This window comes from Lytechinus pictus, chromosome 1, assembly GCF_037042905.1.
Source record: "Lytechinus pictus isolate F3 Inbred chromosome 1, Lp3.0, whole genome shotgun sequence".
Taxonomy (NCBI): domain Eukaryota; kingdom Metazoa; phylum Echinodermata; class Echinoidea; order Temnopleuroida; family Toxopneustidae; genus Lytechinus; species Lytechinus pictus.
Genome location: NC_087245.1, coordinates 39,145,263 through 39,217,351, shown reverse-complemented (window position 1 = coordinate 39,217,351; position 72,089 = coordinate 39,145,263). Strand labels below are relative to the sequence as shown.

Below are 72,089 nucleotides of genomic sequence, written 5' to 3'. Positions count from 1 at the left end.
GCCAACGCAGTTCAGCGGAACAACCAAAATACAGAGACTGAAGCTTTTGGTCTAGGTGGACATATATCTACTTACATGAATTTCAATACGTGGGCCAAAAGCCCGGAGCAGAGATTAAGGCCAAAAGACTCTTAAGTTTTTTACAATATCATAGAAAAAATATAAATTTCTAATTATCGTCATACCTGAGTTCCTTTCCCTGCTCCTGGTGGCCCTAATAAAATGGCCTTGATTCCGTCCGGAACCTCGTCAAATTTGGGAATTGGTTGGGCTACAGGCGGCATCTTGGTTGGGCTTAGGCTTAGCGTCGAGGACTAGTTACACGTGTACCGGTATATCGTCTCATCACGTACCGTACAGTACACCGGCGCGGCACACTGAACTAGAGATCTCTAGTTCAGTGGCGCGGCACCGCTGGCTATTTAAAGCTCAGCTCAGTTCCTCAGTGTGAAGAGAAGTTTGTATTAAAAAAACAGAAAAACAATACAAAATACCGGAACAAAATATTGGTGAAGTTTTGAAGAAAATCTACTATAGATTATGAAAGTTATTTGAATTTTGAAGTTTTCGATTAGTGATGTCATATTCTTATTTGTAATAAATGCATAAATTTCAAATTTAGGGGTTTAATGACCGGTTTAATGATAATGATTTGTTTTTTCTTTCAAGATGGATGTGGAATATATTGTCTGTTGATATACGTATACTGCATGTGACATTAAACCATTTTCATTTTTTAAATAAAATTACATTTCACTTTTTTTACTACATGATTTATGGGGAAGCTGCTCGCATATATTCAATTCAATTTAGATTTAGATTTAGATCTATTCATTTTCCGTTCACAAAGCACAACAAAATCAAACAATACATAGTCAAATTTAAAGTACAACATCAATCGGAATAAGGTATAAACAATGAGAACTAATGCGAACTAAAGTAACTTTGACTATAATGACTATAAATTCAATTCAATTTATTTCCACAGGTAAATGCAATAGAGCAAGAGCTAGTAGCAAAATTAATACTGTGTCACAAATATAAAAAAAATAATAAAAAAAAGAATAACGTTTTTAATCTTTTTAATGGCCTTTCCTCAAACCTTAAACGGTATTGAACTTTGAAGGAATAATCCCTTAAGCAGCTCTTCCAAGCTAAACCGGGGGAGTGTTTCATCAACATTTTCATCCGACAAGTTGTCAGATCTGACATCTTTCTCTGATGTTGATTGGCTGAGAGGTACTGTTACTATGGTAACGGTCGGATAAAATGGGACTTGTCGGATAAAACGTCCGACAAGTCCTTTCATGAAACGCTCCCCAGGATGGGATGTGCTGTGACAGAAGGTGATGGTGCAGACAATTTTGTTGGAATTCTATTTACAATTAAATCATTTATTAATATTATTTTTTGTTATTATTTTTATTATTAGTAGTATTTTTTGGGGCTATTTTTACAGTGACTTATTTTTGTCATCATGCAGGGTGAACTTCGGATCCCTTTGCGGAAAATTTGGTTGCTTACCGCAAGATGAAGACTAATAATTGTTGAAAACTGGCACATATAGTACCAGGGCCCCGGGAACGATTTTTTTTCACTGGGTGTGCTGGTGCAAATTCGAAAAAAAAAAGATAAAAGTTTTCCTAAAAAATGGAGGTCAAATTGGTCCCCAGAAGTTTGAAAAGAAAAAAGAAAGTTTTCCCAATTTTAACGCATCTTCCCGAATATGGGGCAGCTGCCTTTGAAGATCACGCAGCGCCCCTAATGAAATATAGTGCATGGGTGCTTCAGCACGCTTCCCAGGGCCATGCATAGTACACGAAGACAATTTATAAGCTAGAAACTTGTAAAGTCGACTTGCCTTAATTGGTAATTGAAAAAAAAGGGGGGTAACAAGTTTTTTCAAGTTCGCAGGAAATTCAACAAATCTTCAGAAAGAGGCGAGTTGTTGAACTAATTGCATGCGCGGATCTGAGCAAACAAACAAAAAAAACCCTAAAATTTGTACGAAATAATTTGGAAATTATTTTTTGGTAGTTATAGGTCAATCTTAAATAATTTGGTTTAATATTAATTTAAATTGCAAATTATAAATCTTATTTCTATTTTGGAGAATGGTTCAAAAAATGCAGACTAATCTTCGAAGGCCCTCCATGCACATTCTGTTCACAAACTATATATAAAGAATTAATACTCGATCGTGATACTGTTCTCGACATTTCGAACAGAATTGATGCTTTGCTCTGTGTCAGGAGTCGACTTGCTATATAACAAAAACTAGAAAGAATTGAAAAGCAAGCCTCTACAATAGGAAAGAGGGTGCTTTCTGAACGAGAATAATGGTAGAGTCCTAGAAAAAGCCTGCACAACGGGATCCTATAATAATGAGAACCATATGCTCTCCATATATATAGATGAGATCAGGCAAATCTCAACCTGCACGGTTCTTAAATTGTTTCAATCCGAACTAATAGCCAAACTTGAAATTATATTACCCTCGATCCCCCCCTTAATTCCTACCTTTATCTGTTAGATTTGAATGTGTACATATGTATCATGTAAACTTTGTGTGTATCGTAAAATATTATGACATTCTAAATTATTTTGTGCGAACAAAATGAATTTCCATTTGTACCTGATTGCATGATGGACAATAAAAATATCTGAATCTGAATCTGCTTGGGACAAAATGACAAGTTTTTGGAACATTATGCTGTTATAGGTACACGGATAATAATTTCCTAGGAGTCGACTGCCGTGTACACGCCTAGATGAAAATCAGCAAAAGATAGGACCTAGCTTAGGAATCAAGATGTAGGCCTACCGGTGCAGGCGCGTGGCCATGGGGGCGGTGGGGGCGGTCGCCCCCCCCCCCCCCCAAAAAAAAAAAAAACGCTCCCAAAAAAGAAAAAAAAAAGAAGGAGAAAAGGAGAAAAAGAAAAGCGAAAGGAGCAAAAGGAAGAAAGGTATAGCTTTGTTGTCTTTTTACCTTCTTTTTTTTTGCTTAAAAGAATTAAAACCTAAACGAGACGTTCTTCTCTCTTCATACAAAATTTTGCTTCCACGCTCTGCGCGGGAAAAATATCAAAATTGCCATTCCCTTTTGTTTCCCACACCTTTTTTCTACTCCGTTTTTCCCCTTCCCGGCTGTGGGAATCGTATATTCTTGCCTGAAATTATAAAGTATACATGGGTGTAAGAGTATGACTAGTATTTTTTTTTATATTACATAGCTTATGTAGGTTCGAATCAGTGATAGGTCAATACTCCATCACGTGATCATATTTTCCCTCAGCGCTGCGCGCTTCGGGCAAAAAATAATCCCTTGGGAAAAATATAACTCCGTCGGGGAGAGGAAATGTTATATTCAAACTCTAAGTAGGCAATATCTGTATAATATTGCATTGACACAAAAGTTTGGCATTCATCTGTTCGGAGCGGGTAAATATTACCGTCACTCCCCGAGTCCCCAAATGCTTTTCTTCCGCTTTTCAGCAAGTAATTTTTGGCAAAGTATCTTGTTAAAATGGGAGGCATTAAATTCTTGCCGTGCTATATGCAAAAGTATGTACGATATTTTACTTTATTCTATATCGCTGCACACCCATCATCCATGTCCTGTTTTGCGCCATTGATTTGAAATATCTCTGAAGTTTCTTAATTAAAGGAAGCGCTTAATATGAGCGAAATTACACAATTCTTTCCCAAAATAAATCACAGAGGTTTCCGCGCTTCGCGAGCATGGGAAAGGAAAAGTCCCTCTTCTAGCTTGCATCATCCCTTTCACATTTTGAGCTTGTTTTCTTCTTAATCGAGTTATATATGATCTAAGAAATATCAAATTTAGAACAGGTTAAAGTTTCAGAGATTTTTTTTAATATTCGCAGGAAGGAATATAGCGCCTATTTCCTTCTTGTATATACCCGTCTTCTACTCTTTTGCGACTTTAGTTAAAGAAATTTAATGTGGATACACTTTTTACAATCAAATCTGATGTGACCAAGGTAGGCATAATCATTTCTGTTTTCTATTTTTATAAAACTTTTTAAGCTTCCATGCTTCGCGCGGTAAGAGGAATTATTTCAAATTCTTCAATCTTTTCCCATTTTGGGGGCGCTCATAATTTCTTTCGAAAACAATTTTGTTTTAATTATAGCAGGTCAATTTTCGAGTTGATAAGGGTACTAGAGACGCAAGAGACGCCTTCTTTTGATTTAAATTTGATGAGATATCGAAAACTTCGCGCTCCGCGCGGGAGGGGGGAACTCCCTCCTCCCTAGGGAGCGCGCTTCGCGCGCTCTGTAAGTGTTGGCACGCTTCGCGTGCACTTACCGCCCCCTCCAAAATTAAATCCTGGCTACGCGGCTGTACCGGTGTAAAATAATATTTAAGCCCTGAACTTGAATTTGTCTTTTTGGTAAACTACTCAATCTTTGACATTAATTATCTGTTGAGAATTTGAAATTCACACAGCTATGTCGCTATATGTAGGACCTCGAGTAAAGTTATCAAAACGTGCTTTGAGCAGAGTGATAGCAATTATCGCTGGGCGTTGGGGGGGTAGGCTAATTCCCAAGATACTGTATAATTATATAGGCCATTTTCCTTGCACTGGAATATATTTTAGCCCCAGAACTAGCCCCCTTACTACTTTTAGTCTAGTTCAGTTCTGCGCCTGCGGCAAGTTTTTAAAAAATTGTCAAATATTATTGTCCGGAGTATTAGCTTAGACTTAAACTTCATTGACAGTTCCAACAACGCGATCATTCTTGTCTTCTTGTCCCAAACAAGTCGACTTGCCGACTTCCAACAACGAGTCTTCTTTACTGTCTTATTTTTGTGTATACAAACAGCCAGAATATGATTTATATGCAAAATGTTGATTCATTTTTACCTTATTTATATTTGCCAATCGACAGCGCGAGATATCCTGTCATGCATGGGTCAATTAAAGATAATTTAAGTATGTACTGTATCTTGCCAAGCTTGCATAAGCCTGCTTATAAAAAGTAGTATGTCGACATCTATGATGACGAGATCGTCCACATCGCATATAGCATGTCGTCATTCAACTTTATAAGTCATTTTGGCAAGATCTATTATCTCGCCATGTCGACAATCATATTTTTATAGGTCGACTTATCACGATTTCTCGCCATATGTCATGATAATATATGTTAACCTTGGTAAGGTATGTCGACATTTTTTTTCTAAGTCGACTTGGATCCATATGTCTCCCGTGTCATCATAAGGCAATAAGATACCGTATCTCGTTATGTTGATACAGCATTTAACGTTGTTGTATCTTGCCATCTTGTCAGAATAGCTATAGCTGTATAAAGGTAAATTGCCAATTCGTCTACTGCCAACTATTATAGTCCACTCACCACATGGTATTAGTCCAATGCCATTCCGTCCATCAACATTTCGTCTAACAACCATTTAGTCCAATAACAATGTGGTCCAATCATCACTTCGCCTAATCACCATTTCATCTAATGTGCACTTCGTTTCATAATTGGTCTAAATAATTATGTCCATTTCATTTTCATTCATTTTTCAAAATTAACACTTGGTCCAATTAGACAATTGGACTAAATGGCTATTGGACCAACTGGTTATTAGACAACTTGGCGAGTGGACGAATTGGCAGTTATAGACCATGTGGATAGTGGATGAACTGATGGTAGACCAAAATGTAGCTAACTTTGGCACTGGATGAATATGGCATATCGACGCATTGGAAATAACCGATATAAAGTATAAAAGGGTTGCCTCCACATGCAAACAATAGAGAAACTTATTTAGACCCCATGCCCCCCATGCATGGATGTGTTCTGTGCCCTTTTCACCTAGGAAGGACCCGTTTTATGTGTGGTTAGCATGTGCCATATCTCGTATGCGCATGAGTCAGCGCCAAATTTTACCCCCCCCCCCCAAAAAAAAAAAAAAAAAAAAAAAAAAAATCCCCATCACAATTGTGTTCTGTGCCCCTGTCACATGAGAAGGCCCGTTTTATGGCTGAGCAAGTGCCCTTTTGCCATCTTATAGGTGCGCTTTATCGTATCAGTGTGGGCCCTTTTTATCCAAGAAAAATGCCCCCCACATACATGTCCTGTGCCCCTTTCACCTGAGGATTAGGATCTGTTTTATACCGTTAGCAAGTCCCGCCCCTTTGCCTTGATGTGCCCTTTCTCGTATAGTGCCCCTTTTTACCCAAGAAAAGTGCCCCGACTAATGTTAATTCTGTGTCCCTAGGTTTCACCTGAGAAGAACCTGTTATGTGTTAACGAGTGCCCCTTTGCCTTCTCATAGGCGCGGCCTGTTTTCATATCAGTTATAAGATGTCCCGAAAAACCACTCTTTTCGTGCCCGATGAGCGCCCGGTTTCTTTATTTAGCGCCGTTCTGCTTATAATTCCTCCTGCAATTGCACAATGAATGAAAAAACTTGTAAAATATATACGTGCCTTAAATTTCATCATGTGGGTGGGGTAAAGAAGCCATTTTTTCTTTGTTGTAAGATGGCGCCGTATGCAGCGGGGGGGGGGGGGGGGGGGGCAGAGGGACAGTTGCCCCCCCCCTCCAGAATTTTGAAAACTCACCATTTTTTACTGCAGATTTTTACAAAATCCAACAATTTAACTTAACAAAATGCAAAAGTGATACAATGATAAGCTTGGTCTCTTTGCTCCCTTGCTTTCAATTTTTTTCCAAAAAGTTTACGTGTGCTGCCCCCAGCAAAAAAATCTGCTTACGTTAAGATAGTGCCCTTTTCCCTGTGCCCCCCCCCCCATTTTCAACTTCGCTCAGCCGCCCCTCTATATTATATTATGTTATATTATATTATATCATATTATATAATATTACATAAGATTTTTTCATAACTTTTTGAAACATAATTTGCTTAGGGCCTATGTCTTAATTCATCATTTCTGGTGCTCGTATAGTCTGTTTAATGATATAAATAATCCTGTTCAAGTACATTAAAGAAAACATCCCGTTAATTGAGACAGTCAATATACACCAAAAATATCGCACTCGATCCCAGCTTTTATTATTTTTGTTAACAGTAAAAGAAAACAAACTTAGATCATTTAATTTCAAAATACTATATAATTTATTGCCTGTGAAAATAAATTTATGTAAATGGCGTATAAGTGAAGATGCTTATTGTAATAGTTGCCATGTAGAAGAGGACATAACACATGCCTTGATCACTTGTAAATTGAATCAAAAATTTTGGTCATATATAATTTGGCTGATTAAAAAAGCCTTCAATAAACACGTTATTATCGATGTCGATCTTTTGATTAAAAAATAACGAGCACAAAGAACTAGATGATCTTTTTGGACTGTGTATAAATCAATTTTGTTACGTAATTACAGGAAAGTAGACAATAGACCATCAAATCTAACGTTTTTATTTAAATCAGAATTGCGTAGGACTAGAAATGAACAAAAACTGTACTGGTAAATGTATCGTCTTCCGTATGTATTATTTGATTATGTTTACGTATTTTGATATAAATGTGAAATGTATATACAGATGATTAAATAAATGCTATTGAAAGAAAGAAAAAAAAATGTCAAAAGAGTTTTTAATTGGTTAAAAAGTTGGTGTGAGATAAATATTGTGAACCGATACAAATGCGAATCTCTTTCGTTTGCAATTAAAGTGAACAGAATTTATTTTTGTTTTGTCACGTGGTGGCCCATATAGATTGCTATATATACGTTATTATAAAGCATCGCAAGTGTTTTGCAAGGAATACATATTTTTTAAATTTGCATACATTCCCAGAAATAGAGGTTATTTAATGGCGTATATGTTCGTTTCAATTTAAATTTGACTCTAATTGACTCAACAATGTTGCTGGTGCCCCCCCCCCCCCCCCCCCCCCCCTCCGTGCCCACGTACGCCACTATAACTATCTCTCGGGGACCCGCCCATGTATTGCACTGTACCACAATACCATTCCATGCATGACACGGAAATACCTTGACCGCAATTTACTCGGCAATTACTTCCGCTTCGAGCGCGTGTTGCCGGGTAGTGAGGCTTGTACGATGCAGAGAGTACATTCGTTTGGGTTTTTATTGGGCCGCGCCGCGCGCCGGGTACGTATACCGGGCGCGGTTTGTTATACATGTAATGCGGAAGTCCGTGTGAATCTATATTGCCCACCATTTCTGTGTTTCATTACATCGAAATTGCTGCTAACTTTTAGGAGATTAAGTCCTCATTTTCATACCATTTTCTACTTTGGACTAACGCAACCCTCCGCAAACATGTCTTGGGATTCTTACATCGATAACCTCGTTGCTCAGACCAAAGATAATTCAGGTACCGCCCATTGCGACAAGGCATGTATAATCGGTCTTGATAACGGAGCAAAGTGGACTACAGACGGACATGCAAATGCATATAAGATTTCCTCTACAGAGGGAGAAAATATTGCTAGATGTTTCAAGAGTAAGGATTTCACCCCATTCATGGCTTCGGGAGTCTTTGGAGATGGTGTAAAATACCAATTCTTAAGAGAAGAAGATAAGAAGGTTGTGTTTGCCAAAAAGAAAGATCATGGAGCAATCACTATGCAGGCGAGTAAGACAGCTATAGTACTCGGCCATTGCCCTGAAGGGGCTCAGCAAGGGAACTTAAATAAAGGAGTTGGAGTCATAGCAGAATACTTGGAAGGCCTCGGTATGTAACGTGTACCCAACGATGAGATCTGTAGATGGAAGGTTTGACCTGGATGAGGATCATTTGACTGAGGAGCAGGAGTACTGTTAGAATGAATTGCAACGCAAATTGAATGAGGGAGCATGAAAGAGATGAAGGTTCAACTTCAAGGACTGTTAAGTTAGACTTAGAGCACCAACATGATTTCTCCATTCACAGATTATATAAAGTTGTATGCTAATATTGCACGCCTCGCGAATATCATTGTATCAATTTAACAGAAAAGATACCAGCTGCATAGCAGTGAAGTAGTTTGGTCTAAATTCTAATTGTGTTTAGCGAGTCATTTTGAAGGATGACTTTGAAATTTTGGGTAGACATTGATAGATATGTTATTTTTACTAAGTTCAGTGTTGCAAATATGGTAACATGATAACATTAAGTGATGCTACAAGCCTACAACAAGATCCCACTATACAGGCCTACAACAACTTGAATCTGGTACAAGATGTAACAAAACTCATATCTGCACAATGCGCAGTTTTGAATGTCATGACTCGTCTGATCTTTTCAAGAACAATGGTTAACTATTTTCAGAACATGGACATACTGGCACATCCGGAAGCAGAGATTTTTTATTAATTCAAATGAATGCCATTCTGAATATATGATCGCACTCATCCTTCACTTCAGGCTTGTGAGTTTGCAAAATGCTTTTGGAACTTTCAAGATCAACCCGGATCAACCTTTGTCAAAGCCAAAGGAAACATTCAATATTCTTAGAGAAAAGTGATTTACCGTAGTCCGTGTCAACTGTGTATTTTTCCCCCAAGGGTGAATTGGCACAGATGGAGTTGTATTTACACACAAAATCCTAATTATATGCTCCTGACTGCTCGCAAATCAAGTTACATTTCATTTATTCAGAGTTCTCGTACATGTAGGTGTACATGACCTTAATTGGAGAAAAACTGCATTTATCCCGATGTGTTCTTTTATAGGGTTGTCAATATCATATCTGATGAACATGTAAATGGACTGCACAGTGTATTTATGTGTACATGTATATTGTCATGTACATCCTGTTTGATAGCAGTATTCAATCATTGTGCAGTCAGCATACATACGGTACATCTACATGTGTACCGCCATTTAAAAAACAATTTGAGCATAAAAATATATGTACTCTTAATTTTTGTTAAGAGAAAGACAGAACCATTAGAGTAGTTCATCATTCAATTTTAAAAAGGAAAACTGTTAAAGGGGCACATTAATTGTATTTTGTAGGCCTACCTATTATATTCTGTACATGTAGATAGGCCTACAATGAATTTGAAAATTCAGTATATTAAGACTTTGCACATTATACGTTGCCATATATTTGACAATCTGTAGATGCTATTTGTCTAGAAGCACCTCTTTTCAAAATGAATGCATGAAATTTGAATATTAAGCCTGTGTTAGTATAAAACAAAGTCAATTTGACATTTGAGTTTTGACCATTAATCAAGCAGAGACCAAAAGTACCCCATTCTCAAGTAGCAGCATTCATGTCTTCCATTATGCCAATTATTGCATTAGGTTGCTTGTACTTGCCTTCCTTTTAGAGATCCCCAAAACATTGATCTCGAGTTCTTTTCCATCAGGTAAACCTTTATTTACAGGTCTTTTAGGACATATTTTACAAACCGAGACCCTGTTGCTTATTCTTTATTTTGTATCAGGTTTTCAATCCGCACATCGTTTACATTTTATATCATTTCACCATTGAAGTGTGATGGGAATAGTGGGGTAAGATTTTTTAAGCTGTTTTTCGCATTTTACAATTCATTCTAGAGTAAATGATTTGCAAATTAATTATAGATTTCTATATGTGTAATGGTATTTGCATGCCAAATGTTGGTAGCTGGCAAATTTAGAATTGAGTTCTTTAATTTATCTTTTGAAAATATATATACTGAGATTTATGATTACAAGACTATCATTAAAATGACTATTTGGTGATAATTAGAGTAGAAAAAAAAATATTTACATGTAAGTTTAATAATCTAACTACATGTATATTGAATATGTACTACATAGTATACATGGTGAAAAAAATTGTTTAAAAACTATTAATCAATGGTGGTTTATAGGTCTTATTTTATACTTTTTTTTTTAAGTATAATTTTTAGGGTTAGAGATGTTCGAATAATTGCAAGAAGCTATAAATGTGCATGGTGTAAACACTTTATTGTGTATTTGAAATGCTAAGAGTTGCAGTTTGAATTGGTTATGAACCTGTTTTTATAAAACAGAGGATGCTCTGCTGTCATGTGACACTGTCATGTGACAACAAATAATGTTATTGATCAGTTACCCGTGACTCTCTTTTTCATCCTTGTCATTAATAAATTTGTGCATACAGCATCTTTTTGAAAAATGACATTGTTTTAAATGAATCACTTTTTGTTTGTAATATGTTCAGTAGAATGTAACTTGTTTAAACTGTACAGGTGGAGTGGAACCCGGGGGGGGGGGGGGCTAGAGGATTCGGCCCGCCACTGCCATAAAAACCTAAAAATTACCATCTGATTGTGTGTGTTTTCCTGGGGGGTGGTTAGCCCCCCACAATGCACTCACACATTTAAAACCATTCCACAGCCCCAGCTTTATGTCGATCCTAAGTCTAACATGTTTGTTTATCAAATAAGAATCGTTCATATTGAAGACTTAATTGTACATTGTATGCATTCATTTAGGTTTTATTGCACAATTTCTATTTATTAATGGGGTATCCAACCCAAATAAAAAGTTGTGTTGCTAGAGAGGATAAAGGAAGAAAAATCAGACAAGAAGATCGAAAGTTTGAACAATATTGGATTAACAGTGAGAAATGTATGATGTTTGTGTACGTGTGTGTGAAAATTGGTAATCACTGTATCCTTGGAGACTTCAAATTGGCCTCATTGATGGTGTCATAGTGATGTGCGGCAAGTTCTACTTATCCATTGACTCCACCATATAAAATGGCTATATTACCATTTTTTTTCAAAAGTTTTACTTCAAATCATATATTTCTTTCATGAGGTCTTGAGGATGTAAAACGATATGCTACCTTGGTTACATGTGTACTTTAATTACTGCCTCAGGGGAATTGATACCAGGAGAAAACCACAAATCCCTGATAATTAAAGGGGAAGTTCACCCTGAAGAAAAGGTTGTTGTAAAAATAGAATAAATAATAAAAAAATATTGGTAAAGGTTTGAGGAAAATCCGTTGAAGATGAAAGTTATTAGAATTTTTTTATTATTTTATTTGTGACGTCATAAACGAGCAGCTGCCCGATATATTATGTAATATAAAATGCATGAATTTCATTTTTTTATGGATCTTGATGACTTTTATTTCTTTTCATGATCGGATGCGAAATGATTTGTCTATTGATATATACAAAAGGTACAATAAAAAAACCTTTTTCAATTTTCAGAGAAAATGACATTTCATAGATTTTTTTACCATTCGCTATTTAGGAATGCTGCTCGCATATGACGTCACGAATCAAATAATTAAAAAATTCTAATAACTTTTTAATTCTTTGATGGATTTATCTCAAACCTTCGGCAATATTTTTAAATTATTTTTTCTGCTATTTTTACAATAAACTTTTTGTCAGGGTGAACTCCCCCTTTAAGTACATGGCCGATGGGGGAAAGCTGTTCCTCCCACTACATGTATACTTATATTTTGCCAATTTGAAATCTACGTAGTCTAGACTTTACTCTTAGGAATTTCTATTATCAAACAGTCATAACTTTCCTATTGCTTGTCTGATTTCATTCAAAGTTTCATTTTGACGAAATAAGTAACGTCTTTTCTTCATTTTTTACAGTATATACATGTACATCATGATAATTGTGTAAGGAATTAATAATGAAAACTACATATGAACGGAGTCAGTGGACATTGAGGGCGCGAATAGGCCCTCTCCTGTTATCCATTAAGATTTTTTTTTCAAAGCAAACGTAACTTATAGAATAAAAGCATGTGTGCAATAAATTACCTTGGATAATTTTGCTAGTAGAAGGTTCAAGCCTACAAGGTGACTGTTAAAAAATTACTTAACAAAGGAACAAAATACGCAAATGTCCAGAGTAAAAATAAAAAAGATCATGCTCCCCCCCCCCCAAAAAAAAAAAAAAAAAAAATCACCAAAAGTATGTACAAATCCTTCAATTTCACTTCACAAAATGCAAAAACGCCCAAATGACAAGCTCAGGTGTTTCGCTCACTCGCTTTAGATTTCTTTTTTTTTTAAGTTTATGCGTGCTGCCCCCTCCCCCCCCCCCCCCCCGCTAAAAACTTATACAGCCATGAAAAAGATGGCCAACACATATAGAAAACCTCCAGGAAATCTAAGATGACTGTAGTTATTTTGAAATCTTAGGGTAAGCAGTCGTAAAATCAGCTTTAATTTGAACCTTTTTTTTTATAGAAAGTATTGCTAAACCCGGTAGAGTTATCAATGGAATTGGGTTGATATATGTAATAGGGAAACTATAGGTTATGGCTCTCTCTCTCTCTTGGGGGTCCACCCGCTATATAATTATGGACCTCTAGTCAAAGCGGACCTACCCCCTCTTCAGTGCAGATTAAAAGAGGGATTCTTCTTTCCGTGAATAACCACGTATACCACACGCGTTGTTTACAATTGTGTATTTTTATATATCTAATTGTTATTTGGGGAGATTTTATGAAAATCTATGCCTGTTTCATAATTATAAACTTACCATATGTGGTTATAGCTTGCATGCCCTTTTCCACGAACAATATTGCACGCGCGTTTGTCTGTTACCAGTATGAATTTACTATTCGGCGAAAATATGTAATTTTGTAGGACCTACTAATATAGGTGCATGGGTGACTAATCAATATCAATATATCATTAAATTATCATTAAAGGTCAAGTCCACCCCAGAAAAATGTTGATTTGAATAAATAGAGAAAAATCAAACTAGCACAACACTGAAAATTGGCGCCCTGAACATGTGGAATTACCATTGTTTAACATTTTATGTTTCAGTCAAGTTGGGTCTTTATCGTCAAATCTGCAAAAAATGAAACATTTTATAATTCAAACAATAAAAAAAACAAAAGAAATAGTGAGAGAGGGACATCATCGATTCTCTCATTTGCATGTGACTAAATTGTGCATATAGCTTTTTTGTGAAAAATAAGCGAAACTTTAAAATGTCATAACTTTCTTATTTTACATCCGATTTTGATGAAATTCTTCAGCATTATGCTTGACTGATTTTTCTCTATTGATTCAAATCATCATTTTCTGAGGTGGACTGTTACAAAAATGCTTCGAATGTCCAGTTTTCTGTTAGAACATTTTTTTATGCAAGTTTAGCTCACGGTAAGTATCACGCGCGTGCATCATTTATTGTTAATCAACATACTCATTCTGTTTCTGCATGGTTACAAAAAATTTTTTTTAGAATGTCCAGTTTTCAGCTGGAATATCGTAAATTTCAGATCGCATTATTTTCGATTGATGAGATATCCTTTCCACAAGTCACTATATATACGTCTTTATATACAGGTTCCTTTTCGTGTTCAGGGTCCCGTAACACAAATGTTAGCGATTGATCGTACACTTGATTTTCATGATTGATTGTACATTGTAGTCAATGGAATCAATCGTAGAAAAATGTTGTATATTGCTAAACTTTGTGTTATAGGCCCCTGGTCAGTGTGAAATTTCTGCTCGCGCTTCGATCGCGCTCGCGTTATCTTTATCATGCTCGGAATGGTTGTTGTCTTTACATGAAAAGTCCAAAAGTTTGAGCTCTTGCCTTCGCGCTCGCAATATCTCCGCAAGGATGCCCTTTTAGCAGTAAGTATAGGCCTATAGCACCAATTGCCCCCAAAACGAGTTTTACACAAGGGCTTTACAAAACGTACTTCAGATTTGAAATTTTTCTCAAACCGTTCGCTCGTTGCTCTCTCGTGGAAGTAATAACGCCTACATAAATATCTTAAAGGACAAGTCCACCCCCAACAAAAAGTTGATTTGAATAAAAAGAGAAAAATCCAACAAGCATAACACTGAAAATTTCATTAAAATCGGATGTAAAATGAGAAAGTTATGACTTTTTAAAGTTTCGCTTAATTTCACAAAACAGTTATATGCACATCATGGTCAGTATGCAAATGAGGAGACTGATGACGTCATCCACTCGCTATTTCTTTTGTATTTTATTATATGAAATATGAAACATTCTAATTTTCTCCTCATTGTCAAGTGAAACAACGATGAATTCCTCCGGCCCTGAACACGTGGAATTAGCATTGTGTAATATGGTTCAGTCAAGTTGGTCCTGATTGAAATTTGTAAAAAATGAAATATTGCATAATTCAAACAATAAAAAAAACAAAAACAAATAGTGAGTGATGGACATCACCGACTGACTCATTTGCATGTCACTGAGTTGTGCATATCACTGTTTTGTGAAAATTAAGCGAAACTTTAAAATGCCATAACTTTCTTATTTTACATCCGATTTTGATGAAATTTTCAGCATTATGCTAGTTTGATTTTTCTCTATTTATTCAAATCAACGTATTCTGGGGTGGACTTGTACTTTAATTATCAATCAGAAATCTCATGGTAAAAATATCCGTTTGCACCAAAATACCCATTTTGACAGGAGTCTCCTTTTTTTGGGATTTTGTCCCCCACCCCCCGGAACTTAAGTTCCGCCGCCCCTGTCTAGTCTACAAATGTAGACCCACATCTGCAGTGTGTGTATCACAGCTGATTCAACGAGTCTGCATAGCAGACTAGGTCTACTGAGGCTACAGATCTGAAATGGCTCGCTTCGCTCGCCCTTTCAGGCTGGTTTGCTTGGCAAACCAGCAGATCCCACCTCACGAGCCATTCAGAGTCTGCATAGCAGACTAGCCCCTGTCAGACATAGTGGATCGAGATTAGTGTAGGTGGGGAAGCCGATCGAGGGAGAGAGAAAGACAGAGACAGAGTGAAAGAGCTCTTGTAGACATCATCGAGGGACTGGGTGATATCACCCATATCTAAAAAGATTCAATATTTGTTCTTTTTCTCATTGATCTGTTCTGTCCACAAGCGATCTGTTTATGCATTGTGTGCTGAATGCTATCATGAAGTTTCGACATGCACGCACACAACAGTCCACTTCGTGAGATCACAGCGGGTCGTGTTTGACTGTATGCGGGAATATAGTATACCCCATTATACCCCGGTGTTATATAATTATACCATTCAGTTCGATCCAAAATATACTGTTGAGCGCTGTCAAAACGCTCCTAAACATGGCGGGTGCAACTCCAGGTCAGCAGGCCCGTGTTATGATGTGGTGTACGCCCAGGTCAATATCATCCGTATTTTGCAAGTGCTTGAGCTTCGTTCCCGACATCGACGTCTTCTTCGACACCTACTATTTTGCTTACGAGGCCGAGATCGACCTGGGAACCATAGGGAAGGTAGTCGATCATGACGCTGGGAACATTGACGAGGCGGACTGGGTGAAGGCGGCCGAGATGATCTGCGAGGAGAAATGCGATAACCGAGTCAAGCTAGACATGCTCAAGTGAGTTTATTAAAAAATATATCAAATTTCATTGTTGCATAGCGTGATCAGGATTTTACGAGGTCAACTTCCTATATTGCGGACATAATTATGGAAGGTTAATCCCCGGGGGTTAACCTCCGATGGTACATAATCAAGGATGTACATGTAGTAAATTCCAGGGTCCAATTAGTCTGCAGGCACAGACCCTGATTGGAACTTTGATCAATAAGTGTGCCTCCACGCAAAGACTAGCCTTCAGTACACAAGGCATGAGTAGGCTGCACATTCAGACCCTTAACTCGAGAGAAGGGTTTGCCCAGCAGACTAGGGTCCAATGCAGGCACTGACCTAGCCTATAATCTAGGCGGATGCTGCAGTTATTGTCTTTGCTGTTATGCTGAACGCAAGAGATACGTCTGATCTAGCGAGACTACGCATTTGTGGCAGCGAAATCTAGGCGGAGGCTGCAGTTATTGTAAGAGATACGTCTGACCTGGCAGCAGCCACAAATGCGTAGTCTCGCCAGATCAGACGTATTATCTCTTGCGTTCAGCCTAACTGCATGGACAATAACTGTAGCCTCCGCCTATAGATTATAGGCTAGCACTGACCCTGATTAGACTGTTTCAATCTGAATGAGAGGCTGGACGAGAGGGACTTTCTGGAGTTTGGACATATAGTCATGGATATATATATTTTTTTTTTTTTTGCACAGCAAACTGGACCTAATATGCATGCAGGACCGTCCTTCGTCACAGATTTTTTGTTATTTTAGATGAAACTCTATACTGGTTGCCTTGGACTCCTTACCCATAACATTATTATTTTTCTTTTATGTTTTATATTGATTATGTTTTTTTTTTGGGGGGGTGGGGTATAAAATATCAAAGTCATTCTCAGGCACAATGGTCTAAGAAATTTCAAGATGTGTTTGTAGCTAGTTCTGATATATGATGTTATTAAAAAGGGGGAGTGAACCATGTGTGGTCTCGTCTCTCATTTACTGTGTGTGAATACATAGTCTTGTTTTCAGACATCTAATAATACTACAGATAATAAATTGACCTATGATTGTATTTGTATATAGAGATACTAAAATGTTTTAAGAGGAAAAGTAATTGTTTTTGCAACTTGGTAACATAATTATTGTGGTATGTATTGAGTAGTTTAATTAGCATGTTATCATTCAAGTGGGTCTATATTACTAGACTACACTAGCATTATGGGTCAGGAAACTGGCCAGGTATGAGTAGTTCAGGACTCGAGATGGCGCTTTTGGTTCGTTTTTACCTAAAGGGGAATTTCACCCAAACAAAAAGTTTATTGAAAAATAGCAGAAAGGAATGATAGAAGAATAGTGGTGAAGGTTGGAAGAAAACCCATCAAAGAATTAAAAAGCTATTCAAATTTTGATTTTGTTTATTTGTGACGTCATAATAATGCGAGCAGCTTCCCCATTTATCGTATATTAAAAAAGTCACAGAAATATCATTTTCTCAAACAAGTTCAAAATAGTTTTACTTTGCCTATAGTATACATGTATATCTAGTTCTACAGACGAATCACTTCACACCTACTTCTGCATAAAAGAGAGAAAAATAAAGTCTTTCTTAATCTTTGATTGATTTCCTCAAAACTTCATCAATATTTTAAATATTTTTCTGGTATTTTTACTCTCCCTTTAATAGGAGACGTTGACGGCGAGCTGTCGGACTTTGTACTATAAATGCTCCGTTTTGTTGATCACTGCATGAAGTATTTTGTTACTGTGATAGCTTAGTTTTGCGGTCCGTGAAAAGTATTGATGAATCAAGCATTAGTTTAAAGGGGTACTCCAGGTTAAAAGTAATATGATTTGAACAGATGAAAAAAGGAAAAAAAACACTGAAAATTCGATCAAAATCGGACAAGGAATAACAAAGTTATGACATTTCACCAGAATAATTCAAATCTTTGAATTAAAGTTTTGAATTATTCTGGTAGGCATGTCTTCATGAATATTCAATGAGCAAATTGATGATGTCATATCCCAACTTATTCTTTTGTATTTTATTATATGAAATTAGGTTTATTCAAATTTTTTCCTCCAAGAACAAAAAAAAGGATTGACATTTAATGCATTAGATATTGATTCCTGCAACTTATTTCATTATAAGGGAGATATATCTTTCACACAATCAATAAGGAAAAGGAAAGTGGGGATGTGACATCATCAGCCCACCTGATGAATATTCACAATGACGTGCGTATAACTGTTTTCACAAAATATTGCTAAATTAAAAAACTTCGTTATTTGCCATCAGATTTTAATGAAATTTTCTGCATTTCGCTCTGTGGGATTCGTTCTATTTCTTTAGATATAAATACGCTCAGCCCGGAGTACCCCTTTAAGGAACCGGAACTTTATTCCTACACCATTTTCTTTGAGAGATATATTATAAAATCAATACATATGGAACATTATTTTGAGACGCGTGTTTTTGTTTGTTTGTTTAGATACTGCCAAGTGACTTTGTGGTATCCTTTCTTCAGATTAATGTTTTTTACTATACTTTTGTCTATTGATTTAATCGTCGCTATAATTCTCAGATTCCTATATATTCACATGATCTTATCATGAACTTAGTTTTTAATTGGACGTTCAGAAAGTTAACAAAGGTCTTCAAATCCTAAAAAAAAGAAGATACGATCATATTTGCCATTTTACATGAGTTGCGATTTATTGTGCTCATTTTGTAGGTACCCAGTGATCAAATCAATGCTCGATAACCCGGATCCAAACAAAAAGGTCATCTTTTATAAGGGCGTGTCGCAGTCCATGGATAGTAAGCACTTCCGGTTCCTTCCAGATAAATCCAGCAACTACAAGCACTCCTTCTTTCTGCGTCACCCAGCCAAGGTCTTCAGCTCCTGGAAGAAGGTCATCCACTCCATTCTGAGAGATGTAGGCGACGGAACCGGGAAGAAGCTCACCAAAAGTCTGGAAGATTTTGACATAAGATACGATGTGCCCGAGAAATACAAGATCTCTGGTTTGCTCTACAAAGAGCTCCATGATCTGTGGGTCTACGTCCTGGACAACCTTGATCCGGACCCTGTCGTTGTGGAGAGTGACGATTTACTTGCTGATCCAGCTGCGGTGCTATCCAAGTACTGCAAGGCGGTTGGAATACGGTACAACGATAGTCTTCTGTCATGGGATGCTAACCCGGATATCACGGATAGCTGGAAGTGTGCCTTCATGCCGGTCAAGGAATTCGAGTTCATCCGGATCTTCTGCCACAACGCATTCCATACTTCTCACTTCCTGGCTCCACCTCCAGTTCCATCTTTTGATGATCTGCCCAATGACGTCAGGGAGATAGCAGAATTGTCTATGCCGTATTACAACAAGATGTACAAAACCAGACTGATACCTTAACTCAATAAAAAAAAACAAATAGGCATTTATTTTATTCTCTATAAGATACTAATCAAATGACTGCCTGAGATCGATCACGTGACCATACTAATAAAAATAATGACTGACTGTGTCACTGTAGACAAAGTAATGATATAGAGTCACTGAGTCATTATAAATTTTTGAGAACTATTTGGTCAATATTGTGATGGTATTTTGCTTAAATCATGATAATTATATTGATGATTTTTCTCATTTTAAGCAGTGAAGTTCTGTCAAGCCACATTCTCTAGGTGAAAACAAAACAGCAACAAGTAGGCCTCGTTCTTAACCAGCAAGTGGTGGAAATAAAGTTTCTGGAAGCCAACTTGATATTCCAGAGACAACCAAACATATCGATCATGAAGAATTAATTATATTCAGGGGAAAACTTGAGGTAAGAATAAGAAAAGTCGAACAGCCTGTCTAAAGTTTTAGTAAATGGTCAAATGTGAATTACAACTAAAGTATATCTTCCAATAATCTTCAAAAAATAGTGTGGCCACTTTAAAATGAATAAATAAATAAATCCTTATTCCATTTCTTTAAATATGTTAAAAATTTAGAACACATCACCGCTTTTAAGAATGATAGGCTCAAGCTTCGATCAAGGTACACCAAAAAATTGAAAATACCTCAGATCAAAATAAAAAATACTAAGGAACAGGGGCTCAATAAAAATAACATCAACAATAGAAATGGGTGTCAAGCATGGACCATACAATATGAAGAAGGAAATATTTCAACCACATTTAGAAATTAGCTGCTTATAATATAATATACATATATACTGCATGTTAAACGGAACCAATCTTGCTTATTATATTTTTGCCAAATAGATGTTTATATTAGTTGTCCACTTTATGCCAGCAATATTATTTTTCATATATATTTTGCCAGAATAGCTAGAAAATAAAGAATCTTTTCACTCTGCAGTATTCGCTATCACACCCAGAAATTGTTACACACCCATGTACAGTTTTGCACTTTTTAATTCGACTAAAAATTTGATAAAGGACGAAAATCGTGTAAATTGACTCTTAATTAAGTTACTTATTCAAATTTTAGTGGACGGCTACTAATGAAAACCACAATCATTATAAGGTCAGTTACAACGAATACAACTTTGCTTCATGTTGTAACGGTTTATTTCCTATTCGTCTAATGCCAATTCGCTCAATTGCCAACTCGTCTATCATTTGGTCTACCATCGGTTCGTCCACTATCCACATGGTCTAATTGCCAATTCATCCACTCACCATTTCATCTAATAACCAGTTGGTCCAAATAGCCATGTAGTCCATATACCATTTGGTCTAATTGGACCTAGAGTTAATTGTGCAAAATGAATGAAAATGAAATTGATATTAGACTAACTGGTTATGAGACGAAATGGTGATTAGACGAAGTGATGATAGGACCAAATGGTTATTGGATCAAATGGCTGTTAGACGAAATGTTGATGGACATAATGGCGTTAGACTAAATGAAAGTAGACCATGTGGTGAGTGGACGAATTGGCAATTACCATTGTAGCGAGGTGAGCATAAGAAATAATGTCATATAATGAAATACAAATGAAATAGTGTGTGACCACTGACCACAGTCCGTTTCCTCAATTGCATACTGACCAGGATGTACATTATATTTACATTAAATTTCATAACTACATTCGATTTAAAAAAAGTATTTTTTTCTCTTTTTTCAAATCTGTTATAGACAATATAATTGTGAATACAGGGCCTATTAATCTTTACCATTTCAGTTGTTAAACATGAAAAAATATATATATACATTTCTAGATTTGTAAATGCAAGAATAAAATTAGTAAAAGTTATATAAAACACGAAATTTGGAATCACTCAACATGCCCCATGCAAGAGAGGTGTCAGTGTGTGGAATGGGTGTGCCTATAGATCTGTGAGAAGCGGTGTGGTTAATTAGAGTGTGTGTGACGGTGTGGAATACAGTGTGCCAAGATCTGTGAAAAGCGGTGTGGTTAATCAGAGTGTGTGAGGGTCAGGTTGCCTAGATCTGTGAAAAGCGGTGTGGTTAATCAGAGTGTGTGCGATGGGTGTGCCAAGATCTGTGAAAAGCGGTGTGGTTAATCAGAGTGTGTGAGTGTCAGGTTTGCCTAGCTAGATCTGTGAAAAGCGGTGTGGTTAATCAGAGTGTGTGCGATGGGTGTGCCAAGATCTGTGAAAAGCGGTGTGGTTAATCAGAGTGTGTGAGTGTCAGGTTTGCCTAGCTAGATCTGTGAAAAGCGGTGTGGTTAATCAGAGTGTGTGTGATGGTAAGAGAGTGTGGAATGGGTGTGCCTAGATCTGTGTAAAGTGGTGTGGTTAATCAGAGTGTGGAATGGGTGTGCCTAGATCTGTGTAAAGTGGTGTGGTTAATCAGAGTGTGGAATGGTTGTGCCTAGATATGTGTAAAGTGGTGTGGTTAATCAGAGTGTGGAATGGGTGTGCCTAGATCTGTGTAAAGTGGTGTGGTTAGTCAAGAGTGTGGAATGGGTGTGCCTAGATCTGTGTAAAGTGGTGTGGTTAGTCAAGAGTGTGGAATGGGTGTGCCTAGATCTGTGTAAAGTGGTGTGGTTAGTCAAGAGTGTGGAATGGGTGTGCCTAGATATGTGTAAAGTGGTGTGGTTAATCAGAGTGTGGAATGGGTGTGCCTAGATCTGTGTAAAGTGGTGTGGTTAGTCAAGAGTGTGAGGGTTAGGTTTGCATAGATATGTGTAAAGTGGTGTGGTTAATCAGAGTGTGGAATGGGTGTGCCTAGATCTGTGTAAAGTGGTGTGGTTAATCAGAGTGTGGAATGGGTGTGCCTAGATCTGTGTAAAGTTGTATGGTTATTCAGAGTGTGAAGGTCAGGTTTGCCTAGATCTGTGTAAAGTGGTGTGGTTAATCAGAGTGTGAAGGTCAGGTTTGCCTAGATCTGTGTAAAGTGGTGTGGTTAATCAGAGTGTGGAATGGGTGTGCCTAGATCTGTGTAAAGTGGTGTGGTTAATTAGAGTGTGGAATGGGTGTGCCTAGATCTGTGTAAAGTTGTGTGGTTAGTCAAGAGTGTGAGGGTCAGGTTTGCATAGATCTGTGTAAAGTGGTGTGGTTAATCAGATTGTGGAATGGGTTTGCCTAGATCTGTGTAAAGCGGTGTGATTAGTCAGAGTGTGTGTGATGGTGTGAGAGTGTGTAATGGGTGTGCCTAGATCTGTGGAAAGCGGTGTGATTAATCAAAGTGTGGAATGGGTGTGCCTAGATCTGTGTGAAGCGGTATGGTTAATCAGTGTGTGAGGGTTAGGTTTGCCTAGATCTGTGTAAAGCGGTGTGATTAGTCAGAGTGTGTATAATGGTGTGGAATGGGTGTGCCTAGATCTGTGAAAAGCGGTGTGGTTAATTAATGTGTGAGGGTCAGGTTTGCCTAGATCTGTGTAAAGCGGTGTGGTTTATCAGAGTGTGTGTGATGGCGTGAGAGTGTGGAATGGGTGTACCTAGATCTGTGTGAAGCGGTGTGGTTAATCAGTGTGTGAGGGTCAGGTTTGCCTATAGATCTGTGTAAAGCGGTGTGGTTTATCAGAGTGTGTGTAATGGTGTGAGAGTGTGGAATGGGTGTGCCTATAGATCTGTGTTAAGTGGTGTGGTTTATCAGAGTGTGTGTAATGGTGTGAGAGTGTAGAATGGGTGTGCCTAGATCTGTGTGAAGCGATGGACGTGGTTAATCAGAGTGTGAGGGTCAGGTTTGCATAGATCTGTGTAAAGCGGTGTGATTAATCAGAGTGTGTGTGATGGTGAGAGGGTATGGGCGTGCCTATAGATCTGTATAAAGTGGTGTGGTTAATTAGATTGTGTATATGGTCTGAGAGTGTGGAATGGGTGTGTCTAGATCTGTGAAAAGCGGTGTGGTTAATCAGTGTGTGAGGGTCAGGTTTGCCTAGATCTGTGTAAAGCGGTGTGATTAATCAGAGTGTGTGTGATGGCGTGAGAGTGTGGAATGGGTGTGCCTATAGATGTGTGTAAAGTGGTGTGGTTAATCAGAGTGTGTGTGATGGCATGAGGGTGTGGAATGGGTGTGCCTAGATCTGTGTAAAGCCATAGGTTGATCCCAAGGGGGTGCCCGAGGGGCCCTTCCCCCCCCCCCCCTATTGGCGGAGCAAAAAAATTAAAGGAAATTTTAAAAAAAGGAGGGAAATGAAAGGAGAAAAAAAGAAGAGGAGGAAGACAAGTGAATAAAATAAGACGAGGGGAATACTATATTTGGAAAATAAAAGAATCTTTCATGTCACTATATAAAATTTTTGCATGCTCTTCGCGCTCGCATTGCCTGTTAGGTGACTTACATATATTGTTCAATATGGAGCTTAAATATATAAAGTTTGGAAGTCAATAAACAAGACATATTTCAACTCGGAAATCGAGCTTTCATTATTTTGTTTGATTAAAAAATTGATTTTCAAATAGCGCTCTGTAAAAATGTCACCTTTATGGTCTGAATATTAAACTTTTCTGCTTGCGCTGCGCGCTCGCAAATTTATCAGGTTCCTTTTATTTTCGTGTATTCCATGAAGTTTTCGAGATATTCCTTGTTAATTCTGATTGTCAAAACGTATCAGCTAGCGCTGCACACTCGCATTTTGATTGGCGAGTTATGTGTCTCAATATTGATTATACAACAAAAATAAAATCCCTATTTCCGGCATGACACTTTATCAAAAAATTCGGCACCCGTTTTGCGCTCGCATTAATTGTTAAAAAATATATTGACTTATTCATAATTACAAAAGTGCTTGAAATGTCCAGTTTTCAGGCCATATATCATCAAATTTTGCGCCCTTATTAGGCATATTAGATTGATAAATAAGATATTAATCTAATAATTAAATTGTCCCTCTTTTATCATCTATCACTTATAGCAAGAGTAATATGAAGACATCATTTTCATTATGATTACATGTCTTATACCTTGGTCACATTTGCTCTACGGCGAGTCGAAAACAGCCGTTTTATTAATTTTAATTCAAACCACCTATATGTAGTTGGACAAAAAAATGTTAAAACGGCTGTTTTCGACTCGCCGAAGAGCAAATGTAACCAAGGTATTAATGATGTGCCTGTCCTATGTCAAAACTCAAAGTAATAGTAATAAAAATTTCAGCTCTTTATATCAAAAGGGTGGTCTGGACTGAAAATATTTATATCTAAATAAATAAAGTAAAATTCACAGAGCAAAATGCTGAAAATTTCATCGAAATCGGATAACAAATAACGAAGTTATGAAATTTTATCAATATTTTGTGAAAACAGTTATATACACATCTCATGAATATTCATTAGGTGGGCTGATGATGTCACATCCCCACTTTCCTTTTTCTTATGTTATTACATGAAATCATAAATGTTTCGTTTTTTCATACATTAATTGTGTAAGTGATGTGTCTCCATCATGATGAAATCAATTGCGGCATTTATATTGAGATATAAATATTTCCAGCCTGGACCATCCCTTTAAGTGCGATCCATATCCACCTTACAATTTTCCTACAAAGTGCTTGAAATATAGAGCTGAAATTGACCCATTTTCAGATCGGAATATTTTTAATATTTTATTTTCGCGCTCGCTTCATTGATTTTCAGGATAAAAAATGTATTTAGAATGCCTAAAGATTCTAGATCTAAATCTGAAACACGCGCGCATGTTTATTCAAAAACGCAACTTAATGTTCTCTATTTATATCATTACCTAGTTTCAGATCAAAATATCAAAAATGTCTGCTCGTGCTTTGTCCTCGCATTATTAATGTAGGAAATCCCCTATTACTCATCCTTTTTATGATTTACAAAACATGAATAGAGTGTCCCGTTTTAAGGTCTAAATCTCGATTTTTTTTTCCGCTCGCATCAATTGTTTAGTTATCCTGTTCACGATTACAAAAATTTAAAATTTTCCATTCTTTATGAAGAAATGTAAAAAAAAAATCAGCTCGCGCTTCGCGCTCGCATTATTTGATTGTTGAAATATGTAATGTTGTCATGGCTAAGTGCAAGAAGTCTATATCAAGTACATTTTCGATCAGTTCAAAACGTATATAAAACTTTTATGCTCGCGCTTTGCGCTCGAATTATTAATGTAATGAAAATCCCCAAGTATATACTCATCCTTTTTATGACTTACAAAACATGAATAGAGTGTCAGTTAGGTCTAATTAAATCTCTAAACTTCCCGCTCGCGCTTGCATCAAATTGTTTAGTTATTCTTTAAAGGTCAAGTCCACCTCAGAAAAGTGTTGATTTGAATCAATAGAGAAAAATCAGACAAGCACAATGCTGAAAATTTCATCAAAATCGGATGTAAAATAAGAAAGTTATGACATTTCAAAGTTTCGCTTATTTTTAACAAACAGTTATATGAACGAGCCAGTTACATCCAAATGAGAAAGTCGATGATGTCACTCACTCACTATTTCTTTTGTTTTTTATTGTTTGAATTATATAATATTTCAATTTTTACGAATTTGATGATTAGGACCTCCTTGCCTGAAGCACAAAATGTTCAAATAATGGAATTCCACGTGTTCAGGGAGGAATGAAACGTCATTTCACATGACAATGACGAGAAAATCTAAATATTTCATATTTCATACAATAAAATACAAAAGAAATAGTGAGTGAGTGATGTCATCAGTTCCCTCATTTGCATACTGACTGAGATGTGCATATAACTGTTTTGTGAAATGAAGCAAAACTTTAAAATGTCATAACTTTCTTATTTTACATCCGATTTTGATGAAATTTTCAGTGTTATGCTTGTTGAATTTTTCTCTTTTTATTCAAATCAAGTTTTTGTTGGAGTGGACTTGTCCTTTAAGTAGAAATGTCAAAAAATTTCAGCTGGCACTTCGCGCTCGCTTTATATGATTGTTGGAATATTTAACGTCTTCAGGGCTAACTGCAAGCAGTCCTTAACAGGTACCTTTTCGATCAGTTCAAAACGTGTATTAAAATTTCTACTCGCGCTTCGCGTTCGTAGTAATTATTTAGTTGCATACACATCTTTTTTTCAGGATAACAAACATTGCCCAGAATGTTCAAATTTTAAGACAAAATACATAAAATAAAATAAAAATGAGCTCGCGCTTCGCATTTTATAAATAAGGATTATGATATTATATTTTTATGTTGATTTATAAGAATAAAGCTAATAAAGTGTACACAAACAAAAATCATCTTCGCGCGGCCGATCGGGAAAAATATGGCTAAAACCATTTGGTCTACTATATTTTTTTTTTACTTTTAGTTGACATTTCATCTATACATGTATAGGCACGTTTATAGGTTACGTTGGACACCATGAAATCTCCTATATTCTGGAAATTTGCTCGCTTGCAGAGTATACACCTGATAACAATCTCGAATAATTAAAGATGCCTTTTGTGTGAATGGCGGTCGGGATGGTGGTCTTTCATTTCTCAAATGTGGTTTGTGCAACATTCATTCAAACCAGGCCATTCACCAAATCGATTTCCCGATCATATTACGGGCAAATGAGTTCAACAAATGGACTTCGCAAATCAGTGAAAATCGATGTCATCAAGGCAAATGATGATCATCCTTCTCTCGGAGGTTTGAGGTTTTAATTGAACTGAGCATGCGCATACATGCGTTGCCATAAAACGATCTTCCTACGCAACGGTTTGGCTTCAATTTTTTTACTCGATTTTAAAGAGCGATAAATATCACATTATGGACCTGATGAGGATCCAAAGGTGACATCCCAGTGTGCATAAGCTTAGAAAGTATTGATTCAAGCATGTCAAGACCAGGTAACATTTGTTGAATTGTGTTTTTATTATGTGTTTGTATCACCCTGTCCTGGAAATGTTATTTTGTTACCATACCCATATGTGCGAATTTGTGTTGTGTTTGGTCATTGATCATTATTGTTATGTATTTGTGTGTGTGTTTTGAGAAATTGAGTTGTCTGATCTTTTTCTTTGGCTTTGTGTCGTGTTCTAACTTCTAAGTCTGTGTAATACCCCTTGACTGTACATTTTCATAGAGCTACATATTTGTACAAATTTAAAGAACATGCTCTCAAAATGATAACTTAATTAAATTTAAAAGATAAATTCACCTAGAGGCTAGACTAGCATGCTAGAGTCAGCTGGCACTGGCAGCTGTCTGTTTTGAGGAGATTTTAAACATTTTTTAAAATTTCTCCTCGTACACAGACGGCTCGCAATCTTGCAGCCGCCATTAGAAAGTTAACAATGCAAAATCCACTCGATGGGGATCATCGATTTTTGTCTTTATTTCATAGAAATATATAAAAGAACTGGACGAAAATAAAGATTATTATTCCGTTTTACTTTTAGCCTGAAATGCACCAAAACGGGGGGGGGGGGGGGGGGGGGAAATGGCTTACTTCGGCTGTCGCTTAACTTCCACTCCCTGGTTTATCTGAACTTAATACATAAACATATGGCCATTGAGTCCCTGTACAGATGGAGTAAGAACTTCTGTCTCTGTAATTGGTGAGTGGAGCCAACAGAGTTCAGCGGAACAACCATAACAGAGACCGAAGCTTTTGGTCTAGAATTAACCCTGACGTGACAAAAACTTGTAGGATGGGGATTGGGGGGTCGGGTGTCCGAACGGCGGACACTTTATATTTTTGAAGCCTTCTTTTTTGTCTTTGGATTACACTAAAAATCACCTATGGGTACATTACCGCCGCCGTGGACAGGATAACCGCTGGCACGGCACTTGCAATAAGTTTTTTATTCTTATTTAAAAATTTGAAATTTATCTACATTTTACATGAAGTAAGCTTTGGATATGAAACTTACCGAACGATATGAAGCCAATTTCAATTCCTCTCTGTCTTTCTGGTACTTTATATCGATGATTTTTCTTGATGTCGAAGCAGGCATGGCCCCGATTAGCTGGTTCTCTCTATACGCACAGAGAGGGCACGCGATATTATTTAATAAACTTGCTTGTTTACGTCGTTTACGTCAGATCAGCTGTACTGCTGGCTGCGTTCTAGGCGCTCCGCATTTTTTTCGCTGTTCAGCGTTATTTTATGATGTAGCGCCATCAGCGATTATACGTGACATGTAACCTGTTGATTTTTGGTACAATTTCCTATTATGCGCCGGCGACTTGAATCTAGACTGTTCGATAGGAAAAATTAGCATTTCGATTGTTGTTTGCGTAATTTCCACCGCAGTATTAAGGATCGGACGGAGTAACTGGCTGAGATTTGGAGGTAAGCGTTTAAAATCCATTTTTATAGATAAGTTCGTGCTGATTTTTAAAATTAGATTACATTATAAGATTAAGATTACTAAATTTAGTATATTGTGAAGATTTAGGCGTGTTTCATATTCTCACATTCGTGTGATGAATGAAAACGTCAAAATTCATTATGAAATGAGATGCATTGTGCGAGGTTAGTATACTAACCTCGCATGTTGTGTGAGTGACTAAAAATATGAATTCAATGGTTGTAATCATCTTCTATTTTGTTCTCTATAATATTTCCTAATATTTTGTACTAAAAATTGATGAAACTTTGCTTGTAAATTTTTCCAATGACTTTCTAAAATTGATCGTCTGGACACACAACCTGTCCGGATATACAACAACTGGGTATATGGCAAGTTCCAACAATGGCACAAGTCTGCGCAGTTCGCAGTCCCCCTTGACTTGTTTGCGCATACGCATATCTGCGTGATTCTAGTAAAAAAAAAGAACATAGACTTTACACATGCAATACATAGACAGATAGTCTATTCATTAAAAAATCTGACTCAAATATGGTGGTAAAATAATGAATTTGGGGCATTTCATGTGACGGCCTCAAAATGCAGCCTTTCTCATCAAAATCCCTAAATCGTGTGCTAAGTGAATGGTTGCGCAGACATGGGGTACCATTTTTCAATCTTTAAATGACTGCCCAAGGTTTTTTTCCAAGAAAATCCTATTTCTTTCAAATTGTTATGAGATATTTGGTACGCTTACCGTACTCATAATATAAGGAACATTGTGAAATAAGAGAATTTCATGTTAAATCTTAACTCAAATTGTTAGGTGCACAGACTTGGGGACCACCATCATAAACTAAAAAAGTAGCAGAAAAAATTATTAAAAATATTGGTGAAAGTTTTAGGAAAATATGTAAAAAGATTAAGAAGATTAGAATTTCAAGTGAATTTGTGACATCATAAACGAGCAGCTGCCCCATATGTTATGTTATATAAAATGCATGAATTTCATTTTTTAATGGTTCTTGATGACTTATTTTTTTATTTACTTAGGAGTGGGTGTGAAATAATTGGTGTAGAGGGGTCTATTGTCGATAGAGATGATGTACTGAAGGTACAATAAAAACCATTGTCGATTTTCTAAGAAAATGACATTTCATTGATTTCTTACATGTACCATACAATATGTAGGAAAGCTGCTTGCATATGACGTCACAAATCAAATAATTAAGACTATTAATTTTTTTTATTCTTTGATGGACTTTCCTCAAACCTTCACCAATATTTTTATAATTTTTCTGCTATTTTTACTATAAATAAACATTTTGTCAGGGTGAACTTCCCCTTTAAGTCATGGGGAAAATATCACTGGAAAGTGGAAGGATATTGCTTTTGTGTATGACTTCGAGTAATGGATTTTCTGTCAAGATTGCCACATTTTTGTATGCAACTATTTTATTTCATTTTGTTTCATGAAAACTCTTCTAATTTTGAAAAGATTGAAAAGCAAACCAAGAAAAGTGAAATCCCCTCCTGAAAAATCTGACAATTGAAACAAAAAGAAATGAATGAAATTAGATGATCTTGATGATCTCACTGGAAGGATATTGCCCCGGGGGGCACTTCCATTGACGAGTGGATACCATGCGCGACCATGGGGTCTCAAAAAGCACCCTAAACACGTATTTTCCATATTCTGAAAATGCACCCCGTAACACATATTGGCGTGTGAAACCCTACCCTTAACAAGTATTGGAAACAAAACGATACTCTTGGCAAGTATTCCCTGAAATGAACCCCTAAACAAGTACAGGGATATTTTGTCACGGGTCCTTCGGTCGTTGGTTTTACCTTTTAATACACATCATTTGGTTTAGTACGACCCCACCTTCCACACCTCGTGCAAATCGGACTCTAAACACGTAGTGTTGGGGCAAAAAGGACATCCTTTATAAAACGTTTTAATTTTGTTTTATCATCCCCGCAAATTTGACCCTAAATAAGTAACTTTCCTAGCGAAATAGATACCCTTTTTTCATTATTTTTGTGTTTTGACACCCTTATCACGTTATGTACGTAACGTGCCCTATCTTGAAAAAGACATCCTTTTTACGTGTTTTTTGGTCGCGCATGGTATCCACTCGTCAATGTAAGTGGGCCCCCCCCCCCCCCGGGGATATTGCTTGTGTGCATGACTTTGAGTAATGGATTTTCTGTCTTGCAACTATTTGGAACTAATAGTGTGGAGCATACAGTTTATTCCCTTGGACCGATGAACAGGCATAGTCCTACAAGCATCGTTGGATAAAAGTAAAAGTAAAGTAAAGAACAGAAAATGCTCAATTTAAGTTGAACTTCTAGCTTAGATATTTCATGAAAACTCTTCCAATTCAAAAAGATTGAAACACAAACCAGGACAAGTGAATCCCCCCCCCCCCCCTGAAAAATCTGACAATTGAAACAAAAAGAAGTGAATATAAGTTAGATGATCTAGACAGATCTATTCACAGGCTGTTTAAATCACCTTAATTTTTTATATGCAAAATTTTAATCATTTGTTTTTTAAGGAAAATTCACTGATGTCAACACTGCCATCTGCTCCATAGTAATGCGAAATGGCGCAACCACAATTATTTCTGAAATACTTGCCGGCTAAGTTGGCACCAGTAAAGATTTTGCAGTGATTATTGACTTAAAAGCTTAGATTTAACTTTTACATGTAAGCTTTTGACCAACACTTTCAGTCAAAGATCCTAAGCCAATATAGCCATTCTAGGCTAATGAATCTCACATTTACTTCACAAAGTAAAAAGGATTCTTTTACTCCTATATTAGCCTTGATTAGACCACATTTGGAGTATGGATATGAAGTCCTTAATTAAAGAAACATATTCATGCACCACCAGAAAGTTTACAAAGAAGGGCCACTAAAAACTGGTGCCCGAGGGAAAGAAACATGAGCAAAGATTGACTCAACTTAAGCTCCCTAAATTGACATGGTACTGTACCTTGCATGAGAAGATATGATTGAAATGTTCAACTTATTTCACAGATATGACCAGAAGGTAGTGCCAGATGAGGGTCACTCGGGTGCATGGGCCTGGCCCTAGGTACCAGATGTTACATGTATAATAAATGTCTTTTTATCCCAAGGTCGGTCACTGAGAAACCTTAAAAATGGGAAAACTTTGGAATTAGTCTTAATAATGATTTAGTTAATGCACCCCAGTGTCCACAGCTTTGAGAATGGACTTGATAATTTTTTATATGGGACCCAGCGAAATACAAGTTTTGAAGTTGGCCCACCGAGACATGATCCATCATTCAGCCAACTTAAAAGAGGAGACAGAATTTGGATCCGATTCTGAATACAGAGGCTTCAGCCTGCGTTCAGAAGCATCCATACGTACCCATTTAGTAAAGAGCCATGATCAACTTAAATCTGAAAATGTGATGTTTGAATAATAGTTTTAAAATTCACTTTTGTAATTGAAATTGTTTTCAAATGGTAGGTTCTATGAGGAAGAGAAGAGGCATTGATGCATCCCCATCATCAAAGTCAACTCAAGGTCTTGAACCATGTCATACATGTGGAAGAACATTCCTGCCAGATGTTTTGGTAAGACTTTCCAATCGAGTCTAAAATTCTCCAGATTTATATTCTACTATTTTCGTAATGATGATATAAAAAAAATCATGATCCCTGAAATGCTTCTGAACCTTTTCCTAAGAATTTATCAGGATTCTAAAGTAAGTTCACCTTTGATGTCTCATCTATGACTTTCCTATTTGATGGACAAAAAATACCCCAAAACGTACTTTGTACTACATTTAAATTGTGAAAACTGCATTGTGGGTCCTCCTATAAAAGAATACCTGAGCTACCGATAGTCTTAAGAGGCAACCGAGTGAAATATGTACAGAAGTAATGGGGAAGTTGCTCATGTGTTACATCACACTTTGCATTGTCAATTGTGGTATATCCATAGCATTAGTTATCTCAATATTTAATTTTCTTTTTTCTTGTTATTTATTTTTTTCTCCTAACTTCATTGATCTTTTTCTTTGGTTTTGCTTGTTTTACTCAATCCAACTGTTTTCAAAGCTTTTATACTCCATCAATTATTTTTTCTGTCTTGTTTCGTGAATCTCCTGTTTTTCAGGCGAGACATTTACAAATATGTGCCAAAGTGTTCAACTCTAAAAGGAGAGTGTTTGAGTCGGGAAGACAGAGAATAGCAGGAACTGGAATATCAATCACAAAAATTGTCAGACCAGATAAAATAAAGGTAAGTTAAAGATGCAAGATGTATGTCCATTCATTGAGAGTATAAAGCATCATGGTTTTCCATTAGAAGAAATTTTCAGTTTTAAGCCAGCCTTGGCCTGAGAAAATGAGCGTCACTTTTTGTGACAAATTATTCCGTCCACTATAAGGGTTAAATCACAGATTTGTGGATTTCTTCTCGATGTATCTGTTTCCTAAGTATAGTAATCTAAGATCACATAGCATATATCGTCATGTCGGTGCAAGAACACCCTCAACACCTCACTTTCATGCATTGCATGGGTGCAAAACGACCCTAGCAACATTTATTGCGTAAGGGCGTTTTTTTTTTAAACAATGCAGTACGCGAAAATGTTTTGCTAAGGGCGTTCTTGCACCAACATGACAATATGGTTTTATGTCTCCATAAAGAAAATTATCGTTTTGAATGAAATTGTTGAAAAAAGATGACATTTTAGGTATATTCATTATTGGAGCAAAGGGAGGAATGGTCCCTCCCCTACATCACAATAATATAATACATCTGCAGCCAATTCGAGACCTCCTCAGAAATTGTGATTACAACTCTTTAAGACTTTGAACATTTTGCATTGTGTGGCCAATTTTGTTCAAAATTTCTCCTTTCTGTTTCTTTGATTTTTCTTTATCTTATGCAACAATTTTGATGTGCTTGTAAACCACTTTTCATTTGGATTAATGCCTCTATCCCAAGCCTTAAAGAGATTAATTGATGAAGCCTAATTTCAGATATATATATATCTGAAAATACATATGGAATACAGTTCTAAAACAATTTTTTCCTGTTGTTTAATGTCATATCCGATAACAAATGTGGGGATACCATGTTGTCATTGTTCTAGATTATCTGTATTTGTGAATCTCGTACAGAAACAAGGGATCAAGAAGACAAACTGGAGACAAAATCACGCAGACTTTGTGAATGCCATTAGGTCAGCAAGACAGGCCCAGCATGCCATTAATACAGGGAAGCCCCTCCCTCCGCCGCCGCCTCCATCCATCAATCCAAGTAAGTGTATAACTTCATTGTCTGAATGGAGTTATTCTCAAAGAGGTTTCAATCGTACAGTCTACGAAACTATGGTTTATCCAGATTTCTTGTATTATTGCGCTTCCCCTTTAGCGTCCTTTGCCAAAATAGTGCATTTGATTGGATTTTTTCTTAGTGTACATGATGTAATAAATACTTGTTAAGGGGTGCATTTTCAGAATATGGAAAATACTTGCTTAGGGTGCTTTTCGAGACCCCGTGGTTGCGCATGGTCTCCACTCGTCAATGGAAGTGCCCCCCCCCCCCCCCCGAGCAGTTTCACAACTGAAGTAGCTACATGTATCCTGAGTAAATAAAACACTATCACTCTTATATAAAATTATATGTACCTTGATATCACAAGGACTTGTTTAATTTCTGTTGAGGTAACTTCCGTAGGAACTTAGTAAAGCAGCTTTTCGCCACATCAACACCAAGCTGGTATATACCAATTACTTATGAATTTCTTTTTTGTAATGCCCAGGTTAAACAGACATAGTGACTGACGACTTTTGACACAAGAATTACTCACAGCCTTTTTTTTTTTGGGGGGGGGGTTAAAGTGCAAATAATGGCATAGCTGGGTTTTGAACTCACAACCTTTCAAATCAGGAGTCCAGTTCTCTAACCACTAGACCACAGGACCCTCAAGGGCCCTCTAAAGAATACACAGTGTAAAACCCAATGAGATTCAATCTTCTTTGTGTTTTTATCATCCAGACTACATCCAATGTCCTCATTGCGGGCGTCGCTTCAACCAAACTGCGGCAGCCAGACACATCAACTTCTGTGGCGAGAGAACCAATACCTTTGGTTCGCCCGTCAAGCCACTCAACAAGAGAGCTGCGGCTGACGTGCATGGGAGCAAGGTGGCCATAAGAAAAGCCGTAAGTGATTGTATTTTATGTGGATTCTGTACAGGGGACATGGTCTTCAGCAAGAAATTTACCCATATTGTGCATTGCTGCACTCAACCCAGGTGAGGTAAATGGGTACCGGCAGAAAGTAATTCCTCAAAAAGCTGTGAGCACCTGAATTGGTAGACTAGCTTAGCCAGGGTAATATAAGAGCGCCTTGAGCACTTTAACAAGGTGGGTATGTGCGCTATACAAATCCTATATCATTTATTTTAAAACCAGCTTTCATAGAGCTTTTCTTTGAATCCCTTTTTCAAGTCTTGCGAAGGGGGGCGCTCTACATTTCTATTATACACACCAAACAAGTAAAATGTATGTTTCTGTTGTCAAGATGTAATATCTATATCTTGGAACAATTTGGATGTCAAAATTACACCCTCAAAAATTAGAAGAAAAAAAGGGGTGAAGGTGGTGAAATAGGAGCATGAATTTGATTCTTTGAGTTTATTCACTTTAAGGAAACCAAAACCAAAGAAGAGAATCAATCTTATTGGAAAGAGTAAAATGAGAGGTACAATTTCAAACAAGTTTCATCAAAATCGGTTATGAAATAAGCACTGAAGTTATGACCATTTAAAAAGTCTCGTACTTTTTATGGGGATCCTCAAATTGGCAAAACGTGCTTCAAAATGGCTGATTTTGTGGACAACTCTCCATTTGTTTTGTACACAAATTTGTCAGATTTTCCCCTTTATTTTACATATTTCACATTATCTCCTCCTGACCTTGACATATGTCCCTGATAGCAGAAACTGGTAAAAATGACGTCATAATTACGTCAGTTTAATGATGAGTGTCACGTCATTTTGACGTCGTAACATGACGTCTTATTGACGGGATCTTGCACCCGCGAATAACGTCATTATGACGTCGTATATTGACGTCATTATGACGTCTCCAAGAGTGACTATGACATCTTAATGACGTCTTAGCAACGTTTGTACAACGTTTTCCTGACCAGTATCAAGGGTCAGATTGACGTCGTGTATTGACGTGATTATGACGTCTTCGAGAGTCAACAACGACGTCTTAATGACATCCGTGCAACGTGTTCCTGACCGGTTTTAGACGTCATATTGATGTAATTATGACGTCTTTAAAAGTCATCTACGACGTCTTAATGACAACTTTGCGACGTATTCCTGACCAGTTTCAGACGTCATATTGATGTAATTATGACGTCTTTATAAGTCAACTACGACGTCTGAATGACGACTTTGCAACATATTGCTGACTAGTAATAGACGTCATATTGACGTCGCATATTGAAATGAATATGACGTCTTTTGGAGTCAACTATGATATCTTAACGTATTCTGACGTGATAATGACCTAAACATTAAATTATACATGCAATGTACATACACACATCACTTCAAAGACCTTGTCATTGAGGATTATCTATATTTGGTGAATACTGAGGTGGTCTGACAATGTCCAGCATTCCCAGTAACAATATAATGATCCTCCATGCCAGGGCCTTGCATAACTTGTCTCGGTCTCAAGAACATGACCCCCCCCCCCCCCCCGAAAAAGAATATATACAAAAATGGAAAACGAAATCAAATACATGTACGCATTTCAATTACGAAATCGTGGCAAATATTCTATTAATAAATAAAAGTTGCATAACATATTACCAGCAAAAAAAAAAGGAATACAAAATGTTGAAAACTCTAAATAGATTGAAAAAAAAAACACTTTTCTATGAAAATGCAGTATTAGGGTCAAAGGAATGAAATTACAATGTTTGTTATACCAATACATACAATTGTACATGTATAAATACACATTAATACATAACAGAGGCATAATGATCTCCAAGAATAAAGCTTTTTCGTTGAAATTGTAATTAAATATACCTTCAACTTTAGACAACTATGTAATGTAGGTAAAAATATACTGTATGTAAAAAAAAAAATACCTGAGTTGGAATAGTTTCAGGATTTATGGAAGCTCGCATTTGGGTGAAAGAATCATACATGTACATTAATTTTTATGAAATGTTTGGGTTGTATTACACTATCACTTAGGGCCAGGGGTAAAAGACAGTAGTTGCAGCAAACAATTATTTCTTCGGAAAGTCTTTTAAATTAAGGTTAATTGTCAAAATATTGTAGTTTGTACATAATCTAGATCTGGGCCCTGTATTACAAAGAGTTACGATTGATCCGATCAATCATAACTCTATGGAAATCCATCAGTGTCATAATTTTTTTCTACGAAAAATTTGCACAATGTCCTTAGTATGCAAAGAGAAGCGCAGCGAATTTTTGAGAAAACAATGAATGCATGAACATACATCATAGCTAGAAAATATTTTGAACAAACATGCTTAATAGATGTTAACGTTGCTGACCGTCCATAGTTGCGATTGATCGGATCAATCATAACTCTTTGTAAGACGGGGCCCTGGTAAATTAATGTAAACTTGTATCTTTGTAAAATCATGAATTTTGATCTTAAAATCAATAATTCTGATGATCACTAACACAGAAAAGCATATGTGGGACAGGACAGTGTATTATGATTGATTTGAAAAATACCCCACATTTGATAAAATTACATGCTTATTTTTCTCATTTCTCAGCAATTACACATTTTCTTCCCGAGCTTTTTGGCACACATCTTTTATATATACATACACTTTGCTGGTAATTCTGTTGGATTCTGTTCGAACTCATTTTAAGATAGTTACTACTAGAGGTGCGCTATTAACTTAAGGCAACTATGTAATGTAGGAAAAAATATACTGTATGTAAAAAAAAAAATACCAGAGTTGCAAAGTTTTCAGGATTTATGGAAGCTTGCATTTGGGTGAAAGAATCATGCATCAATAAGTCTGATGAAAATAGTTTGTGGAACTGTTGTATTACACTATCACTTAGAAGGAAAAGACAGTAGTTGCAGCAAACAATTATTTCTTGAGAAAATCTATAAAATCAAAGTTAATTGTCAATATATTGTACATAATCTACATCTAGTACATTAATGTAAACTTGTATCTTTGTAAAATCATGAATTTTTAAACTTAAAATCGATAATTCTGATGATCGCTTGTAAACACAGAAAAGCATATGTGGGACAGTGTATTATAATCGATTCGAAAAATACCTGACATTTGATAGAATTACATGCTTATTTTGCTCATTTCTCAGCAATTACGCATTTTCTTCCCTACATGTAGCTACGTAGGCTTTTTATGTGAGCTGAGAGATTTCATACCAGATTTCCTTTGCTTGATAAAGTTCTTATGATAGTCTGTGTATCAGCATAGCATGTGTTCAGTGTTTTGAACCCACTGGAAATTGTGCATCATATCTTTATGTATGGAAGTCATTTTGCGTCTGCGATCTCCATGGTTTTTTCAGGATCTATGTGTTGACTAGACCAGTCCCATATTGATATTTTCGTGCTGTGTCACTTTGGAAGGCCGTCTCTAATTGGTTGACTGGTGAGTTGGCAGATGCACAGCCCATCCCACTTTTCAATTATATCATTACGTAATCTCTAACATGTCTAAGATATCCACCAGATCAAGAGGCCGCTTGCACTCGGCTAACGCATGTACACAATCCTCTGCTTTATCATTAACTGGATCTAAACAAAGCCCAGCATACCTAGATCATATTGATACAGTCGTTCAAAGAGCGGTGGCCGTGGCAATGGATAAGCGCGAAAATAAATTGCGTGAAATTCTTGATGAAAAGCTCACTAGTCTACACGTTCTTGAAATATCTATCGATACTAAATTGAAGCAACTCCGTGTTTTTGAAAAATTGGTTTCTGATAACATGACTAACACCATAATGCTTTGTCAAATAGGCTTGACCACATCGAGCAGTACTCCTGTCGCAATAATATCCGTATCCGTATGAGATTGTTCGAAATGTAGCAAAGCAGATTGGTATCGATCTTACTCCATGTGACATTGATCGATCCCATCACCTTTGCCGACCAACTAGCAGTCATGATGTTCAACCCAAAGGATCATACCCCGGCGTGGCCCTGTAATGCCAACTTAGCAGCTCCACCAATCAATGTGAAATTCACTTCATACAGGCCGAAACAAACGATGATGAAAAATAGAGGAAAATTAAAATGCTCAGGAACAGATGACTGGGTGCAGGCAGGCAAGGCAGTTCAGGTGGGATGAAAATTTATTGGCAGGACACCTTCCGTTTCAAATTACAGCATCTGCAAAAATAACAGAAGAGGAGAAACATAAAAACTTTTTCTACATAAACTATTTATTAATCTTCATTAAAAACTAGATGGTTTCAATATTAATTTCCAATTTATTTTAAATGATTAAAAAACGATGTGGGGTTTGTTACATATTTTATACTTCAAATATTAACATGTTAAGTCAAGTCGGGGGGGGGCATGATGCCCTCAAGACCTTTAACCATCTCTGTATAAGGAAGGAAATTTTAGAATCAATTTATTTGACACATAAAACATATTATTTTTTTATAATTACAATTTTAATTCATGCCTTTTTTATGTGTTTTAAATGGTTATGGGGTAACCAGGACTGTCAGGACCGAGAATTCGAACTTTGAGGCTGAAATACAGCCATTCCCTATGCCTGATTTGGCTTAAATTCAGGTCAAGGATCAATTAAATATATATTTTGCAAAAAAAATCTGACAAATTTTGAGGTGGAATTAGTTTTCTGGCATCGCGAGATCGACCAATGCAAAATTTTATTAGCGCCAATTTACCATCTAAACTTGTCATTGAAATTAGAACGTCCAAACCGATCTAGTACCAGTACTAGCACAATGAATCAATCAGCTATGCATGTGCACCAATTCTGTATTTCTTGCATACGTACGTCACTCGAGTTAAAGTTCATGTCATTGCGTTATATAGCGTGGGAATTGTAAGAAAGTGATCCTTCAAAATTTTTACCTTCCAACAATTAAAATTTTTTAAGCCTTTGTATGCATTTAGAGTACAAAAGCTTACAAATTGGACAAATTAAATGTTTGCCCCAAAATTATTGTGGGAAGGGTGGATTTTCTAGGGAAATCCATCTTAGTGTACAAAGTTCTACAGGCAACAGAGACTTGTAAAGGCTCCGTGAATGAAAATACAATGAAAAAATATCACAGAGTCCTCGAAGTACAGTCAGGACCATTAACAGATTATAAGGTGCCCCGAGTTTGTGCACACCCAAATCTGCGTGATTCTGATAATAGAGATTCCCAATGATCCCCCCCCCCCCAAAAAAAAAGGCTTTACATCTGAAATAGCCTTCTAACTTACCTACTGCCCGATGCCTCCTATCATGTAGGGCAGCAACGAAGGATCTCCACTCCTGGCATCCAGCGATTCTGGGCCTTCTTCTGGAAACTCCCCCAGGCCAGGTCATATTCACTGACTTCATCTCCTCCTCAACTCCTCATGTGTGACACCGAGACAGGTGGTTTTGTGTCTCCCTCTCTTTCTCCTGAAATGTCAAACAGATCTATTCATTAAAAATCTTACTCAAAATGGTGCTTTTGGTAGAAAAATAATGAATATAGGGCATTTCATGTGACGGCCTTAACCCTTATTAAACTGGGGGGGGGGTCAATTTGACCCCCCCCCCTCAACAAATTTCATCGCTACGCTGTCGCGCAAAAAATTTTGATCGCGCCGCTCACTGACTTTTTACTTTCAAGTCTCGCGCAAATTTTGAGACCAAATTTGTGACGCCCGGGTACGCGGTTACGACATTACGCAACATTATGTAAGTGCATGTCAGACCCAAAATTGCTCATAATCATGATTTCATGTACAAATCCAATGCAAATTGTGTATTTAGCCAAAATTCATAAATTTATCATTATTTCTACTTTTACTGATTAAACTTAATTAATTTTGCCTTGTTTATGATTAGAATTAAGTCTAGAACGATTTCCATCGAAAATACAATAAAAAACAAAATGTAAAAAAACAAAGAAATACATGATTAAAAAAATAATAAAATACATAAGAAATCGGTCTTGGTACCAGATTTTTTTTCAATCACAATTGTTAGGAATGCTATAAAGAATATTTTCACCCAAAAAATAGCATTCTTCTTCTTCTTTCTTCTTCAAGCTACACTGCCTCCTTCAATCCTGAAGATTCTTGCAGTATTGTAGTACCGGGGACCGGCTCCATTCTAGGAGCTTTATTTAGTGAATCAGAGCAAAACGTATGATTTCATGAATAAATTAGCATAATTAATTCATATAAAATAAAAAAAATATGAATTCAGTGAAATTTACCAATGCAACTACGTAGATTACGTCATTCTCTACCATCATGCAAATTTTCGTTGTGATCGTGCAATCCACGGCCGAGATCTTATAAGGGGGGGGGGGCAATAATACCCCCCCCCCCCCCCGGGAATGACAAGAATCAAAATACCCCGGTAGATTTAGGATTTAAAAAATTGTCAGTACGGTACCGTATATCGAGGATCTACATAGTATGTAGATCTGGTACAGTTACATAAACTGAACTTTGTGAAATCTTGAAATCTACGCTGAAAAATGTTCAAACTGAAGATCACCAACACAGATAAGAGCACGTGGGACAGTTATTATTGCTCTGATTAATGTCGGCCCGACGCTTGCCTTGGCTCGAGTTGACCCGAATCCTGTGACTGTGTGCTTTTTTGCTTATTTCGCAGCAATTACACAATTTCTTCCAGAATCCTTTGGCACATACGGTATATTATTTATAAATATAGACAGACACTTTGGTGGTCATTTCATTGGATTCTGTACGAACTCATTTTGATATCGTTACCACAACTGGCATTTAGTGATTTACCTTAAAGTGTGCACTGTGTCTGTGCAGACTTGTCTTGGGCCCTGAGCCCACCAGCGCAGCCTGTCCTATTCAGCATGCCGGCGCTCGGGGCTGCCACCCCGGCCGGGCAGTGTCAGTGCACGAAATCTAAAGCCAAAGGCAAGCCGCGCTCCGAAAAGAAAATCTTAGAAGATGGTTATCTAACTTACTGTTTGGTCTCCTGCGAATGCCTTCGAAGTCGTTATCCAAATCTGAACCGTGTTCTTAAAGTAGTAGAACTATTATTAACGGCCATCTTCGTCGCACTTAATTCTCGATCCAAAATTAGGCTGCAACATTTAACGGCGAAAAACGGGCGCGTTCCTCTGTTCCTTTTTCAAATTAAATGGTTGCGACTGCGCCAGTACGTTAAGTTGCATGCAGTGCAGCGCGCATGCGCAGGCTCGACGCCCGGCGGCGAATTAATTCTGCGGATCATGAATTTTTTATAGGGGGTGAGCCCGGGGGGCGTGCATGGGGGGGGGGGTGAGCTAACTAGATAGGGGGTTTGCATGACACCGGGGCATGACACCACTTGCGAAAAAAAAGTTTTAAAATAGATACAAACTTCTTTGACATATAAAGCTTCCTCTTGTTTGGTTTGGTTGGCAACCAGTTAAGAAATGATTATTTTTGCCACTGCTTTTGAAACTTTTTTTCTTTGAAGAATATACTTTACCTAAAATAAAAAAAATTCTGTACTATTTTTTTTTAGTTTTACTTTTCCTTTTATAAGTAGAAATAGCCTTGCTAACATGGCAAGGTTGAAAAAATGGCAAAATAGTATGTGGCTTTGAAATTAAACTTGTAAATTTCCTCGTCGTTGATTGGTAAAATTTGATGTCATAATCACGTCGTAATGTGGTCATATGAAAACGCAAATTTCTTTGTCGTTGTTTGGTAAATAAATGATGTCATAATCACGTCATAATGTGGTCATATAAAAATGCAAATTCATTTGTTGCAGATTGGTCGATAAATGACGTCGTAATCACGTAATAATCTGGTCATATAAGAAAGCAAATTTACTTGTCGTAAATTGGTCAGTAAATGACGTCGTAATGACGTCATAATCTGGTCATATTATAAGCGAGCAAATTTACTTGTCGTAAATTGGTCAATAAATGACGTCGAAATCACGTCATAATCTGGTCAAATAAAAATGCAAATGAAAGTTGCCATTCTAAGTCGTCAAAATGACGTCGTAAGAACGTCATAAATACGACGACATGACGAGTATTACCACTTTACGACCGTGTCTGCTATCAGGGGTGGTGTGAATTATATTTTCCCATGACATATGTTGTGCTCAGAAGGAGGCAAGATGCAATTTGAAAGAGAATGAGGAAAATCTGAAATTTGTGTACAAAACAAATGGAGAGTTGTCCACAAAATCAGCCATTTTGAAGCACGTTTGCCAATTTGAGGATCCCCATAAAAAGTACAACAAGAGTTTTTAAACTTCCATAACTTGCTTATTCTATAACTGATTTTGATCAAACAAGTTTTAGATTGCTCCTCTATTTTTATTTTTTCTAATAAGATAGATTTTGTCCTTGAATTTTGTTTCCTTTACGTTTAATATATATCTTTCCTCATATTGGTCCTCATTTCTGAGAGATAATATTTATTTGATACGGCCCATGGTAATAGGGATTTTGCGATGATCGAGGGATAGTTTCTTGTAGTAACACAATTCTTATTTTCATCTATTGCTTACAGAAAGTGATAGTTACAATAAAAGGACAGGAGTTTAGGGATAATAGTAGGATTTTCAGAAATCGTAATCATTTATCACAATTTTAGAATATAAAAGAAAGGAGTATCTTTTACACACTTCTGAATGCATGCCTTGAATGTACACTTAACAGCAGTACTGCTTAACAGCTAGTGTGAACAAATTATAGTCATACTTACAATTGTATTGGAAATCTGTAAATAAAATAGGCAGTTCCACAGAGTTTTTGGCAATTATTGACATACTAGAATTGAAAGATATAGTAGTTGACATCAAGCAAATATTTGCCAGTAGCTATGGTACACAAAATCTTCAAAGTTTGATTACTCAAAGATTACATTGTTCAGCTTAAAGGACAAGTCCACCCCAACAAAAAGTTGATTTGAATAAAAAGAGAAAAATCCCACAAGCATAACATTGAAAATTTCATCAAAATCGCATGTAAAATAAGAAAGTTATGACATTTTTAAGTTTCGCTTAATTTCACAATATAGTTATATGCACATCCAGGTCGGTATGCAAATGAGGGAACTGATGACATCGCTCACTCACTATTTCTTTTGTATTTTATTATGTGAAATATTCTTATTTTCTCCTCATTGTCCTGTGAAACAAAGTTGTATTTCTCCCTGAACATGTGGAATAACCATTGTTTAACATTTTATTGTTCAGTCAAGTTGGTCCTTACTGTCAAATCTGTAAAAATTGAAATATTGTATAATTCAAACAATAAAAAACAAAGGAAATAGTGAGTGAGGGACATCATCGATTCTCTCTTTTATTGCATGTGACTAAATTGTGCATATAACTATTTTGTGAAAAATAAGCGAAACTTTAAAATGTTATAACTTTCTTATTTTACATCCGATTTTGATGAAATTTTCAGTATTATGCTTGTCTGATTTTTCTCTATTGATTTAAATCAACATTTTTCTGCGGTGGACCTGTCCTTTAATATTTTCAAGCCTGAATATTATAATTTACTTGGTTGGTCTGCAAGCATTTGGTCTACTTCTCGGTCCAATGCCACATGGGCTAAACTTATTTGGTCTAATATCAACATTGCCATTTGGTCCAGTTTAATATTTTCAATTATGTATGCTTGGTTTATATTCACTTGGTTGGTCTTTAAAGCATTTGGTCTACTTCTCAGTCTAATACCACATGGGCTAAACTTATTTGGTCTAATATCAATGTGGTTTTAATTGCCATTTGGTCCAGTTTAATATTGTCAATTATGCATGCTTGGTTTATATTCACTTGGTTGGTCTGCAAGCATTTGGTCTACTTCTCGGTCCAACGCCACATGGGCTAAACTTATTTGGTCTAATATCAATGTGGTCATATTGCCATTTGGTCCAGTTCAATATTTTCAATTATGTATGCTTGGTTTATATTCACTTGGTTGGTCTGCAAGCATTTGGTCTACTTCTCAGTCTAATATAGCACATGGACTAAACTTATTTGGTCTAATATCAGTGTGGTCTAATTGCCATTTGGTCCAGTTTAATATTTTAAATTACGTATGCTTGGTTTATATTCACTTGACTGGTCTGCAAAGCATTTGGTCTATTTCTCTGTACAATGCCACATGGGCTATACTTATTTGGTCTAATATCAACATTGCCATTTGGTCCAGTTTAATATTTTCAATTATGTATGGCTTGGTTTATATTCACTTGGTTGGTCTGCAAGCATTTGGTCTATTTCTCAGTCTAATACCACATGGACTTAACTTGTTTGGTCTAATATCAATGTGGTCTTATTGCCATTAATTGGTCCAGTTTGATATTTTCAATTATGTGCCTGGTTTATATTCACTTGGTTGGTCTGCAAGCATTTGGTCCAATACCACATGGACTAAACTTGTTTGGTCTAATATCAATGTGGTCTTATTGCCATTTGGTCTACACTACGCTTGGTCTAATACCCATTTAGTCTAATTCTAAATTAGCATTATGCCCCAAAGGTCTAATATCAACTTGTTTCTTCTAATTATTTCAAATGAAAGTTTTGTTCAATAACAGTGAACATCTAACCGTTTAGACTAAATCATGTCTACAAAATGAGTACATAGCCAAACTGGATTTATACAATTTTATTCATGGGCTAATTGGAAATGAGACCATATAGCAGACAAACTCATTGTATATTCTATCAAAAAGCAATTGACTGCATGCTCACATTCAGTGTTACAAAGTGTGTTGCAGAAAAGCAATTTATTATTGTTCAATTAATCACCTTATTTAATGGTTTACTTTATTTTGATTCTGTGAAAACTTCTTAGGTCTGCATCTCTTACTCTTGTTTCTTCTCGATTTCTTTTATCATTATTTGTGTAGGATTCCCCTTTAAAACTAAGTTTGAGTTCAAGTATAGAAATCTAATATCAAAAGGAAATGGCTGAAAGCAATCCCAGGGTGTTTTTCTTGTATTAGCATTTAGATCAAAATATTTCAGAATTGCTCGAAATTATATTCATAAATTATCACAGGCTTTTCAAAATTGGTATAGCTACCACAGGAAATAACATGTGGGATCACACTCTGAACAGACAGGCATTTTTCAGTAATTTTTCTGATCTTCTCGATTTATACATTTTCTTTAAAAATCGTTTGGGGGAAATCATTTATTTATGTTTTGTTTTGTTCAATTCTGTGAACATTTTATTTTCTGTTGTTACGATTACCAGTGTTTATCTTTAATAAAAGTTCCTATTGCTTCACTCCACATTGCAGTATGATAACATTGTAGTGAGACGGAAGCCTTCTACCAACCCCTATGCCTATGCCCAGGGCGATGGCAACGATGAAGGGGTCAAGGTCTACTCCGCAGCATTTGGGGGCAGTGGTCCTGACCAGCAAGGTAAAATTACAGTAGACACTGCATAAGTCGACCTTACGTCAAATATCGCTTATTTAGGAACAGTGATTTTCCGCGATTGCGGAAAATGGACAGAATTGTCCTTTTGAAACGGGAAGTGGCTTTCCAAACAGAAAAACATATTTCTTCTCAAAATGCACAAAATAGCAACAGAAATTACTCCCAAATCCTCAACGAAATACAAATATCAACTGGAAAAAACACGATCTCACTTTGCTACAACAATACACTCATCATGTCTGCTGTCGAGCCCCTCCATCTCTCGATCGTATCGAAATTAGTTTACGCTGACGTCCGCATAAAGGCAGAAACACGGCCGTGTGTTGCTGCCCTCTGCATTCGGTCATAATCGCGGTATTCAACAAATCCAAAATGGCGGATAAGCGAAAGTTGTCGACTGCTCAAAACAATGTGCAAAAAAGTCCCCAAATCAGCGATAAAATCTCATTTAACCATGAAATAATGCTAGTAATATGAAAGGTGAAGATGTATTACGTTTCTTTAAATAGTTTTTGTACTCAAATCACTTCGATTAAAATCAATTTTAAAGCGTTGTCAGTACAGTGGCAGATACAAATTTTGACCAGCATGAGCATTTTGACATCGCTACTCATTGCGTATTGATTTTCTATGTAAACAGAATTGTCACTTTTTCATGAACACAAAGTCTATGGGGAAGCGGAATTTCCGTTTTCAGACATGCTGAAACAGAATTTGAGATTTTCTAAAACGGAAAAGGCAATTTTTAGAAACGGAAAATCGTTGTCCCTACTTTAATATTGTCTTAGCTTGTGCCATAAATTTCTAACAGTTGATATTAGTTTACCTGCACTTTTTACATATTCAATAATTGAGAAATGGGGAAGGGGGTGCTATTTTAAAGAAAAGAGCAAATTGATAAGGTTTGAGAGGGTCCTTTAGCAAGATTAGTTGGATGCTCTAAATATGATTTAATGTCAGTGGTATTTTGAGATCATAATAGTGCTCTTTTGTGTGCATTGGAAACTTAGAATTCTCTGTTGCTTTCATTCAGCTTCAACGGTTACTGCCAGACGGAATTCAACCTCACCGAGAAGAAAAATAGCTTCCCCTAGGCAATCCTCCCGCAGGAGTTCATCTCTCATATCATTGTCACCAAGGCAACAATCATCACCAAGGCAACAGCCTTCACCGCGGCAACAAACATTGCCAAGCCAACGGACATCTCCAGGGTTCAAGCAGTTTTCCAGAGAGTCATCATCACTCTTGTCGCATCCGTCCACCTCTCCTCGTTTTCAGTCGTCCTCACAGCCGTCCGCATCTCTGCTGCCCCAGACAGCATCCATGAAACATTCCCCTTTGCGGTCGTTACCTCCGGCAACGCAGCATCCGCCATGGCAGGCGCCCACGTCGCCACAAAAGCTACCATCTCCTTCTCAAGAACTGACAACAATACAGCCCCTGTCCCCATCTAGCCCTCACCAGCATTCCTCACCATCTCAGATCATGGGTCCTTCTGCCCAGATATCCCCTCCACCTATTCCTCAGGCAAGCCTCAACTCATTACCGCCATGGCAGCAGGCCTTGAAGACCAGCAACAGCAGGTCACCTCCAAAAGCAGCAAGACTTCCCAATGGACACATCAGGAGGTCAAGATTGATCAAGTCGGGAAAACCCAAGGGCAATGTCAGGTAAGAACATCTTACGCATGGTTTCAGTTAAAAAGAAAACAATGTTAAATGTCACCACATCACCACAGTAAGATGCATTCTCCAGTCAAATATATTTCTGATAAGACAAGACAAAAAGGATTCTCAAAGGGGAGGGGGCATGTAAAAAAATGTTTAAAACATAGGTCAAATGTCACCACCTTACCACCATCGGATGCACTTTCCTGTCAAATTCATTTCTGATTTTAAAAAAAGGGTCCTCAAGGGGAGGTGGCGTGTGCCCCTCCTGGAGCCATTCCAGGGAAAGCAAAAAGTTGGAAAATCAATGCATGTGCTCTCATTTTATGCATTTTTTTTTACAGATGCAATAATTTTTATCCACTTTAAGTACATAAATGCTCTCTAACTGTGACATTTATCGTTTAAAAAAAAAGAGGGGGGAAAATTCCCTCAAATTTGCACTCTTCAAGTGGTGCTAATTGTAATTCCTTTTTCACTTTAATTTTTTACAAACAGATTCGCTGATAATGTCCAAGTGAAAACATTTGGGGATACTTTACCGGGACCAGACGATGTCGGAGGGCCTGCTGACTACGAAGCGCCCTCACAGTCGGCGTATGCCTCCCACAATGCCATGCCAAATAGCTTTGATGAACAATTACTATCAAGACACCAGGATCTCATGTCGGTGTTGAAGAAGAACTATGGGGACGATGTGATGCTGGCCACGCCCGGCAACCACATCGAGGAGATGGTGCAGTCCAGGCATCCGACCCATCCCCTTCCGAACTATGGTGGGATAGGTCACTATGGCAACCACGGAGGACATGAGGGTGGAGGAATACCCGACCTCACACCCATGAGCACGGGGCTACAGAGAAGCTCAGCATTGAATGCCTCGCCATCGCATCTCCCGCCATCCTCTATGAGGACCTCCTATCAGGATTCCTTTGGGAGAACGGATCACCCGTCATTTGATAGGTAGGATTAATTCAAAGAAGGAGATGATTTTAATAACGATGAAAGGAAAACAGTGAGATGAGTTGATAACCTTCATGTTGTCGGTTGTCAAGTGGATTATCTAACATGTTTACAGTATGGTCATGTTTTCTGTACTTTCCTCCAATGATTTAGTTTGCGAATTATTCAGATTACAATATACAATTTGACCTTCCTGGGCCCCGGTCGTACAATGAGTTATGATTGATCCAATCAACCTCAAATGTATGGAAATCCATCAATGTCATAATTTTCTCTTCAGGAAATTTGCACAATATCCTTTGTAAACAGAGAAGCATGCTGAATTCTAACGGGGAAAAAAATGAATGTTTGAATGTACAGCATATCAAGAAATATTTATATATAATATAGATGTTGACGTTGTTGGCTTTCCATAGTTGAGGTTGATCAGATCAATTGCCAACTCTTTGTAAGACAGGGCCCATTAGTTAAATAATTACCTCATTTGAATCATTATATTAGACCAGAGTAGGCAAAACAGATTTCTTTGTTCCCAAGAGTTTTGACTTGAGCATACTATCACCTGTATTTCAATCCATTTTATTATTTGGAGAGTACACATTACCATGGACAACATGCACCTCATTCAATCTTATCAATCTATAACATTTCTGATGGTATCTCAAGAATAGATACCATGATGCCATAAATGGCCGTACGCTGAATTTTTTTCCGCGGGGGGAGGGCAATATGTGTAACAAGTTTCAAAGTTTAGGAGCGAGGTGACCAATCTTTTCATGGGGCACTTTTGTATTTTCAAAATAGAATAGAAGGTCTTTGTGCACCCTTTTGGTGAGCTGGGTGACAGTTTTCAGTAAAAAATGAAAGTTTTCCAAATTTCTTGGGGGACAAGGCAACTGCCCAGCCCCCCCTCCCCTGCATACAGCCATAGCCGTTTGTTTGTTGGCATTCAATTTTATAACAACAAAGATAGAAGTACAACATTCTGATGTTTCTCTCTTTTTTTTTTCCTTTAATATATTGCAGCACAACTCCCTTATCACTGAACAACCCATCAGGACAATCCAATGAAGCTACCTCCAACCATACCAGGCCTCCGCAGGGGTACGGTAGACGGCCACGCCCGGTCGTAGGATCCCTTCGTGGTCCAGTTCCTACCAAGCCATCTCCCAGTGACTTCAGTAAGCTCTCTATCTCCGGAGGCATGCATGGAGGGGCATTCTCAGGAATGTGATGTTGCTGATCTGGAAGTCACGTCTAATTGGATGTACCAGGTTCCGCCCGGCACCTACTTAAGCCGTCTCCCAGTGGAGGGCATTCCGAGGAAATGTGACGTTGCTGCTCTGGAAGCCACTACCAATTGGAGGTTCCAGGTTTCGACCAGCACCTAACAACCATAGTCATCAAAGGGCATTCCCTTGAAAGTGATCTTGAAACTGATGTTGCTCAGATGAAAACCATGCCCAATTGGATTCTCGAAAATCTTCTCGTTATGGTCCAAATCTGCAGTCTAACTCCCAGAGACTTCGGTTAGCTCTCTGTCTCAAGAGGAATGCATGGAGGGGCATTTTATAAATTGATATCACTGCTCACTGGGAAGTAGACCTTGCCCATTTGGATAAAAATTGGTCACCTAAACCCAATTCTTGCGGTCATCGGTTGGTGTACCTGAATAACATGAATGTTTCTCAGGCAAAGTTTTTCAAGGGCCCCGTTTCATTAAAAAAGTTGCTGTGATAGCTGCTCTTGCTGGAATATCAGCTTTCATTGGTAAAGCCAATCAATAAGCAAGATTTTCACTGTTGCCATGGTAGCCAGACTTGCTATCATAGCAACTTTTAATGAAATGGGGCCCAGTAGTGCCTTTCACTGGAATAATCAAATTTGATGCTTTCTTTTGAGTGACTGTACCTATATCTCCCACAACATGAAAGCTCCACGAATTTTGTGTATTTCATGCATGCTAATACTGATAGATTGGTAGACCACAGTGCCCTAAACACCTTGCATCGATTACAATGTTTCTCTTTCAAAGTGATTACAAGCCTTGCCTAAACGCCACAGTATTCCTGTGATCTCATGGCCAGTCAGGGTTTGCAATTTCCAGGTGGGAAATACTGCAGAAAATTTGCCAATGCTGTGAAGTACTTCAAATGTACAGGGAGGTACAGGCAAATGATGGAATGTGCATGAGAAACACCGGAGCCCCGTCTTACAAACAGTTATGATTGATCCAATCAATCGTAACTCTATGGAAATCCATCGGTGTCATAATTTTTTCTACAGGAAATTTGCAATGTGTCCTTTGTAAGCAAAGGAGAACACACCAAATTGTCAAGAAATCAATTAATTTATATGGATATACATTCATATCTAGAAAAAAATTTGAACAAAAAATGCATTTTATAATATGTTAACTTTTCTGGCTTTCCATAGTTGCAATTGATCGGATCAATCACAACTCTTTGTAGGATGGGGCCCAGGGCAGTACCTGGAAAATTGTTAAGAAATATATTTTGTAGTATTCCCCTGCATTTCCAACTATTTCCCATTTTCCTTTGAAAAATTATGAAGGCGGTATCTGCTGTTAGTTCTATTTATAACAGATGTATTCTTCCCTGCCCTTGGGATTCTTCGTTCGGTCAAATATTTCTTTAATTTCGCAATTTTTACTCGCAGACTGTGCTCACTTGTATGCCTTTAATAGGAAAAAGAGTTCGACCTGTAGGCCTTTCATGATAATGAACGTTAGTGGTGCATGTATTATGAAATGCATGAGTTGCTGTACATATAATATTGTATTAGATTTAATATCTTAATAGTGCCTCACTGCCTCTGGAATTAGACATTTGTGACATTTGACAGTTGAATAATATGCAAGATTTTATAATAGAGATGCTATGCAAACACTGTTTTCAAAGTCTACTTAAAAATTATACCACATATTTTGTTGTCTGTGTGGCTTTTTATATGACATGAATATGCAAAGAGTTACCTCTCAATTGTGTAACTGTATGTTTAGGGTTCTTTTTTTTTAGAGAGAGAGAGAGAGAGAGATGTCTTTTTTATATGCTTTATAGTCATGAAATTCTAGTCAAAGAAAACATTATTTAAGAAAATTGAATCAGCATTTTTTTGAAATAGTCTTTCAATTAATAGACATGAGTTTGACAACAAAAGCATCATTACTGTATGCAAAGCATATAAACAGTAATATATTCTATTGGATAAGAATTGGATAGATATATTCTGTGTTTTTTTAAGAGATATAAGTCTGAAATTATATTTATTGGACAGATTTGCTGCAAAATTTTATCAAATATAATATTGAGTATTCATGAAAGCTGAAAACATACTGAAAATATTCTATAACTTATAACATATTTCTTTTATTTATTCTATCAAAATTTCTAAATAAACATGTACATGTATATGTTAAGATGAAATTAAAATATTGCCAGCCAACTATAAATGATATTGGACATTTATTCATGGTGTTCATATCTACAAGTATTTCTTAGATACTTATATTGAGTTGTTCATCACCTTGACTTTTGTTTCAAAAAAAACTTTTACACGTTAGAACTATTTTAATAAATGAAATATTTATTACTATATGATATTAGTCATATTTATTTATTGTATGACACTTTAGTTACTTTATAAATGTCTTTGATATGACTTAAATTTCATTACTTTTTTTTCTGGGGCTGAGGATATCTATAAATGACTTTTTTTAAAGTCTTATTTTCAATTATTATAGTAACCACAACTTTTGTTTCAAAATTTCTTAAACAAATTGCAATGCAAGTCAGAAATTTTTCAATTAACATTTATTATTTTGATTGCTCAATGAATTCCAATGCACCCCTGTCTATACTAGTCTGCATGCAGGCACAGACCTTTGGTTTTCGTTATTCACATAGTACATAATGTGAAGTCTGAAATGTGAGACTAGATTCACTGTATACTTCGGCTGAGATAGTTTGGAGTCTATAGTCTTCACTCGAGACATGGTATAATTGGTTTAAAGTGTCAAACTTGAGTCTGTGCTTGCAGACTATACAGTGTGAAATTCTGTGATGTTTATTTGGTCAAATATAAGAAATAGGTGTTGGGGTTTTTGCTTATTCAGTTTAATCACTGATCAATTGTTGCAGTTTCAATTGCTGTTCATAAAATGCTGATATGGATCTTGATCAAGTGATTGGCTGAAACCTGTCATGTGATCAGTCGTTTATTTTAGCCAACAGGCAAATTTGCTGATGACTGGTTCTATTATATTGACCGATCATGGTTTTGATACGAGAATTGTTTATGAAATTATATAACAATGATCCACGTCACTATCTTATAAAACAAATAATGCACATCATTTTGCAAGGGCATTAAAATAATTACCCACACTTGTTACCTGTGAAACGGTATCAGCGCCATGAGGCATAAACTGTTCCAAATCCACCTTGTGTATGTTATTATTACCATTACCCTCCATAATGTGCATTATTTGTATATTATTGCCTTATTTCTTCCTGTTTAGGTGCCTTGCTGTTCCTATTATTTTTAAAGCCGTAATTTGAAGTGTTTCCTTTGTTACAGTGTATGATAAGAAGATACAACACTTGAACACTAGATAGAAAACCTCTGGTGTATATATATTAGTCAGTTCTTGCCAAATGATGATGAATTACTTTATACTACCTGGTCGGGTGGTGGGTGGGATAGGGGATGGGGATATATCACATTTATTGAACACTGAATGACCATTGCTATATGTATTTGACACAGTATATAAATGGAGAATCTGTCTATGTTTTATCATCTGGAATTGGCTTGAAACATGTATATTTTTTTATTTTTAATCTTTAAAATAAATTGGAAGAAATTATATGTATGTGTGTATGCCTACACTGGCTTAATCACTTCGATTAGATAAAGATTAAAATCTCATTATATTTACAAAAATGCCAGGAAAGCGACAGTGGGGGCCTGGAAGGGGGTGGTATAGGGTGGTATTTGTTGGAACAATTGCCCCCCCCCCCCAAAAAAAAAAAAAAAAAAATGTGCCCTTATAACAGCCCTCCTCCACATTTTCTTTAGATTACCCTCCATTTGCCCCCCCAAAAGAAAATGTAAAAAATCCTGGTGCTGCCACTTGGTAACTGTTTCGTGCGTGCCCCCAACAGTGGGGGCCTGGAAGGGGGTAGTATTTGCTGGAACAATTGCCCCCCCCTTCAAAAATTAAAATTTGAAGGTAGAAGAAAAGAAAAGTTGAGTAATGTGCCCTTATAAATGCCCTTAACATTTTCTTTATATTGCCCTCCATTTGCCCCCCCCCCCCCCAAAAAAAAAAAAAATTGTAAAAAATCCTGGTGCTGCCACTTGGTAACGGTTTCCTGCGTGCCCCAGATTAAAAACCAGGATATTAGACTAAAGATACATTTCTGATTTCATTTCTGCCGTAATTTTCTTGTTTCAAATAATTCCTACCCTACTGAGTCTGAGTAATACATATATACCAAGTTGAGAGCTGAAATAGATTGCAAATATGTACATAATTATGTAAAACCTGTGGCTGTATACATGTATATATTAATTCTAGAATTGTTTTATTCATTTAACAATGCATTGCGAATGCAGCTGAATAAATTTGATATGGACTCTGACTTGAGTATTGTATAGACTTATTTGTTTAATTTGTTTATTTTGTTTGTTTTTAATTCCATATTGAAAGATGCCATTTAAAAGGGTCCGTTTTCACATAATCTAGGCCCTATATACAATGTTGGAAAAAAGATGGCCCCTAAAAAGTAGCTGGTAGGCCTAGATCTATAATATTCACACGAGAATAAAACACTATTTTATGCAACATGCAACACAGCGACGCAATGTGGCAACATACAAAGATTGTCCCCCCAAAAGTCCTTCCTTCTCGTTTTTATATGCGAATTTGTTTGACTACTGTATATACCGGTAGTCTAACCCATGATCGGCAACATGGATAGAAGCTATTAATAGCTTCATGGTGAAACCATGTTAGGCCTAAACAAACTATGCTCCAAATGGATGCACCTGGCTGGTTTATCAAAGTTGCCCTCGTTGGAATTTGAAATTAATCACAACCCTTTTAGCATGGGATCTCGCCCCCGATATGGACTAGCCCTGTCAAACTGTACGAAGGGGGGGGGGGGGTGCGGGGGCCTCGTCTGCGCACCTAATAATGGGGTTTCTTTTTATTTCATAAATACCGTTATTTGTAACTAATGTCAGTTGATCATCTGGTATTAAAACCACCCTGTCATTAAATCGAGAGGAATGATTTTCTTGGCGGGTAAAGAAACCTTGGCCAGGGCCGCCCCACTTATTCTCAGACTTAACAAATTGTTGCCCAATACTATTATAGTACGTTTGCTCACCCATTTTACTGTAGAATACACACGATTTATTTTTTATATTAATCGTGTTATAACTCTAGGCCTACTCCCATCGGCGCTATAGATTGTGCATGTGCACAAATAGTCCTGCGTTAATTTGTTCCAAGTGTTCTTGCATATTTTGAGTGGTTCGTTTAGCCAAGGAGCTTCTGGCAGCCAAGTTGTCGATGTGACACATTTCCACGGCTCCTCCGGGTCCGGGAGGCACAACACAGTCACAGTCCCAGGGCAATTAAAGGCCATTTTGGGCCACTAGCCTAGGTAGTACCGGTATACATTATTAATGTCTAATGAGTGTACAGTGAGGGACCATTTCTTCTGTGTATCCTTTTTGGCACACAAACACAATCTATTTTTTCAGGAGTTATCTGGAATTTCTGTAACTTAAGTAGGCCTAGGCCTAATTTTTATTACATTTTAGGAAAGTTGATCATATGGAGTACCTTTAGAATCCAATGTCATGAATCGATTACAAAAGAGCAATTACCGGTACCTACTAATTGCTGCTGCCGGTGTGGTGCGATATCAGTTTTGTCGCCCTCTACGTTCGTGAGTGAATTAAGAGTCCCCGGCGCGCGACAAGCAGGAATCGGATCGGGAGATGGATAAAGGATGGGGGGAGGGGGCAGATGGGGGAGGGGGGATGGCCCCGTAGAGGGATCGAGTACACGACTTGTCCAATGTGGTGGATGTAGTAGGAGAGAGTAATGGCAGGTGATATAATAATCAGAGGACTTAAAAAGGGATGATATATATGAAGGGATCAAAGAGGGGGCGCGTGATCGAGGACACGTGCAATGGTATATAATTATGTTGATGATGTTTTTTAAGGAATGATATACGTTGATATCTATATATGGATACAGAATACTTGGATACTATTATATTAAAACATGTATGGATATGAATACATGGATACGTGGATACTTGGATACTATTGGATACTTGGATACTTGGATACGTGGATACGTGGATACGCGGATACGTGGATACTTGGATACTATTGGATACTTGGATACTTGGATACGTGGATACGTGGATACGTGGATACTTGGATACTGTTGGATACTTGGATACTTGGATACGTGGATACGCGGATACGTGGATACGTGGATACTTGGATACTATTGGAGACTTGGATACTTGGATACTTGGATACGTGGATACGTGGATACGCGGATACGTGGATACTTGGATACTATTGGAGACTTGGATACTTGGATACGTGGATACGCGGATACGTGGATACGGGGATCTTAGATACCTTTGGTTACATGGATACTTGGATACGCGGCTACGGGCACATGCCTACATGAAAACTTAGATACATAGATACTTGGATAAGAACATCAAGGAGTTTTTGATACTCTGGAACATGGAAAACACATGAAGAAGTGCATGATACTAAGTGTACTTTTAGAACGAAGCATCACAGACCCTAATTACCTTATTTTCAGATAATTGACATCGTCACTTTTAATCTGTATTTTTCTTGAGAGAAAAGATAGAAAAGGCTACTTTCATCAGTGAATCGTTAAAAATTGGCTGCTCTCTTTATAATTATAACGAGACATATATCAATTCCCTAAGCCCATATGATTACAATTTGACCAATTAATCTTAATCCTTTTTAGGATTGATTTTATTTAATTAAGTTGATTTCAGTAAACAAAATATAAATAAACTATTTGGATTATTATAGATTTTTCAGTCAACATAAAAGAAGGCTAATATAATAACATGTACGAATATGCAGCTTAAAGGTCAAGTCTACCCAAAAAGTTATTGATTTGAATCAATAGAGAAATAAGAAACAAGCCAATTTCATCAAAAAACGTATGTAAAATAAGAAAGTTATGACATTTGGAAGTTTTTCGCTTATATTTCGCAAAACAATTACAATCATGTACAACTCAGTGATAAGTAATAAGACACGAGCAACAGAGAACAACAAAATAGTTAAGTAAGGGGATAATAAGAACGATATACGTTTTGGTTATATTAAAATGACCAATCAATTTCAAAACATTGGTTACAATTCGACAATTAATTTCACTCACTCCTGTTGGTAATTGCAACGAGACACATCATAGGGCCAATATCACAATCCTTTTTTTAAACAAATTAATTTCATTCCTATGTCTTGTTATGTGAATGTCTCGTTCTGATTATAAATTATCTCACATGACTCGTTCTATTTATAATCATTGGCATATCATTTACTTCTTTTCAAAAATTGTAGAAAGAGTGAACTTGATGAAGAGAAATAGAAGAGGAATTACAGAAGGGGGAAAATAGGATAAAATGAGAAGACGGAGGAGGAGAATGAAGAAAAATAGGAATATGAAGTAAGGGAGTGCAATACAAAGTTTTGTGAATGATATATTGCATTATTGGCATATAATTTACTTCTTTTCAAAAATTATCTTCCTACTTATACATCCAGAAGACTATCAAGAGAGCATGGAGAACTGCAATTGTAACAGAACATCGGCATGCAATGACGCCTATTGTATAATATCTCGTTTTAAGCATAAATTGGATTAAACTTTAATTGGTGGGTTGTAATGTGAATGTCTCGTTCTGATTATAAATACGGATAAGTATTAGTCCTATATGATTCGTTCTATATCTTAATTTTTATCAAAAATGATTTTTTTTTTAATAAATATTTTATGAATTTAGACCTATTTAAATTGAATAAGTTGACCGGTTTATGAAAAGACATGACTTTCTTAGCGTTTTTTGAAATGGTGAACAGGAATGTTATATCTTACTAAACAATATTACTGATTCGAGTGCGAAGCGCGATTTAAAATATGTTATAGGGCCTATTGCGATCGGAAACTTCATATTTTAAGTACGTTTTGTACATAAATTTAGACCTAAAAACGGACATTCCTTGCTTTTTTGGGGGGAGGGGGTCTTGTTGTATGCATTAAAAATTCTTTAGTAATTTACGTTAAATAATGTGTTTAATTGCCAATATTTATTATCATCTACGATTATGCTGTAACGAAAAATGCATACACGACATACCTACAGTTACAACATCACCTTATTAATAAACTGGTAATTAGATACTGTCTTGCTCGAATGCAGTATACTGAAAATTTATCAAAATCGAATATAAAATAAGAAAGTTATGACATTTAAAGATACGCTTATTTTCAACAATTGGAAATTTTGAAATATGACGTGCTTGCACAACACATGTAATTCGATTTAATTATGTTTAAAAATGTCACTTCAGAATTCCTTCAGTTCATTGATAAAGAACCACCTGTGAATGCCTTTGAGACTATAGGGATACCGTGTAAGATTAATACCCCAAATTCTTGAAAGGAGGGATTAAGATTTAATAGTGATTACGTAATCTATTGAAGTTAATGACCGGCATGAACGTGAGACCGGCATGAGACGAGGAAAGAAAGATGAAATAAAAAAAGAGAAAAAAATGTGAAAAAGGAATATAAGAAAAAACAGAAATTCAAGTTTATATTCCTAATGCATTTTAAGCACTTTGTTTGATCGTGAATGATATTTTATTAATAAGAAATAATAATAAATGATAGCATGTTTATAAATATCGCTTTTCTCAGAACGGCTCAAAACGATTTACAGCATATTATTGTCCCATGATTCATTTCAATCCCGCATGAAAAGTGCACAATTTCCACATCTTGGGAAGCATTCCTTGCATTCATCGCAGCCTCGAAATGGCGCTTGCAAATTCAAGCATACAATAACTTTCGCATCCAACCGGGTACCCATTTAGCACCTGGGTCGAGAGTGGCAAGGTGTGCCGGCAATACGTCTTACCAAAGGACGGTATATAGACCGCGGTGAGAATCGAACACACGACTCTCCGTTTACAAGGCGGGAGTCAGAACCACTATACGCCACGACTCTTAAAAAAAAGGCCTTCCTGAAAAAGTCGTGCACAGAACATGTTTCTCATAAACATTAAATATGAGCGCGAACTTCTTTCAAACATCAAGGACGAAAAGACCTATAAGTATTTTTCGTAAAAATGAATAGCGTGCACAATCTTCTTAATTAAAGTATTAAAAGCATGAAGAGCGAAATGAACCAATAATTTTAACAAATTGACCTAGCTGAAACACTGATATCTTCCCGTCTGTAAATTTCTTCACTCTTTTTCTTCTTTTCCACTCTTCTTTGCATTTATTCCATTTTTCCTTTTTACGCAGCCAATAGGGCGTAGAGATCGCATTCGGCCTCCTGGAATTGCCCATTTACATTTCCTTTTTTAGTCTATATTTTAATTGGTACAAGAGGAGACAAAGGCGATTAGACACTGGATTCACAAGTTCGTCCAAAAATTAAAACTGATATTTCTAATCTTACACATTCACAATCTTGGCCAATTATTTTCTGTTCATTATCGCGATTTTTTTTCCTACTTGATTCTATTTCACCTCATTTCATTCATCTCCTTTGTTTATCCAGGGGCCGCGGAACGGTTTTCAAAGTGGGGGGGGGGGGCTGAGCCAAAAGTGGGGGGGGGGGGGCTGAAGCCCCCCAGCCCCCCCCCCCCCGGTTCCGCGGCCCCTGTAATTCCTATTTCTTTTGTGCTGTTTGTATATCTCTTTAATACTGGGAGGGATAAGCCAGCAGCAGGGAGAGGAGGGCCGTATTAGCACGACATTCCCCCTTTGTTTTTCTTTTCCACCATATCATTTTTTAAGTTTCCCTTTCCATTTTACTTATATTTCTTCTGTTTGTACTTTTTTTAAAGGGGTAAGCAAGACCACCTCGCCCCTTGGTCTGCATGTGCCTGTCGAATGCAATTTGCATCCTAACTTCCCGTTTTCTTCCTCTTTTGTAATATATGTATTAATTTGTGGAAAAAACTATTAGAAAGTAATGTTATAAAGGGAGCCTCGACTTTGCTATTAACATATGCAGTCTTTTTAAAGTTACCTTAGATCCGAGATAATTTATTGTCATGTATAAAATGCACAAAATCTGCTTTCAAAAAGTGAATACTATTACACCGACAAACACAATTGTTTTTAGCCTACATATTTCAACAATCAAATAATGTGAGCGCAAAGCGCGAGCTGAATATTTCTTACATTCCCAGCTATATACAGGGCATTCTAAGCACCTTTTAAAATCACGAACAGGATAGGGGTATGACTATACACTTGATGTGATCGCGAAGCGCGAGCCGAAACGAAATTCGACATCTCACGTTTTGTAAATCATGAAAAGGATGGATAAGTGGATAAATGGATAACATTCCTACATTAATAATTTGATAATCTGATCTGAAACTGGAACAAGATTCGTATCTAAATAAATATGCGTGCATGTGTTTAGATTCAAACCTAGAATCTGGACATTCTAATTACATTCTTTATCATAATATCAATAATAAGAGCGCGATCCGCGAGCTAAAGATATTTGATTTTCCGATCCCCAAAAAAAAGTTAATTTAAGGACGTTCCACAGTTAAAGTGAAATCCATGTCATTTTCACCAAACTTTGCACATAGATACTTTAGAACCTTAATATTCGAAATATGCAAAAATTAACATAGGTCCATGAGCTTGATTTTTAGCTATAGAGCTTCAAATTTCACCCAAATTTATGTTCTTAAGAATTGCGCATTCAAAAGAATTTGACATTTTTAGACCGCCCAAGATTACTACAATGAGTTTAAACCTCTATTACTCAGTCAAAATACATGAAAAAGTCATCAAATTTCGCAAGAGAGTTAATAATTGTATCGTTAGAATGGAGAATCTATTTATAGTGCTAGTTGTTTGCAATTTTAAGTTTAACAGCACTGTCAGTTCTTAAATATGGCGTAAAAGATAACAAAATCCCAATCTAAAAAATGTAAAATTTCAGTAACAAACGACAAACGTACAATAAATGCTGCACTTTATTCAAAATCCATGTCATTTTCACCAAAATTTGCAGAGTTGTAGAGGAAGGTATACCTAAGAGGTACAAACATTAAAAAATAGGGGTTCATGTGCTTGTTTTTAAACTATCAGCATTTTTATTATGGCAAATGTGCTTTTTAAAACACCAAAAATGCGCCGAATGCTTTGTATCTATGTGAAGAAAAAATCAAAACCACTCTACCATTTATTCAAACTCGGGGTAATATTCGTGATTCTTGGCAGCACTGCAGAGTAAAGTATTTTGAAATTGTAGATAATTTTTTTTGAATGGTCCATGGAATAATTCAATTTCTTAGCTTCATGAAATAACACATCGGATCTGCAGTTAAAGTGCAGAAGATGAGAAAAATTAGCTCATACCCGCAGCTAATTAATCACCTGTTCATCCATTGTGACGTCAGCGCGCAGAGTGTAAACTATGCGCAGATCATAATGCGCACAAACATAACTGTGGAACGTCCTTAAGCGCAATTACGAATTGGATATGGATCCTGCTTAATAAATGATGCGAGTCAAAGCGCAAGTTGATATTTTTATCAATACATATATTTCCAGTTGCGACCGGGAAATTTTAAGGACATTTTTGTTTTTGTCGAGAGATGAAACTTGTCGATATTCCGTTCTGAAAAAAAAACCGGACAATGATTATTAGGAAATAATGAAAATATTATTATCTTACTTATTAATCTAATAAGCCCAATGAGGTCGCGAAATTAATATCAAGGTAAAAAAACTGGATATTTTGTAATCATGAAAAGGATGCATGGGTTAATATACTTTAAAGAATACTTTAAAAATAATGCGAGCGCAAATTGCAAGCCGAAAATTTTGATAAACTGTCAAGAAAGAGGAATTTAAAATAATTTGTTACAATTGATATAGGTATACATTACTCCCCAATGAAAATGCAAGTGCGCAGCTTTAGCTGATACTATTCAGAATCAGATAAGCCTAAAAAGGGATATTTTTCAAAAAAATATGGAATACACGAAGAGAATAGTTACTTGACGAATTAAATAATGCTAGTGCGCAGCGCGAGCGGAAAATGTCGATATTTAGACCATAAAATATAGTCATTTTACAGAAAACTATAAAATATATTTGTAAATCAAACAAATTGAAAACTCAGTGTCCGAGAAATATTTCATATATTTACTTCAAAACTTGATATTTTAAGCTCAATATAAGCCTATTGAGCAAGTTATGTATATCATAGATTAGGCAATGTGAGCACAAAGCGAGCGAAAATTTAAAATAGTGACATGAAATCCCCCCCCCCCCTCATCTTATTTTATTCACTCGTCTTACTCCTTTTATTTTCCCTCTTCATTTTCTATTCTCTTTTCTCTTCTTTGTCCTCTCTTTCCATTTTTTCTTGTTTGCTCGTTCCAAAAAGTGGGGGGGGGGGGGCATTTGATATCAAATTCCAAAAAGTGAGGGGAAGCGTCTCCCTGTCCCCCAGGGATTTCCACCAATGTATGCAATTTGATTTGAAATAAAAGAAAACCCTACATCGTCTTTGTAGTCGATTTTTTTTTTAATAGCGTACTTTCATGACGAATTACTTCATTCTCGCCTGCTCCTAAATCGGATTTAATAAGAAAATCAATGTTTCTTTTTAAAAAAACGCACCCCAAACCCCAAATAACACCCCTAAATTCATTAAAAAAATATATATGAACGATAATTTTCTTGGAGTATTCGCAATTTGTCCGAAAATTATTTTTATTGTCCTCGTCCTTAAATTTACCACTCGTGACGTTGTCCTAAATGTCTCCGGTTCTGTCCTAATACGATCTGCATGCTGTCCGCGCCGAACGCCGACAAATTGATTTAGATAATCTTGTCCCAGGACAGTTCCAGGAATGTCCTACGACAATACGCAGACAGTCCTGGTCGTGTCCTAGGACAAGATCATTTGCATAATCTTTTACGGAATTTGGTTGCGGACAGCATGCCGAAATGACAAAAGTAGCTTCCGCAACCCTTCCTGGTCTTGTCCGCGCCCTAGTGGAAAACCGCCTTAAAAAAACAAGCTGTGTGTCTCGAACAATTAAATGTGAGCACGAAGCACGAGCTTAATTTTTTGTATATTGACATGATAAAGGAGTATTTTGACAAATTTTGGAAAGAATTTCCAAAGAGGATAGGCCGGGTATCTCACAAATCAAACAATGCGAGTGCGCAGCGCGAGCTGGAAACTTTTATATAACAATTTGTGTAAATCAAACAAAATAATGAAAGCTTGAGGTGCGAGCTAAAACATTGTGTGCAAATTGATTTCAGAACTGGATATATGAAATGTCATTTAATTCTCTTGAATGGGAATCATTACAAAGGCAATGCGAGCGCGAAGCGCGAGCCACTTCCATTCACGAGTGGATACCATGCGCGACCATGGGGTCTCGAAAAGCACCCTAAACACGTAATTTCCATATTCTGAAAATGCGCCCCTTAACAAGTATTGGCGCGTGAAACCCTACCCTTAACAAGAATTGGTAACAAAACGATACTCTTGGCAAATGTTCCCTGAAATGAACCCCTAAACAAGTACAGGAATGTTTTATTGTTACGGGTCCTTCGGTCGTCGGCTTTACCTTATTTGGTTTAGTACGACCCCACCTTCTACACCTCGCGCAAATCGTGACTCTAAATACGAAGTGTTGGGGCAAAAAGGACATCCTTTATAAAACATTTTAATTTTGTTTTATCATCCCCGCGAATTCGACCCTAAACACGTAATTTTTCCTAGCGAAATAGATACCCTTTTTTCATTATTTTTGTGTTTTTGACACCCTTATCACGTTACGTACATAACGTGCCCTATCGTGAAAAAGACATCCTTTTTACGTGTTTTTTTTTTGTCGCGCATGGTATCCACTCGTCAATGGAAGTGCCCCCCCCCCCCCCCGCGGGGTTCAAACAAGGACAGAAAATGAGCTATGCCTATATTATACGAATCGCTTCATATTTATCCTCCTAAACATTCAGAATCCATGTCATATTCATCATAATCTCTAGATTTATAGAGAAAAAACAGCAAAAATATTGCTCTACAATTCTAAAAAGAAGGGTATATACATGTATATATTATTCTAATTATACGAACCAAAAGTCCAGTTTTCTGTCTTATAATTTACTGTGAAAATCACAAGAATTTGATTTAAAAAAAAATAGGTAGGCCTGTACAATTTGTTTTTTAATTAAAAAAGAAACAAAAATAGAATGGACAAGAAAGGAAGAATATAAAAGAGAAAAGAAAAATATATTTAAAAAAAAAAGAAGAAAAGAAAGGAGAAAAACAACGTAAAGGAAACTCAAGTACAGGAATGTTTTATTGTTACGGGTCCTTCGGTCGTCGGCTTTACCTTATTTGGTTTAGTACGACCCCACCTTCTACACCTCGCGCAAATCGTGACTCTAAATACGAAGTGTTGGGGCAAAAAGGACATCCTTTATAAAACATTTTGATTTTGTTTTATCATCCCCGCGAATTCGACCCTAAACACGTAATTTTCCTAGCGAAATAGATACCCTTTTTTCATTATTTTTGTGTTTTTGACACCCTTATCACGTTACGTACATAACGTGCCCTATCGTGAAAAAGACATCCTTTTTACGTGTTTTTTTTTTGGTCGTGCATGGTATCCACTCGTCAATGTAAGTGCCCCCCCCCCCCCGCGGGGTTCAAACAAGGACAGAAAATTAGCTATGCCTATATTATACGAATCGCTTCATATTTATCCTCCTAAACATTCAGAATCCATGTCATATTCAACATAATCTCTAGATTTATAGAGAAAAAACAGCAAAAATATTGCTCTACAATTCTAAAAAGAAGGGTATATAAATGTATATATTATTTTAATTATACGAACCAAAAGTCCAGTTTTCTGTCTTATAATTTACTGTGAAAATCACAAGAATTTGATTAAAAAAAAATAGTTAGGCCTGTACAATTTTATTTTTAATTAAAAAAGAAACAAAAATAGAATGGACAAGAAAGGAAGAATATAAAAGAGAAAAGAAAAATATATAAAAAAAAAAGAAGAAAAGAAAGGAGAAAAACAACGTAAAGGAAAACAAGTACAGGAATGTTTTATTGTTACGGGTCCTTCGGTCGTCGGCTTTACCTTATTTGGTTTAGTACGACCCCACCTTCTACACCTCGCGCAAATCGTGACTCTAAATACGAAGTGTTGGGGCAAAAAGGACATCCTTTATAAAACATTTTAATTTTGTTTTATCATCCCCGCGAATTCGACCCTAAACACGTAATTTTCCTAGCGAAATAGATACCCTTTTTCATTATTTTTGTGTTTTTGACACCCTTATCACGTTTCGTACATAACGTGCCCTATCGTGAAAAAGACATCCTTTTTACGTGTTTTTTTTTTTGGTCGCGCATGGTATCCACTCGTCAATGTAAGTGCCCCCCCCCCCCCCCCCGCGGGGTTCAAACAAGGACAGAAAATTAGCTATGCCTATATTATACGAATCGCTTCATATTTATCCTCCTAAACATTCAGAATCCATGTCATATTCATCATAATATCTAGATTTATAGAGAAAAAAACAGCAAAAATATTGCTCTACAATTCTAAAAAGAAGGGTATATACATGTATATATTATTTTAATTATACGAACCAAAAGTCCAGTTTTCTGTCTTATAATTTACTGTGAAAATCACAAGAATTTGATTTTAAAAAAAATAGGTAGGCCTGTACATTTTTTCTTTTAATTAAAAAAGAAACAAAAATAGAATGGACAAGAAAGGAAGAATATAAAAGAGAAAAGAAAAATATATTTAAAAAAAAGAAGAAAAGAAAGGAGAAAAACAACGTAAAGGAAAAGGAAAAGTGTTTAAACAAGGACAAAAAAATGAGCTATATGCCTGTATTGTCTTAAAAATGATTTTTTTTTAAATAAGATGACTGAGACACATACTGCACTGGGCCATGTTAAACCAAGAAAAGAATATAAACCAACAAAATTCTACTTTTAGTTAACGACAGATCGACCGACTGAAATGTGGATGAAAATATTTTCTGATTCTCCCTTCTTTTCCCCCTTTTCGCGAAAGGTGCATGGATCCTCCCCTGTATAACATACCCCCACGACTCTCCCTCCTTCCACCCCCCCCCCCCCCCCTTTGGCGAAAGCTGGATACTCCCCTGTACCCCCTCCCCCGTATCCACAAACATTATCCCAGCTGCCCGTATCCTCGTATCCACGTATCCGCGTATCTTCGTATCCATGTATCCAGTTATCAGTACGGTAGTAGTATCCACGTATCCGCGTATCCACGTATCCTCGTATCCATGTATCCAGTTATCAGTACGGTAGTAGTATCCACGTATCCGCGTATCCACGTATCTTCGTATCCATGTATCCATTTATCAGTACGGTAGTAGTATCCACGTATCCCAGTATCCACGTATCCTCGTATCCATGTGTATCCACGTATCTTAGTATCCATGTATCCGCTTTTATCTCAAAAACGTAATTTCTAAAAAAGTTAACAAGTACCGGTACGTCGTATCCGTTGTTTTCTCGTTTTAAAATCTAGAGATTTTTGTAATCGATTCATGACATTGGATTCTAAAGGTAAGCCGATCAGATTAGCCTAGGCCTGTGTTTTTTATTGACAAATTAATAAATAAAGAGCTTTCTAAAATGTGGTGGTCCTACCTAGTCTGAGAATAGTGAGATTGAGTGGGGCGGCGCTGGCCGAGGGATTTTGTTTTCTTATTTCATAACATATAAAAAGTTTAGAGTTCAGTTTGTTCTTTCTTGGAAATATGGTGGCTCTAAAAAGAGCCGTTTAATAATGTCAAGCCGACAATTTAAGCACGCTCGCCACGGATACGGCGGGCAAGCTGGATGTCCTTTGGCATGATGGTGACACGCTTGGCGTGGATGGCGCACAGGTTGGTGTCCTCGAAGAGACCGACCAAGTAAGCTTCGCTGGCCTCCTGGAGGGCCATGACGGCGGAGCTCTGGAAGCGGAGCTCGGTCTTGAAGTCCTGAGCGATCTCACGGACCAGACGCTGGAAGGGGAGCTTGCGGATGAGAAGCTCGGTGCTCTTCTGGTAGCGACGGATCTCACGAAGAGCAACGGTTCCTGGCCTGTAGCGATGGGGCTTCTTGACTCCTCCGGTGGCTGGGGCGGACTTGCGAGCTGCCTTGGTGGCCAGCTGCTTGCGAGGGGCCTTTCCTCCTGTGGACTTGCGAGCGGTCTGCTTGGTACGTGCCATTCTTACTGTGATGAATATATCAACTGGCTTTTCAAAATGCCCGCTTCGTATTTATATCAAAATTGCGTGAAGCGTGATTGGTCGATGCATGACAGTTGCTGATTGGTTGTTTCCAGCGAAAAGCGCTATATTTGATTGGATAGTTATAACGCCCTAATACATATTCATGATTTCTCGATCCTAGTACGGCCATTATTAAATGTTTAAAATATCAAAGAATTTTACATTACGAAATATCATCGCTTTTAGTTACCTTATTTCACTGCCAAATAGTATTTTGTCATGTAATACTAATGTTTTATTAATAAATGTCTGATAGATATCCCGTTTTGAGAGAAAGAGCATGAGCGTTGGATGAATACAGTAACCGCTTGGCGGCCATTGTAAAAATGAATCATTCATTATGTAACCGGCGTTCCAGTCGTTGGTATATTGGTGTGTTTAAATATTATATCGTCATATGCCAGTAAAATGGTTATGAAAAATCTACAAAAATGTAAAACTATTTCCTAAAAGATAATATTTTTATTTTCTCATCCGAATATGCTGCGAATACAAACACATGACCTCACATTTTGAGGGTCTGGAGAACTGATGAATATTCATAAGGAACGGACGATCCGTCATGAAGATCTTGGTGAAGAAAAATGCCCACAAAATCCCTTTTATCCACAGTATATACCTAAAAATATACCCTAAGCAATGTAATATTACTACTTACAGTGTTTCATATGAAAAAATACTCTTTCAAATCAAAACATTGGATGAAAATAGGAAAATTGTTGAAAAAGGTGTATGCAAATTTCGTATCCGAATATTTCTGGATAACCATTCCCTGTCGTAGGTGGCTCACTTTTTCAAAATTAAAATTGTTTAGTACACCTACGTCCGCATGTATGTTATAGATACTCGCGAAATCCCAATATCGGTACAGAATTACTTCTGAACTCAAATCATCATGTCTGGACATGGAAAAGGAGGAAAGGGACTCGGAAAGGGAGGCGCCAAGCGTCATCGCAAGGTCTTGCGTGATAACATCCAGGGAATCACCAAACCAGCCATCCGTCGTCTTGCTCGCCGTGGTGGTGTCAAGCGTATCAGCGGTCTCATCTACGAAGAGACCCGTGGTGTCCTCAAGGTTTTCCTTGAGAATGTCATCCGTGATGCAGTCACCTACTGCGAGCACGCCAAGAGAAAGACCGTCACCGCCATGGACGTTGTCTACGCCCTGAAGAGGCAGGGACGTACTCTCTACGGATTCGGAGGTTAAGAAGGATCACTTACCATCACCATCAAAACGGCTCTTTTTAGAGCCACCAAAAATCAAGAAAGACACAATGATTTTCTCTTGTTATATTATGTTTAAAAACGTAGGCCTAGGCAAGGGCAGACCGTGCAGTACTAAAGTAGACTACCATCTTCTTATAATCTTAACGTTAGACAAGATTTTCTCTCTTAAAAAAAAAAGAAAGGGAGAATGGGTTAAGATTCACCCCATCTAGGTGTTTAACTTAAAATTAAAACGTCACTGCTAAAAAGATAGAATTACTTGGCCACCTCCAGGCGACTAGTATTATTAAGCGACGCATCATTGATTGAAGGGGGGGGGGGGGCTAGAAGTAGAACTGAGTCCCCCCCCCCCCCCCATAAAAGAAATTAATTGCTACTAGTACCGGTATAGTTTTAAAGATCTAGGCCTAACTTAGTAGTAGTACGGTAGCCTAGATCTGTAACCAGTAGGGCCTAATAGTATGAGCAATAACACAATAAACCTTCCACTGACAAATCATCTGAAACTATAGGCCCTAAGGGGGCAAAAAATAAATGATCTAAATGGAATAAGGAAAAAAGATCATGGAGCTAATAGCAGCTCCATGACATGTAAAGAAGAAGTGATAAAATTGCATTAACCCAAACTTCCAGGCCCTTCCTGGGTATCTAATGGCTCGTCCCTAGGAATATATGAATCCAAATGGGTTTTGGCCTATAAATTTTTTTCTAGATGTAAACTGTGCCGCCCCTAGGATCGCTGCCCCTGGGTGAACTAATATCAAACTTTCTTAAAGGGGAAGTTCACCCAGAAAATAGTATTAAAAAAATATTGGTGAAGGTTTGAAGAAAATCCATTTAAAGATTAAGAAAGTTTCAGAATTTCAAGATTTTAATTTGTGACGTCATAAACGAGCAGCTGCCCCATAATGTAAAATGCATAAATTGCATTTTTAATGGTTCGTGATGACATATTCTTTTTAGGAGAGGGTGTGAAATGGTTTGTGTATATAATAACGTACTGAAGGTACAATAAATACCATTTTCAACTTTCTGAGAAAATGATTTTTCATTGATTTTTGCAATACGATATGTTTAAAAAAAAAAACCTGCTCGCATATGACGTCACAAATCAAATAATTGAAATTTTGATAACTTTATTCTTTGATGGATTTTCCTCTTACCTTTTTTCAATAAACTTTTTGTCAGAGTGAACTTCCCCTTTACAGTTTGTATAAAAACTGGACCAATCCCGGTGACCTAATAATGAAATATACCGACGGGACTGAAGGCTTTTTCAAAATCAATTCGAAACAAATCACTTAATTTACAGTTAGAATCTAGATGTGACAAAAATCAATAATTTTGAGAGAATCCTAACATATGCCTACAATCATTGTGATAAAGACTTAAAGAGGAGGTTCACTAAAAAAAATGGATGTAATTTTTGAAAAAATAATTAAAAGATATTGGTGAAGCTTTGAGGCAAATCCATCAAAGATTATAAAATAATTATTATATTTTTTTCAGATTCAGTTTTATTTCCAACAGAAATGACATGAATATCATTTTCATACATTTTAAACATATATTTACGATACAAATTGATGTCATTGATATTTCAATAATGCTTATTTCTCAATTTTACGACATAATTATGCAAGCAGCTTTCCTTCATATCGTGATATGTTTTTTTTTATCAATGAAATGCCATTTTCTCAGAAAAAATGACAATCTTTTTATTGTTCATTCAGTATAATTAAACAAATATATTTCGTTGGATCACCCGCTCCTGCAAACAAACAATTAATGAGTCATCACCAGGAGCCAATAAAAATAGAGAATTGTTATAATAACAAATTATAGTTTTCAACTGTTATTGCAAATGTTATTACGACAAGTTAGTATGAAATGGGTCCATTTGAAGGGATGCTCCGGGCTGAAAATAATATGATGTAAACAGATAGAGAAAAATTAAACAAAACTTAAAAATTTGATCAAAATCGGACAAGGAATAACAAAGTTATGGCATTTTAAAGATTTGCATTATTCCGGAGAAACAGTTCTAGGCATGTCATCATGAATATTCAATGAGCAAATTGATGATGTCATATCCCAACTTATTCTTTTGTATTTTATTAAAGGAAATTAGGTTTATTCATTTTTGATCAAATTTTCAGCAATTTGCTTTGTGAATTTTACTTCATTTATTTAGATATAGATATTTTCAGCCCGAAGCATCCCAAGCAGATATTTTTTTTCTTCCTAAATAATCTATGCATACTGTTCGCTAATATAATAATGCTTACTCCTCGATTTGTGTCGAAAGGCATGTTTTTTCTTCCTGGTGCATGTGCACATTATTTCTCCAGATATGCGATATTTTGTATATAGACTGTTATTTTTACTTTGCGTTGGGTTTCAGTACGTTTCAGTTCAGGATCTGTTTGCATTCTTGAAGCTTATAATTATGTTGCCATCCCGGGTTGCGCCAGTCTTATAGACTTAATTGTTTATTTTTACACCCCACTTTGTATTTTTCAAACCCAATTACAAAATGCATTACCGTTCATGAATGTAAAACTCTTCAAAATAAATTCTCTGTAAATTGTTCTAACAATCATAGGCTGGGGCTCATATTGTCTAAATCCCTTCTAAAATAACTATATGTAAGCTGTGATATTTAGGGTGATCGTATAAATCCTTTATTTATTTTATTTTTTTTTTGGGGGGGGGATTCTTGGTCTTCTCCTTTTGTTTTTCCTCTTCTTTTTAAATTTACATACACTTGTTCTGGCAGGAATTCGTGTAATTGCAGCATCGCCAAGGATTCTGAGTTGCTCGGGGAGTGGCTGCGGTATAAAGGGGGAAG

The 72,089-nt window shown here is 36.8% G+C and overlaps 5 protein-coding genes across 5 annotated transcripts; 4 read left to right on the top strand and 1 right to left on the bottom strand.

The window, feature by feature from the left end:
* The first annotated feature begins 8,291 nt into the window (after positions 1-8,291).
* On the top strand, positions 8,292-8,714 carry LOC129262555 (profilin-like). The gene has a single exon (XM_064104631.1). It carries the CDS (start codon positions 8,292-8,294, stop codon positions 8,712-8,714), a length of 423 nt encoding a protein of 140 aa, XP_063960701.1.
* Positions 8,715-15,609: 6,895 nt separating this feature from the next.
* LOC129262533 (uncharacterized) lies at positions 15,610-21,409 on the top strand. The gene is made up of 2 exons (XM_054900663.2): positions 15,610-16,299; positions 19,021-21,409. The coding sequence occupies exons 1-2, from the start codon at positions 16,022-16,024 to the stop codon at positions 19,700-19,702; spliced, it is 960 nt and encodes a 319-aa protein (XP_054756638.1). The 5' UTR covers positions 15,610-16,021; the 3' UTR covers positions 19,703-21,409.
* Positions 21,410-27,354: 5,945 nt separating this feature from the next.
* Positions 27,355-54,357, top strand: LOC129262523 (uncharacterized). The gene is made up of 9 exons (XM_054900653.2): positions 27,355-27,533; positions 32,492-32,598; positions 33,143-33,268; positions 34,156-34,294; positions 35,036-35,202; positions 46,540-46,666; positions 47,718-48,354; positions 48,850-49,314; positions 50,341-54,357. Exons 1-9 carry the CDS (start codon positions 27,521-27,523, stop codon positions 50,546-50,548), a joined length of 1,989 nt encoding a protein of 662 aa, XP_054756628.2. The 5' UTR covers positions 27,355-27,520; the 3' UTR covers positions 50,549-54,357.
* A 12,527-nt stretch (positions 54,358-66,884) lies between these two features.
* On the bottom strand, positions 66,885-67,955 carry LOC129262502 (histone H3, embryonic). The gene has a single exon (XM_064102565.1). It carries the CDS (start codon positions 67,946-67,948, stop codon positions 67,538-67,540), a length of 411 nt encoding a protein of 136 aa, XP_063958635.1. The 5' UTR covers positions 67,949-67,955; the 3' UTR covers positions 66,885-67,537.
* Positions 67,956-68,895: 940 nt separating this feature from the next.
* On the top strand, positions 68,896-69,339 carry LOC129262512 (histone H4). Its single transcript, XM_054900642.2, has one exon. It carries the CDS (start codon positions 68,907-68,909, stop codon positions 69,216-69,218), a length of 312 nt encoding a protein of 103 aa, XP_054756617.2. The 5' UTR covers positions 68,896-68,906; the 3' UTR covers positions 69,219-69,339.
* Positions 69,340-72,089: the final 2,750 nt, after the last annotated feature.

Excerpts from the sequence above, each read along its gene's own strand:
- LOC129262533 (XM_054900663.2), top strand. The coding sequence starts at position 16,022 with ATGGCGGGTGCAACTCCAGGTCAGCAGGCCCGTGTTATGATGTGGTGT. Across the intron at positions 16,300-19,020 it reads GTCAAGCTAGACATGCTCAA|GTACCCAGTGATCAAATCAA; the intron begins GTGAGTTTATTA and ends CTCATTTTGTAG.
- LOC129262502 (XM_064102565.1), bottom strand. The coding sequence starts at position 67,948 with ATGGCACGTACCAAGCAGACCGCTCGCAAGTCCACAGGAGGAAAGGCC.
- LOC129262555 (XM_064104631.1), top strand. The coding sequence starts at position 8,292 with ATGTCTTGGGATTCTTACATCGATAACCTCGTTGCTCAGACCAAAGAT.
- LOC129262512 (XM_054900642.2), top strand. The coding sequence starts at position 68,907 with ATGTCTGGACATGGAAAAGGAGGAAAGGGACTCGGAAAGGGAGGCGCC.
- LOC129262523 (XM_054900653.2), top strand. Across the intron at positions 33,269-34,155 it reads TCAGACCAGATAAAATAAAG|AAACAAGGGATCAAGAAGAC; the intron begins GTAAGTTAAAGA and ends AATCTCGTACAG. Across the intron at positions 46,667-47,717 it reads CAGTGGTCCTGACCAGCAAG|CTTCAACGGTTACTGCCAGA; the intron begins GTAAAATTACAG and ends GCTTTCATTCAG.